General features: G+C 39.1%; 3 protein-coding genes across 4 annotated transcripts; 1 reads left to right on the top strand and 2 right to left on the bottom strand.

Annotated features, from left to right (window-relative positions):
- Positions 1–16340: 16340 nt before the first annotated feature.
- Positions 16341–20435, bottom strand: LOC115748493 (putative disease resistance RPP13-like protein 1). The gene has a single exon (XM_030684995.2). It carries the CDS (start codon positions 20433–20435, stop codon positions 16341–16343), a length of 4095 nt encoding a protein of 1364 aa, XP_030540855.2.
- Positions 20436–37596: 17161 nt separating this feature from the next.
- LOC115748492 (putative disease resistance protein RGA4) lies at positions 37597–41081 on the bottom strand. Of its 2 annotated transcripts, XR_007198653.1 has the most exons (3): positions 38314–41081; positions 37880–38182; positions 37597–37742 (listed from the first exon to the last, which is right to left on the bottom strand). XR_007198653.1 is itself a non-coding variant. In XM_030684994.2 (2 exons), exon 1 carries the CDS (start codon positions 40942–40944, stop codon positions 38347–38349), a length of 2598 nt encoding a protein of 865 aa, XP_030540854.2. In that variant the 5' UTR covers positions 40945–41081; the 3' UTR covers positions 37597–38182; positions 38314–38346. The 2 variants fall into 2 exon arrangements, 1 of the variants encoding a protein (XP_030540854.2); XM_030684994.2 differs by having other exon boundaries at positions 37597–38182.
- Positions 41082–52772: 11691 nt separating this feature from the next.
- On the top strand, positions 52773–54878 carry LOC115748491. Its single transcript, XM_030684993.1, has one exon. The coding sequence runs from the start codon at positions 52773–52775 to the stop codon at positions 54876–54878; it is 2106 nt and encodes a 701-aa protein (XP_030540853.1).
- Positions 54879–72089: the final 17211 nt, after the last annotated feature.

Here is a 72089-nt window from a genome sequence, read left to right as displayed (position 1 = left end):
TTTTCAAACTAGCTCTTAGCTCTTAACCTTTAGCCTTTAGCCTAGCCTAGCTATAGTTTTCAAATCCCCGTCGTCGATTCAATTCCGGCGAGTATCATATCCAGAGTTAGATGTCGTCGATTAGATTCCGGCGTCTACTCGTTAGGTTCATGACCGTTGATTAAATTCCGGTGTTGCACCCTTCACCCATCTTGTCCAAGATCGTCGATTCAATTCCGGTATTGTGTCCTATAATCCCCCGTCCAGTCTTGTTGATTGAATTCCAGCATTGTGCCCTACATCATCTCCCGATCCCGTCGATTCAATTCTAGGGTCACGTCGAAGTTTGTCACATACTGTTATTGTCGCACATTGGGCCGTCGAAGTTGTCGAAAGCCCGTTTGTAATGCGCCCTTTTGTGTAAATCTATTGCATTTGACACTCTCTGTTCAAAACTGACCCAGAACTCCTTTTCGGAAAACGAACGGATTAAGTTCGATAAAAGATTCTCGCGTAAGCAACCTTCTTTGGGTCATAGTCAATTTGGGCCTAGAACCCATAACCAGCAAAGCCCCGTCGAAGGATTTCAACGCGCAACATGAGTCAACAAAATATATCTCCTTAATCTCCATCCCACAAGTGCAACAAAGTAAAAGACTGATTGAGAACTACAATTTCAGCATCCATTGAACTTCCATCGTCCTTGTCATGGGTCGACACCCGTTCTTCTTTGGCATTGCTCCAGGGAAATTTTTTGGACACACTTCTTGCCAATGGATTGATTTCCACATCATCCCGGATGAAAAAACTGCAAGTTTTTCCTCTGCTGTTCGAGTTGTTTCTTGGGTAGCGTGATATCTGCTCCCCAATTGTCCTTGTCCTAGCTACTTGTAGAGGAGATTTTAGGCCACAATGGAAAAATGCTTATGTATCTTAGTCAATTGGAGGGACCGACATCACCGATTGCGATGAATTTAAGGATCTCTTCACGAGTTCGATGATCTCCTCTTTCAATGACACTTCACTATCGGTTAAAGGACACTTCTAATAGTTAACATAGTGAGCAAACATAAATAGGCATAAATGGACAGATGAACATATGACAAATAAATATAAATGTCGATGAAATCTTGTTGCCAACATGTAGGAGTATTCAGTTCTCAACTACGGAACAAGGAAATCTAACTCTTTATTAGCCTTTTTAAGAGCCAAAATAACCCACACTGTGACTAGATTTCCATCATTCAAGAGCGGAGAGGACCTATAATTTTGTTTACACAGAATGCTAATTAGACCTCTTAACATTGTGTTCCTTCAAGAGACTCAACCACAATTCTTTGAACTATTATCCCATATGATGTTCTCACATTTCATCACATATACCCAAGAAGATATTCTTCAAGTTCTCACGTTTCATCTCCCTTTGCAATGCACCACAGAAGGGGAAAAGTGGCAAGTAACACGATCAAACCAACAAGGTCCCGGAAAATAGAAGACGCCGGCTCTTCAACTAAACCCGCATAATATCTTTCTCTCCATCCAAAGTTAGTGACCACCTAAACTATCGTTGATCTGTGTGAATGAGCATTGTAAACCATTCTAAAAAGACAACTTTTTCTTCATTTATCAACAATTTTGATAGTTATAGATATAGAAGTGTTCAAGAACCTGAAATGTTGAGGTTCGTGTACATATTTGTCCCATTAGTGAAAGAAGAATTCATTGCACGGCATCAAATCAGGTTGATTATCAACAACAAATGGTTCATAGAATACAAGAAAGATGAAGAATTAGATTTGCTTCAAGAGAAAATCATCAACCGAACTTACCTCCGAATGTCGGGAGAGCTTCCGGCGAATCAAAGAGAAGGTGTCGGTTGAGTGTCGGGTGAGTGTTGGCTTGAGCAAAATCCTTTGATTTGAGTTGAGATAGAATCGATTTGGGAAGATAGGAAAAAAATAGGTGGCTCACAGAATTTAAAAAGGATGAATAATTTAGATTCGCTTCAAGAGAAAATCATCCGACAAACTTAACTCAGAACGTCGGGCGTGCTTCCAAAGAATCTAAGAGAAGGTGTCGGACGAGTGTCGGCTTGTACAAAATCCTTTGATTTGAGTTGAGATCAAACCGATATGGGGAGATAGGAATTAGGGTTCTTCCGTTCTTCCTTAGTGAGTTCGCGTTCGAGAACTTCACTTCATTTGGGGCAACGAAAAATGCAAGAGAACATGAAGCAACACGGTTTCAACTTTGGGCGACCGTCGAGCGACCATCGGGTAATCGTTGCGCGAGCGTCGGCTTGAGCAAAATCGTTCGATTTTAGTTGAGATCGAATCTATTCGGGGAGATTGGAGTTAGGGTTCTTCCTTTGTCTTCATCAGTTCGTGTTCGAGAAGTTCGCTGATAGAAAAAAGGGCAAACAACGTGAGTGAAGCGATTGAAGGTTCTAGGGGGTTTTTTTTTTGTGAGTGCTAATTAAACAAAACGATGCCGTTTTGTTTTCCGGTGACCGCGTCGATGCTGGTCCGGCCACGTCGGACGACCGGCGCTGACCGGGTATCCACATAGGAATTTTCCAAGCTAAATTAGTTGAAAGGACTAAATTGGCTCTATATCAAAAGATTTAGGATTAAATTGGTACCGATGAAAAATGTTTAGGACTTTTTTGACACTTTTCCCAATTATTGGCAGTTCACTAGTTAACCCATCGAGCAACAGTTGATGTGCACCTATTATAAAGTTCATGAATCTCATAGCCCACCTATCTTCAACAGATCTTAGGGGATTTTTTTTTACAGCCAAGAGAATCTGTAGCCTTGAATCTGAAGAATTATCCTTAATTAAGCTCAAAAGTATCCACTCAAGTCCACCGTCCCTCACTTTAACTTCGCCTTTGCCGCCGGTCCGATTCAGAATGTAATGCACAAAATAAATTATACTATATGAAAAATGATTTAAATATTTTTTTCTAGGGAATAAAGTTAGTCCCTAATTTTAAGCAAAAATTAATGACTAAAAAGGATGGCCAAAATTTAGGTGTCAACAATGATATGTCTTTCATGAGTGAAAACATGGCTAAGAAAACCATATCTCTTGTAATGTGGTAAGTCTTTCATGTCATTGTCCTGCAGTTTATTCTTGATGCAGGAATTTTGGAGCTACGTCGCTTATAAGTGAGGTTGTGTGTAATTTGCGTCTTCTTGGGCTTCTTGTTATCGAACGGCGATCTCTTTGGCTTCTGACTTGGCACGGAGAACCACTACGATAAACTCAAGAATTCGCGAAGAAAATGAAGATTTGCGGCATGATACTTTGTCTTTGGGTGAGTGGTTACCTATGGTCAAGAATTTGTCATAAAGAACATAGGCTAGACCTTATGATGTTATTCATGCGAAAACTTGAGTACTCCCTTTTGGATACTTTGCCCTCGCGGATTGGGCTGGATCGTTACTGGTGACACTAGCACATTAGTCTTACTGGCAACTGTATGTTTTGTGGATGGAGGGAGTTCAAACTCGAGAGCAATCGTTGGGGCTAGAGAGATCGGATGAGGTATGACTCCTAACGAGTTTCTAGAACGGCGAGAGGGGTTGGATTCCGAGGCTCACCTCATGGCATCGGAAGGTGCCCTATTAAATGGTTGATAACGTTTATAAGTCAAATCCACTCTAAATGTTACTCACTTTGGTGCGATCACTTGAGTATACTATTTAGGAGCTTGATGCATGTGGAGCAAGACGGGCTAGTAAGGATGATATCGGTTTATGACTATACCATAATTGGATGAGGGTGGGCGCGATGATCGGGGCAAAAGGGCTTGGATCTGGATCGGCTCCAAGTGAGCGTCGGATGGTCAATTTTTAAGCACAGATTTTTAACCAGTGAGGTCGAGAAGTGGACGATCCTTGACCAGGCCAATACTCGCATCGGGTACTAGCACTCGGGCAATGACTCTGGCACAAACTAAGACAACGCCATCTAAGCACGTTCCCGGGCGTCACCGGTACGAACTCAGGCTTGCACGCAAGCACTAGGTCTCGTACAACGCCTGGAGGATTGGGCAATCACACATTGAGGCCTCATGCAGCGATATCAGAGATGCACACAAGACGTTCGACAGAATGCACAGGTAGTTGTAATACTTAATTGCTATTTCCAAGGCAGCACAACGAGTGCAATGTCCTTTTCGTGACAATTTATTTGCACACACATTGGCCAGTGTAGCGTCCCACACTGTCAGCCATGCTCGACCCAGCTTGGGTCATGACTAAGCCTACTGTTCTAGCCAAAACTTGCGCTTTTGATCTTTGGTCTACATGAGTACAAGTCCCGGCATGTGCCTAGCCTTGGGATGTCCACAAACTCTCCAATTTAGAGTAGTGTCATTCTCGTCCATGTTGGTTCTTATCATCTTAACGATATTTTCCCAATATAATGTTCATTTGGTTCATTTTAATCGTCTTTGCCGTCTGAGAAGCTTGTTAAGAGCCGCACATTTTCGGTGGGAAATGTTGATTCGATTCATTATTATTCTTTCCATCGTTTCAAGAGCGGCACTTTGGTTGAGTCTCTTCGGCTTGACAATCACGGCCCAAGTTGGATTGGTCATGGGCCTAGTCTGTTTATAGGCCATGCATATGCTGGAAATGACCCAGCTCCAATATCCTCGATAACGAATCGACCAAATCATCGTAGGCCAGATACCCACAAGATGGTGACTATCTGCGAGTAAATTTTACTAATGAATAACTTCATAGGTCTCGGTTTTTGATTCGAGTCTTGGAGTGTCCTAGTTTCCTTCCACCATGCATCGGCCTTAATTAGTTATTCATGCACAAAAGCGGTATTATGCCCCAAATTTTATATACCTTTCGCAAACTGTCGATTATTTTATAGGGGCTCTCTGTTGCCTAGTTCAACAGCCAAGGAAATCATCGTTTTATAACATGTTGCTACTCAAGTGATTTTACAAGATATAACTAGACCCTTCGTTTTTCTCAAATATACAAACAAAAGTCATCCTTGAATATCACTTTAGGGAGAATTACACTTTTGGTCCAACTTTTTTTTTTTGGAAAATTCACTTTGTTCCATATAGTTTATTCGTCGCAATTCTCGTCCTTATATTATTTTCTCTCGGTGATTTTGGTCATTATCAAACTTTCGTCCACTATTCAACGTAATTGTTGAGTCAGCATTGGCAACTCGTAGATGGTTCTACTTTTGCAAGTGTTTACGTAGAAATTGTACTTTTGGTCCCCTACTTTTAGCGATGTTCAATTTCAGTCCTTTTCTTTTGGTTTAGTGACAAGAAACGTGATAATGTTCTTCAACAGCTCATCTAGCACTTTCAATACAACCAAGCAACGAATAATCATGGTAATTCTTGAAATAGTTATCTTCTGATTCTTCTCATATATCACGAGAATGCTAAAAGAGAAATTTCATTATTAGAATATTACCGATATTTGATATAAATTTTAAAGAAAGAAGCAGAGAATATAATTTTTCCGTGAAAATAAAAGTATTTCTTGAAATTCTGAAAAATTGAGGAAACCACGCGACAGCCGCTAAACTTGACTATTTGTACAAAAAAAAAACTGAATGTAATCATGGAATATGCGATGGTTACTTTGAAATCTCTTTTTACGGTTATTATTATTATTATTATTATTATTATTATTATTATTATTATTATCTTCTCAATGTGGGGCGACACAAGGCATATGAACTCTTGACGTCCTAGTCCTAACTCCTAAGCCTCATATGTTAGGAAAAGAATAGCAAAAGATGAAGGGACTTCCTTTATTTTCTGAAAAATGAATTATTTAAAAAAACATTTCTAAAATTAATTGCTTATATCACTTAACAAAAGTGAAAATAACGAAAAATATTCAAACATAAATTGTTATAGATACAATAATCATTTTTCATTAAGTAATTATTTCAAGCTTAGATAATCGATCACTTTTAGGAAAATGACAAAATGTGTCCTAAATTGTTCATTTCCGTAAAATAAATAGAGCTTAAGTCTATATTTTTTAAACAAAAAATATGCGGTACTATGTTTTTATCGTTCTGCCGTAATCATGGGGATAATATATTGGTATATTTAATATGATGGTGGATACGTCTTCATGTGCTTTATCGTCAAATTAACAAAGTTAATTGGTGAAAGTTAGAGATAAAAAAAAAAAAAACAGAAACTAGTCAAAGGAGATAAAAAATAGTTGAAACTAAGCCGAAATAATGTGGTCGCCATATGCTAAGGCGAGCTATGACCACGAGAATAGATATGGCGAGGAAATCTAGTTCGTCACAAAGCCTACTAAAAAAAAGTCGAGAAAAAAACCCACATGAATGCTGGGAGCGCACAGTAGAAGGTCGATACCTTCACCCGAAGAGATTGCCAAGAGGAAGTCCAAATCTGAGTTCATCAATATATCCAATTGGATCCATTTTCACTCAAAAGTTTAAGTTAATGAGTTATGAACCAACTAAAATATATTAACTACTCTACACCACATCAATTCTCCGATGTGGAAGTTTTCTAACACAATTCAACGTGCATCCTAATAACAATGAATGGGCAAAAATGAAGAAGAAGAAGGAGAAGACAACATAGAGAAGCAGAGCTGCATTCCCTGCTTTGCTCTTACGTGGGACAAAAAATGACAAACACCAAGGTCGCTCCGTAAGAATTTCCTCTGAGGATCGCTCCATCTTTGTTTCTCAGAAAACGGAGTAGACAAATGCTTGCAGTCGAGCTTGCTCACCCTCCTGCTCCGCCTCGAACCAGCGCAGGCACACGCAACAAGAGCCACGATGCTCATTCGCCAGCGCCAACATTTTGGGGCACACTGCCTTGAACCGCTGCACACGGCCCCTCCTCCTCGCTGCTTCTTTGTCTCGAGGAGAAGAATCATGGTTGGCGGGGTCGCCGACCACCCCTGTCGACCAGCCCCCACCAATTGCGGGCAGCGGAAGCGAGGGCTGGCACTGTAACCCCCTTTTCTTTTCTTTTTTAGCTTATTTTTGAGTTTAAGACTGAATTTTTTTAAAAAAAAAATTGCCACATGGACTGATTTAAAAAAAAAAAATTGCCAAGCGTATTGATCTTTCAATGATAAATGACATGTCACTAAAATGTTTTAATTATAAATGCCACGTATATATTTTTGCCGAAATCTTTCATTGTTGACAGATCGTTTTTCCTCTAATTTGACACTTAAGTGAGCCGCCGGAAAATTTTAGCACTAAAGTGAAAATCGTATATAAATTTTGGCATTTCTAGGGCCTTTCTTCCCTTAATTTTCAAACTTGCAATTGAATGCCACTTCCTTTAGTTACGCGATTTCTTATGCAGGATATATACGGATTGCTGGAGTGCGTAAATTGTAAATTTTCTTCTTTGTTTCTTATGATGGGATCACATGCAATATATTTTTTTTGTATTAATTTATCTAGCTTAGGTCAATTACACTAAAATATATTCTTTCTATTTAGGAATTTTATATTTCAGGAACAAGATTAATCATGTTGTCGTCAATATCTTGAATTTGTTAACTTTTCTTTCCTTTTCCTTAGTTTTATTCCTTGTGTTTTGGCCCTTTTATGATGATCAAAATTCACATATGACATCTAAAAATAGCTTGCCAAATGACAATTGTCAGTACATATTGCAAAAAATGCTTAAGCTCTCAAATTGTTCTTCTCTGCTAAGTACCTTTCAAATCAGCCAATGTCCTTGTTTTGTGGTATTAAGAAGACTAGAGACCCTCTTCCTTTTACCCTTTTATCCTCAACTGGTTCCTTTTTCCAAGTGCTTTACTTTCCTATTAATCATTCTGACATATTAGTATTGCTCTCAGAAGCCAAGTAATTTTTATAAGAAGAATTCAATTGCGTAATCCCTAAATAGCTCCAAGCATACATGTTACTTATCCAACAATGACAGGTAACTTTTTTCACACCATAAGTGCAGCTTATTGAACCCAATTTCTTGTATATGGTATGTTTGTATCAGTATTTTCCGACATAATTATTTATTTTGAGTCTCAAATGTCGTAGATCTTCTTTGCTTCAAATGAGTAAATAATTACCATGATAACAATGGGGATCACATGAAATAGATATTTGTTTGTAGAAATTTATTTTGTACAAATTTATCTAAGTTATGACTATATTCTATCACTTTAAGATTTGTATTCTTTGGGCCAAAAATAAGCATCCAATTTTTGTGTTAGATTGTCTTTTGTCTTTTGTTCTTATTTGTCTTGACTTTTGGCTTTTTTATGCGGTCAAATCACAGCTGGCATCTAAATAGATTGCCAAACGCCATATACAATATTCCAAATAACTGAACATTCAAATTAGGGGTATGCATAGTCCGAGTCGGTCCGATCATAGTATAGAACCGGGGACCGGACCGGTAGTCCCGGTCCCCAAATTTTCCGGACTAAGATCGGATAGGATCGGGACCGGCGGTCGAGTCCAGTCCGGTCCCGGTCTCGATCCAATGGGACCGCTAAAATTTAACCCTTGAAATACAATATGCTTCCATTGTATGTTAATTTACAATCTATACCCCCGAGTTGAATAAAAAAATACGTTGGTCCAGTTTGCTTGCCTTCATAAAGAAGGCGTGTCTTCACATAATGGTAGGTTTAACAATGACATTGGTCTAACCGCCGACACAATAGAAATATATAAAGGACATAATCGAAAAAACTTAGCTAGCGAAGACATACTAATAGCGATGTTGTTCACTAAACGAATTCCACATCCAAATAGTGTACAAAAACAAAATACAAGATTACTCATTGAAATGAACAATCGAAACGTATGAATAGTAAGAAATTGCTACCACTATATTAAATGAACTGATTGAATCATTTCTTTCTAAAAAGAACATGTCAGCGTACACTCACCACACCATGCACTGAAAAAGATCATAATAAATAGGATATACTACATTCACAGCATTAAGGGGCTGTCCGAGTTTCAAGAATGTACGGTCTAACAATGGAAATGGCTCGAGATATGAACATTGAAAACAAATGAAAGCTTCATTTTTTAATTGTATATATCTATATATATAAATAATTATATATATTATAGGTGGTCCGGTCCGGGCCAGTCCCATCCACCTGGAACCAAGGATCGAATCGCCTAATCACCGGTCCCATTTATTGGGACCGGGGACTAGACCACTCCCCTCAAAGACCGGACCGACCTGCCCGGTCCGGTCCGGCTCCGGGCCGGTCCGGTTTAGTTTGCTTACTCCTAATTCAAATCACTAGGAAAGCATCGGATGATATTCATGTGACAAAGTACAAAACACTAGAGAGCATACACTATCAATTTTATCTTTGATGATTTTTTGGGTAACGATGGAAAGGTTAAAGAGCGGAGAATATGCTCTATTGGCATTTGTAGTAATTGAGAAGGAAGCCCTTTGAATGTGTAGAAAGATCCATTGTCTTTCTGGACGCTCTTTGGTTGATGGGAATACGGCTGAACAGAGAAATTGAGCCGGTTCCCATTACAATGACAAACTTTAGTCGAATCCCAATTTTCACTAACTTATTGTTGTTTGTACTGACTTTTAGTCGGAACCCAAAGTTAACCCTCTCAAGTTTCCATCTAATAATGCTATTAAAGTTCTGATGTGTCATTTCATGTGTATATTACCTTGATAACGCTTGCTGACATGAGAAATCAGCCACAGAAAATCTCAGTTGGGATTTGTATAAGTGGGGTCCTTTACATAAGAAAAAGAAATTAAGTAACACAATAATATTCTGAAAATAATTAAAATAAATTAACGAGAATTACAAAAATAGTATCACTAAAAAGATGTTATTGTTATTAGAAATACTAATTGAATTTCCAAATTAAAAAAAATTAGAAATGTTGTTTTTAGGCTAATGAAATTAGTATTGTACTTTACATAGCATCTCATTCTTTGTGATCCACCGAAGTTGGTTTGAAAGTGGCTTTTGTCATTTTGGGCTCCTGAGACTCAGGGGGAGGAATTCTCACAATTGTTGGATAACCATGTTGACTATTTTTTTAAATCAAAAACCATGTTTACTTAACTAATCCCCTTTTCACCATTTCTTTTGGTGTTACAATTCCATCTTCACTAGCATATTATCAGTCTCATTTTTGTCGTTTGCATTATCTTCATCAATCACTTTACCTCTAACGAGAACGACATCTATCTTAATAGGATTTGCATGAAAAAACGATCGAGTATTGTTTTTTCTAAAAGGAAAATTCTTTAAAAATAATATTTTCACAATAAACATGTGACGACCCCGGACCCCCGATCCTCCTTCTTTTGATACCGCTTGAAGCAGCTTGATCTTAAATCTCGGCTCCGACACCCTAATAAGTGCATGTCATTTACCTAAAGAAAAAAAATTCAATGAAAAGGAATGAGAAAAATCTCAGTGAGTTGAACCTCTAACACACCGTCTAAGCTATTCAATGAGGGAAATGAGCAATAGCAAATAGGTAAGTGTTACAAATTCACTTCGATTACGCTTTGTATCTACTTCGCATTGCGTACTATTACTACATACAATATGCGACACTACCGAGCATGATCATGACTTGTGCACGTGGAATGTATGCGACATTTCACAATTTGATCAATTCAACATGCAATTTCCAATGTTTGCCTCGTCTCGCCTCGTAGGCTGGTCTAATCACATAGCAAGACCCGACCCAGTCACATAGCAAGGCCGCCCAGTCACACAGCGAGGTCTTTCCATAAACTCAACTTGGCACGATCGAAGCCCATTTTCACGAGCCATATTTGGTCCAAATATGTGATATGCAAAATCATACTCCAAAATCCATGTAAATGCATGCTACATGTCATGCCACGTCGTATTTCACTATAATCGATTTTATTACTATATAAGCGAATGGTTGTCTAGCAATTACAAAAACAACTTCCCAAGCATTACCGTGGTAATTGCTAAGGATATAAGCGCAACGTTGATCATGTATTTCGCGTCCGATCATAAAACTAATCTACTTTAAACCTATTTCAACTAATCTTTAGTTTCCCTTACGATTACGAAAGTCACGACCTCAAATTTCCATTTTTTGCTCCCCACTGCTCAATTCGTTGGCCTCCACACCTCACGGCACAACCTCCACCTTTGTGCCCTCCTATCACCTTTTCCTTTTCTTTTCTTTTTTGGCCTTTCCTCCTCCCTCAGCCACTTTCAATCAGAACACTGCTCAATCCTTCCCAAACAGAACCATATATCACTTTTACATGAGCCAAGGACGCCAACCCGTCACCTTCCCCTATAGCTCGGCGATGACTCAACTCTGTCTCCACCCAAGGCACCCACGGTTCAACACTCGTGTACAGCAATTCAGGAACGCTAGGCCTGAATCGGTAGCCAAGAGGGCTTACGGCACCGCCAAAAATTCAATGCAACTCCTTGCCTGACCTCCCCTCGTCGTCCTCGCATTGTCTGTCATGCCCATTCACCCGACCTTACCATTTTTCTGATTGAAACATGGAAAAGTTAAGCTCACAGTCGCTAATGGACATGCAACCAGGTCGCTCACCCTATATCCTCTAGTTACCACCGTCCGGCAACTACCCATCGCTTAACCACGAACTCGGTTCACCATTCTCAGCCCACATTGAGAAGATTAGCTAGTGGGTTAGAGGAGCAACTCACCTCAGTCCTTGACGCAACTCCCGTCCTTGAATCGTGGCGCGAACGGCTTCATTGGCGACGCAAGGAGGTGGATGTCGTGGAAATTTCTCTGTACGATACCTACGAGGAAGATGAAGTGGAGGGGTAGGCTGCTTCTTGAAGTTTTTTTTTTTTTTTAAAATTGATCCCAATATGGGCCAGGCCTTCGCGTGGCCCACGGTGGCTGGCCGAGAAAAGAAGTAGAGGCCGGGCACACTTGGGCCAAGTCCTCCTTAGTGGACCGAGTTCAACCTCCGGCCACTCAATCGTCGTGCATCCATCGGGCCCGTTAATTGGTTCGGTGAATACGTCCAAATCATCCGCTACGTTCTATCACATGAGTCAGCTTTCTAATCCATTTTGTCCAACTCCTGTTTTATTTCGAACTGCAAAACAGGAGCCTTACAGAACAATTGAAATTGATGTCAAGCACATCAATTTCTCAATCAAATCAAGAGATTGATCGATGGATCCTTCTTGCTTCAACACTAGGAGCTCACTTGCTTTTCAATTTGTAAATTGAAAAAAATGTTTCTCATTTGTCTACCCAAATTTATAATGTAATAGAGGTTGTTATTATTTGATTGAACAATATTCATCGTCCATTAAAAAGTTGCACTTCAATATTTTAGAAATTATTTATCGCTTGACTCTTATCACTTCTGATTTGTTTCTTTAAATAAATTTAAAAGATACCACTTTCTATTGCACATCTCTTACTGAAACTTGTGGGTCAAAATCCCACCGCCAGAAATTCTAGGTAAAGGCAACTGTTATGCTAGTGTCACTGTCCGGAGGTTTACTAGCTCGAAGGACCACGCTATCCAATCAGACATCTCTCCTGAATTTTCTAGAATATTCCGAGGATTGTAAATGTGTCTTATTCTAGAGAGTTCCTTGTAATTTGATTGGTCGATGGGGAGGTACACTCTCATTGGTCAATAGGGAGGTGGGATCTCCACCATTAGATCAAACATAGATCAACAGCTTTAATCGAAGGAATTTTTGTGTATATAGGGGACCCTCTCCTCATTTGTGTCATTTCACAAGTTAATATAATCAGAGCTTCTTTCTCTACCATCCTTGTGAGCATGCGCAAGGAAAGGCTGGTTTGGAAAGAAATTCCTGAGCCTAGATCGATTGACCCATGACACTAGCACCATCCAAAAAAGAAAAACACAGAGAGAGCCAAAAAAGAAAAAAATGAAAAACTGAGAGAAGTCTATCACGACCGCCATTATGACAAGCTCAAATTGTAAACATGTTGAAGCCATGGCCGCTCAAGCTCATAATCATGAATTCCATAGTCGCTTGTGGCCATCGCTGCGAGATATTTTTGAACTGCGAACCTCAAGGTCGCGTGGTCGCTCAAGCTTGGCTCGCGGTGGCCATAGCCACTTGAGTTTTGAGCCACAAAGCTTAAGTAGGCCTCCGTGAGCTCAAATAGAGCATCCATGGTCACTACAAGTTCAAATTCATATCCTGCTCATTACCGCTGACCTAAGTGGTTATGATCATGAGTTCAAATTGAGCAACCATTGCTGCCGCAAGCTCAAGATTACAATTACATCTCTACCCTATAGGGATTCATTTCTCTCCGCTTATTTCATAGCTAGTAGCCTCGAGCAATAAAAGGTTACGAATATAAAAGAATAGAAAAAGGCATCCTTAACTGGCAGGGCATACAAGAAGCTGCATTGTAGTTTTATGTCCGAATGTAATTTGAGACGCCACAGTTCTGTTTAAAATATGGTCAAGTCTAGCCACTTGGAAGATTTAAGATATATGGCCCAACTTTTATTTATTAGCTAAGCCCTCATAAATGTCAATGGCTTGCAATTTTGTCCTGAAAGGGATGATTGAGATGCCACAATTCTGTTTAAAATAGATTTAAGTCCAGCCACATCCTTTCTGGCTAGTAAGACCACCTTGTTCGATACCGCGAGCCGATGGTGATCTAGTGTTTGGTATGCATCGCAAAGAGGCTCCAGCATGTCGAAATCCATGCTTTTCGCGAGCAATTCAGGAGAGAAATGCAGCAGCAAGTCAGAAAGGCAGACAAAATCTAATCGAGTTTCTATGAAAATAACATGAAATATTTCCATGAATAAGATGTGCGAGATATAGATATCTTGCAGAAGACGTGTTCCTAACTAGATTTGCTTAAACATTCCTACTTTGATAAGCAACTTTAAGACTTTCTTTTAGACTCTAATTATGAGAAGTCTAAATATGATTTCATAAATGTGAATTTGGTGAATCTCGAGACGAAAGATTTAAGATCAATGGCCAACTTTTATTTATTAGGTAAGTCCTCATATATGTCAATGGCTTGCAATTTTGTGCTGAAAGGGGCGATTGAGATGCCACAATTCTGTTTAAAGTCAGGTTAAGTCTAGCTACATTCATTCATTGAGACTTCCTTTTAAACTCTAATTACGAGAAGAAAGATTTAAGATCAATGGCGCAACTTTCATTTATTAACTAAGCACTCATAAATGTCAATGTCATGCAATTTTTTTTTCCCCTGAAAGGGATGGTTGTAGTTAGGTTCCTAAGAAAAATGGGCTGGGAATTCATTCAAATATCTGGCCAAAATTTACCCTCCTCGACTCCCTAACTACTAACTAGAATTGCACGGGTGCACGTTTGAATCCTTGCCTTAGCGAGGCCCAACCTTTCACATTAACACTGACAACTCCAAAAGCTCAACTTGTTGGATATGTAGTCAGAAGCAGTTGATGAAGCAATGAATGCCAGACATTCTGATATCATCCAGCGACGAGGAGATTACAAAAGCCATTCCCTCTCTTAATACATGCGCAAGACAGAGGAAGAAACAATAGAAGAGAGTAGAAACGAGGGGAAGGAATCGGATTTCTCTGTCCCAAGAACCCGGAGTAGCTGCATCGAATAAAATGCTGCTGCTGCTCTCCGTACACACCATCAGTCTCGTCAAAGGAGTCGAAACTTCACAATCGGAAAAACCTACGTATCAATGTGTCCTACTTACACACCACCAAACAAAGTCATTCGCTCTTGATGTCGACCTCGGCTTTCATTAGAGCCACCGATGATTGTTGTTGATCAGTTTGTGAGCATGGAATGAAAGGCACCAAACCTCACCCGCCAAACACGGGCCTCATGAAGGCATCCTCGAAGTTTCGCCAGTAATGGTGCACCGTGTGAGAAGGCGTGCTCAGGAGGTCGCGCAAACTGCTCGGTCGGTGTGTGCTTCTGCCGTTCTGGTGTGAGTCTGTCGCTGAGAAGTGGCTGAGTGAAGGAAGTGGGACTCAATAGCTTGGAAGATGTCATGCTGGCAAATTATTTGGTCGAACCAAGCGAGATTCTCGTTAGGGCTTCCCCTACAGCCCAAACACCTGTAACGATGAATGGATATCTTGAGGCACAAGCTCCATGTTATGACGCCAATTAGACTTGGCATATGAAAGGCCATCGTCTTACCACAGGGCTAAACAGTAAACAGAACGACAATGGTGGTACTTGCGATCATCGACACATTGCCCCACAATTTCGCCTAGGACAGAGTAAACTGCACGCACAGAAAATGAACTTAAGAGCAAGCATATGCGTCAGATTAAGACGAGGAAACATAGTAAAACCTCCTAAAAATAGGCATCTCTAGCGACCACATTCATCATATTGCTAGGATGAGAAAAAATCTCACCGTTTCACGAGTAGAAAGACCCCAGAGAAAGTGCATCGTCCGATCATTTCACTTGGTCATAAGTGAGTGCCATAGGGACAGCGCCAGGCATAACCCCTGCCCACCAAATTGTGACCTGAACACATCGGAGTTAAGTTTGGAAGCTCGATCATGCCGATTGCCTCATACGTGGGAAAAACCGAAGAAGATACTAATCTCTAACCTGCTGCTTTAAATGGATCTTTCCGTACTTAGACTTCCAATCAAAACGGAGTCCCAACAACATCGAGCTGACCTTGATCGATTTTTCCAAGACTGAGAATGAAGGAAGAAGAAGAAGGAAATATCAGGAAGATAGATATTCCATTCCCACCATTCAACTTGCCTCGCAAATGTAGAATGTAACGGGGGCACGTCATTACCTATTGCGGGCAACTCCCCGCTTCTCCATATCTAACGCATCCTCTCCAACTTAAAGGAGGATAAAGATCTTGGCGACGACTGACAAAGTGGCAAAAACGCGCCTGCAATCATTGGCAAAAAGATGTGATCATTAGCAACACGAGAATTACAGGAATCATGTCCAAGGAAAAGATCGGAAGCGGAAGGATTCGGCATTCTTAGTGGACCAAGTCAATTGTCTTTGACGTTTGCTAAAAATTAGTATAGGGACCAATGCTATCATTGAAAATGGGGGAAAGACAAGAAAAACCTTCACAAATAATTGGGTCTTTCATATAAATCAATCCCAAAAATCTCATAATTAGAATGAGAAGAAACCTATCAGAACCAAAATTGATGCCCTCACAACCAAAAACTTACTCGAACCTCCACAAAACAAAGTATATAGAAGAATGAATGGCGCACTTAGCAAATGAAAGCAAAAGAAAGTAAAAGAAGTTGGAAGCATTACGTGATGAAGAAGAAGCATCAGAATTGCACAAGGCGTTATCGATTTCAATTCATTGGATCCGATCGTCCCCAATGCGGACGTAAGGGATTTCTTGGATGAGGTGCCAATACTCTCCGTTGAGTTTGGAGCATCGATCTTTCATCATCTCGCATCTGAAGATGCGCAACACTCGGAGGGAGGGAGGGAAGCCATCCTCCGGCAAGTACCTCAACTTCGGGCAACCTTCCAACCGTAAGTCCTCCAGGGAGGAGAGATGGTTGCGAAGACCGCTTGATAGTCTTTCCACGTTCCTCATGTTGTTCAACCAAAGAGAGGTTAGAGAGGAAGGAAACAGAGCACTCCATCCATCCTCGTTCTGCCCCGAAGGAAATGACACCTTCTCTCCCTCACCTCCCATGCTGCAATCAATTTCTAGATACTTGAGGGATTTGAGCATGTGTAAGCCCCACTCTCTCACTGGCTGTTTCAGATTCTCACATCCGTCAACAGTGAGCTCCAACAAATTGGGAGGCAAGCCTCCTTCGGGGATACCTTTGATATTTTCGCACCTCCTAATTGTAAGCGTCTGGAGATTTGAAAGATGACGCCACTGATCTGGTAGAGACTTAAACTTTGGACATTTATCAAGGGTAAGATGCGACGGGGTGATGGAAAAGGGAGGGAAGCACTCCACTTGCAATTCTGGACAGTCCTCTATGTACAATTGAGTGAGATGGGAGAGCATGTGCAGGCACTGTGGTAGGCTTCGCAGATTCTCACAGTGGTAAATGCTCATAGAATTGAGCGATTCTACAACAATCTCTTCCAGCGACTCCACTTCCTTGCATCCGTAAATGTTAAGTGTCTTCAGAGCAGCAAGTCTGCTCTTGGCAAACAGAAAGGATATCGGTGAACCACATGAGCTTATCCGCAGATATTCAAGTTGGGACATCGTACTACTGCTGCTGAGTTCACCGGGAGGAATGGTTTGTCCCATGAGTTTTGGACAGTCATCAATACTCAAATGTCTGAGAGAGTTGAAGGCGTACATCTTGTTTGGAAGCTTTTCTAAACTCATGCAATCCGCAAATTCCATCCATTCAAGATTGCAGGGAAGCTCTTCTCCTAGTACTAGAGATGTCAATTGAGGGCATCTTTCGATGACTACTGTTTTAAGGCAAGTAAGCTTTCGTGTTTCGTTTTCATCTTGCCACAGGTATGTTAGCTTGTCACAACGTCTTACCTGAAGCTCCTTCAGCTTGACTAAGCAGCTCATAAACCCATCATCAAAGCAAACAAGCCCCGTAAGATTTTCGATTTCAAGAATGGTCAAAGAAGTTAGGTCGACCATGCTCTTTAGGATGTCCTTGTCACAATCCTCAAGGTATAACTCACGAAGAGATGGAAGAGAAACCACACTAGTCGAGATATTCAAAAGTGGGCATGAACGAATTTCAAGCTTTATGAGATGATCAAGTTTGCAAGGCAATATCCTGATCAATGCAGGACAATTCCGGACAACAAGATGCTGAAGACTAGGGAACATCACTTCTCCTTGGGCGCTGGCATAACAAGACCAATCTTTCCATGACAACATCTGTTCAAACTTCAAAGTTGTTAAGGATGAAAAAGGCTGTTTAGTTCCGTAAAATTCAGAGCCTATCATGCTTACTGCATGTAGACCTTCAAGAGATAGTTCTCCGAGTTTAGGTAGCTGTCCAAGTGATGGCAACGATCGGACCTTAGGACAGCCACGCAAGCATAAAGAGACTATCTTAGAATAAGATGGACCATCTAGCCAGGAAGGGAATGTGGCACCACCATAGAACAAGATACTGAGATTTTCAAGATTAGTGTGGGGTCGTAGAGATTGAAGCACCTGTGCTTCGCGCTCATTGTTCCGGAGACTTCCATTGTCTTCAGCCCAATGCAAGGATAAGTTGCTAAGGCCTTGCTTTTCAAACAAATTAGCATCATCAGCATCTCTTACTTCTTCCACCTTGTGCAATTCTGATATGAGTAATCCTCCTTGAAGATATGGCAAGTTCTTTAACTCCTTTAACCGTGACCCTTTCTCATTTCCGACCACAAACTTGGACAAGATAATAAGATTCTTCAAATCACTTATACTCAATGGCATGTCTTTTAGGCTCCTTGTGTCTCTAATGTCGAGAAACCGTAAGCTGACCAACTTTGTGATACCTACGGGCAACATAGAAAGCTTTTGACAACCTCTTAAGATCAGAGCTTGTAATTTGCCCAAGGTGCCTATTGACTCGGGTAGCATTTCAATATTAGTATATGAGAAGTTGAGATACCGCAAATGTTTCATGCCACCAATACAATTCGGTACCTCTGTGATGTCACAATGACATAAGGAGAACACCCTCAAGTAGTTCAATTTTGTTAGCAAGTCATGCAGCACCTTGTTGGACATATGGAATCGTCCATGATTATGGTCAACATTCAGCAAGATTAAACTTCTTAGTACCTTCATTGCATCATATATTCTCAAGGATTCTGACGTAACACACCACGACGTGATGAAGGATGCATAACGTGCTTTTTCAAGAGACACATCATCTTCATTACCTACCAGCTGAAACTCCCCTGAGCTAAAGCATGTCCCACCCACAATTGACTTTGCTAGATCATTCAAAAGATCATGCATTGAAAATCTAGATGAGTCAACTCTCGATTGTTGAAGAAATGATCTGGATACTAACTCATCGAAGTGATTCCGTCCTAAGCTCAAGATATTCTCCTTTGCTTTTCGTCCATCTAAAAAGCCCTCTGCTATCCATAAGAGTACCAGCTCATCCCTCTCAATTTGGTAATCCTTAGGAAATATTGCAAAATAAACAAAACATCTCTTCAAATAAGAAGGAAGATGGACATAGCTTAATTTCAAAACTGGGAGAACCTCACCATTTTCTTCCGTCGGTAGATCCCACATCCTGTTATTTAAGATGGCTTCCCATTCATCTGAATTCCCTTTATTACGAAGGAGACCGCCCAATATCTTCGTTGCTAAAGGTAAACCTTTACATTTTTCAGCCATTTTCTGGCCTATTATTTCAAGATCTGGGCGCCTCTCAAAATTTGTTGCTCCAATAGCATGATAGGCTAATAATCTTGTACAATCATCAAGGGACAACACCTCCAAAGGATAGGGCGAAGCTCCTGTCATGGAAACAACAGAAAGGTTGCGAGTCGTGAGGATGATCTTGCTTCCTTTAGCCCCCGCTTCAAATGGCTTCAAGAGTGTAGTCCACTCTCCGTACTTCTCATTCCACACATCGTCTAAGACTACAAGAAACTTCTTCCCCAATAAACTATCCTTCAACTTAACTTGAACCCAGTTAAGATCTTTGCCCTCGCCAGATAAGCCAGTGATCGACTGCAAAATATTCTTTGTTATGTCGAGAACATTAAAAACATCTGAAACACATACCCATGCTCTGCTCTCAAAACATCTAATCACTCTATCATTATCAAAAAGCCTTTGAGCCAAGGCCGTCTTTCCAACCCCACCCATCCCAACTATGGGAACTATGCCCAGTGTGGTATCATTTTCGGCTTCACCGGTCAATAGTTCGAGTATCTCCGCTTCTTCCTTTTCCCTACCGAAAAACTGAGGCTCTGGCAGAGAAGTGCTGGGGAGCCTTCTGTTGGTGTAGTTGGATCTGTCCTCAGCAGTCTCTCTCAAGCTTAGACAAGCCCTCCGGGTGGCTATCTCTTCCAACCGGTCATCGATTTCCTGTACCTTGGTTTCAGACACGAGTGCCCGCAGGTTCGGATTCGATCCAGAGGATTCATCTTGGCCAAAGAAAGGGAACTTCCTTTTCACCTGACCTCTGCTGCTGCTGGATTCAGCCTTGAACGTGGCCTGAGCAGCTTCGAGCGCGAACTCATCGAGCAAGTCTTCCAAGTCATAGGCCAGGTCCCTAACATCATCCAGCCACAGCTTCACTAGACGGTTACCGCTCAATTGCTTGTCCTCTGCATCATCCAGCACTGTATTGATTGTGACCAGCATCCTTTTCCACTTATTGAGCTGGGCGGTGCTGATTCCTTCTCGTTGCACAACGTCCAATCCCCAAGAAAACAGCTTGTCGAGCAGGACCTGCAAGAGGGAACCTACAATGGTCTCTCCGATGGCCATGGGTGAATCAGTCACTCCAGAGTACAACAATGGTTATGGTGAAGCAAAGTGATGCTGGGCTAATGGAGAGAGAAAACTATAAAGTCCAGGAAAGATCAATCAAAGACCAGGACTTTCAATGCCGCACATCAGAGATACAAATTAAGATAAAATACTTTTTGTCCACTGGTGCTTTTTCATACTAATAAGAGGATATCCTCAATATTTGTAGTTTCCACAATTACATATTTTTTCATCTAAATTAACCATAAGTTCAGGAAGACCAGGACTTTGCAGGATATTGTATTTTCATTCTTCCATCCCTATGTGAATGTCTTTTTTTTTGTTTTTTCATTACCAGTAGAATTTGCAGGCGTTACATGGGTTCTAATGTTTTTTAATGAAATATTATTTAGCAATTAGTATTGATTATTGATTGTTGTCCTCTTGCTTATAATTAACAATATCATAATTTTCGTCCAACTCTTTTCATGTTTTAAGCATATTGTGGTTTTTCATTCATTAATCTTGTCGCGACTCTTTTTTTCCACCTCGGGAAAAAAAAAGGTTTAGAGGTATTTTCCTAAACGTAGGCCAATAGCCCTTGATTAGGCGCGGATTCTTCCAAATCCATACCTCGTGCGACATTGCGTTTCATTTTAAGTCTTGATTTAGACTAAAGGAATTCTAGGAGCCGCCACTAGTCTAAAATGAGACACGAGAATTTTGTCTCACGCAACCCGAGATTAACTAACTTCAGGTACTTGATTACGCTAATAATCTAGTTAGCACTCTTTCGGTACCTCTAACTTGATATGGTTATTGGTCAAAACAACATTTTACCAATTATGATCCCTAAGGCCGTTCAAAGTTTCTAAGTGTTCATACAAATGTTCTTTTAAATTGGTTATGGACATGAGGGTTGTCCTAACACTCTAGGAGGGAAAGGACTGGGGAGGGAAAGGACAATTAGTGTATTGAAAGTGCGAGAAATAAACATCCAAGTATTCAAAATACTTAAAATTATTAAAATATGTCTCCGCAAAAGCGTGCAAGTCTGTCTCGAGAAATAAAGTCTAAGTTAGACTTTTATGATCGCCTGCGATTGTGTATGCTGGTCAGACTCTCTATTAAATGATCTGCATGCGAAAGGAAGGGGGGAGAAGAAGACAGAGAAAGCAACTCTTTGAAATCGGGGCACACAATATTTGACAAAAGGAAAAGAAACCATAAATGAGAATAACAGGGTGGCCACAAGTTCAGTTGAAAAGCAAAGCAATGCGCGTGGGACTGCCTGACGACTTCTTTGCTTCAGTGGCACAAAGCAATAAATGAAAGAATTCTTTGCCCACTTGCAGTATATGCATTTAATGCATTTCTTATCAGGAGGATGGCTCATACAATAAATGAAGGGAGGTTTCTCCCGAGTATAAATTAAGTAGAATCGATGCTGATATGTAATACGCAACATGATGCAACATGACACATTAACACGTCATTTCTAAAAAATAATTTTTTTTGACACGTTGAGACTTATTATATATTAAATATATTTTTATATATGCATGATATATTATTATCTCTATAATTTTTTAATAAAATGGAGAATTTATAAAAAGAGTTCTTATAATAAAAAAGAAAGATCCTACCATGGGCACTCCCAAAATTTGATCTCAATCAGCCTAGAAAAATCAATAAATAATAAAGTAAAAAAGAAAAATAAATCACTGGATCTGCGGTTTGCACGCTCCTCCTTTGCTATCTGTACGCTCCCCCTCCTCTCTCACATCTTTTCCCCTGCTCTCTCTTTACTTTTTAAAAAAATCTCTAACACGCGCCTCACCTCTCTCTTTCTCTACCCTCTTTGTCTCCCCTTCTCTTTCTCTCTCTTACTTTTTGAAAAAATCACTGAAAAAATCTCACGCGTCTCACATCTTGTGTAGGCCAAAATTTTCGTCTGTTTAATTAGTAAGTAAAACGAGTTTCGTAACGAAGTTATGTGACAAATGAGGGATCATATAAAGTTAAATAAAGTATGGTTTTGTGGTCTGGTGCGATGGTTTGAGTTTTGGACAATGTCATGAGTTTTGATCCGGTTGAGTTTGTCCTGGAATTTGAGCACAATTGAAACGCCACATGACCCGTAATCGAACCCACATGAAACCCTATATATATATATATATATATATATATATATATATATATATATATATATATATATATATATATATATATATATATAACTCCCTCTCTCTCCTCTCTCACTCTCATCTTGCTTTTCGCACGAACCGCGCCACCCCCCACCCCCCAAAAAAACCAAAGCTCTCTCTCCTCTTCTTCCTCATGGAATTTGCTGAGCCCTCCTCCTCCTCCCAAGGACTCCGGCAACCTTTTAGCTCGATGTTGGTGATCCTTGGGCGTCCCTTGGCCTTTGCTCAGCCCCGTCTTGTTGTCAATCTCGCTCTTGCTCTTCCCCTCTTGCCGCGTGACCCACCAAAAGCGTGACCCACCAAAAAGAACGATTGGTTCAAGCTCATTTCGTGGGCAATTCGAGCTCAGTTTTCTCCGAGAATCAATCCTAGACAAGTACTACTTCTCTCTAAGCATTGTAGTAATTGAGAAGGAAGCCCTTTGAATGTGTAGAAAGATCCATTGTCTTTCTGGACGCTATTTGGTTGATGGGAATACGGCTAAATAAAGAAATTGAGCCGGTTCCTATTACAATGACAAACTTTGGTCGGATCCCAATTTTCACTAACTTATTGTTGTTTGTACTGGCTTTTAGTCGGTACTCAAAGTTAACCATCTCAAGTTTCCATCTAATAATGCTGTTAAAGTTCCGGTGTGTCATTTCATGTGTCTATTACCTCGATAACGCTTGCTGACATGAGAAATCAGGTACAGAAAATCTCAGTTGGGATTTATATAAGTGGGGTCCTTTACATAAGAAAAAGAAATTAAGTAACACAATAATATTCTGAAAATAATTAAAATAAATTAACGAGAATTACAAAAATAGTATCACTAAAAAGATATTATTGTTATTAGAGATACTAATTGAATTTCCAAATTAAAAAAAAATAGAAATGTTGTTTTTAGACTAATGAAGTTGGTATTGTACTTTACATAGCATCTCATTCTTTGTGATCGACCGAAGTTGGTTTGAAAGTGGCTTTTGTCATTTTGGGCTCCTGAGACTCAGGGGGAGGAATTCACGCAATTGTTGGATAACCATGTTGACTATTTTTTTTTAAAATCAAAAACCATGTTTACTTAACTAATCCCCTTTTCACCAGTGTTACAATTGCATCTTCACTAGCATATTATCAGTCTCATTTTGGTCGTTTGCATTATCTTCATCAATCACTTTACCTCTAACGAGAACGACATCTATCTTAATAGGATTTGCATGAAAAAAGGATCGAGTATTGTTTTTCTAAAAGTAAAATTCTTTAAAAATAATATTTTCACAATGAACAATTGAAATTGATGTCAAGTACATCAATTTCTCAATCAAATCAAGGGATTGATCGATGGATCCTTCTTGCTTCAACACTAGGAGCTCACTTGCTTTTTCAATTTGTAAATTGAAAAAAAAAAGTTTCTCATTTGTATTTGTAATAGACTTCAAAATCTTAAAATTACCCAAATTTATAATATAATAGAGGTTGTTATTATTTGATTGAACAATATTCATCGTCCATTAAAAAGTTGCACTTCAATTTCTTAGAAATTATTTGTCGCTTGACTCTTATCACTTTGATTTGTTTCTTTAAATAAATTTAAAAGATACCACTTTCTATTGCACATCTCTTACAGAAACTTGAGGGTCAAATCCCACCTCCACGAATTCTAGGTAAAGGCAGCTGTTATGCTAGTGTCACGGTCTAGAGGTTTACTAGCTCGAAGGACCGTGCTATCCAAATGGACATCTCTCTTGAATTTTCTAGAATATTTTGAGGGGCGGGCAATATTGTAAATGTGTATTATTCTAGAGAGTTCCTTGTGATTTGATTGGTCGATAGGGAGGTACACTCTCATTGGCCGATAGGGAGGTGGGATCTTCACCATTAGATCGAACATAAATCAACGGCTGTAATCGAAGGAGTTTTTGTATATGTAGGGACCCTCTCCTTATTTGTATCATCTCACAAGCTAATATAATCAAAGCTTCTCTCACTACTATCTTTGAGCAAGGAAAAGCTAATTTGGAAAGAAATTCCTAAGCCAAAAAAGGAAAATTGAGAGAGAGCGCCATTATGATAAGCTCAAGCTCAAATTGTAAACTTGTGAAAGCCATACACGTTGCGCGAAACCAAATGATCGAACGATAAAATAAACAGAACAAGAAAATAAATCGGACACCTAATATACGTGGTTACGTCGTAGAGACCAGCGTTCACGGTGAGAGCAGCAACTAATTTCACTATATATCAAGCGATGCACGAAGATTGCAGACCACACTTAAATCAGTCAAACACTCTCGGTGTTTTCCAAGCCCTAATTACATCCAATAATGCACATAGTGTTTAGGCCCCAACTCCTAGTCAAATAATCTCTCAATCTCACAAAGGAATTAAAATACAAATTCTTACCGCAAGAATTTCTCGACTAGAACACAAAGTTATTGAAGTAATTCCACGAAAATAACATGCCAAGCACTCATTTATCGAACAGCGCTTCAAGCCTTCGTCGGATTAACCACCGCGAGTCCAAAGCATGAGCAGAGGAAGTTTATATATCTATTCTCTTAACCTTCATCGAATCAAACGAGGAAATATATTCCTTGTTTATTTGTTTTCATCTCTAACCCATAGAGCTTATCCACAGTTTTCCTTTTTTTTTTTTTTTCAAATTTTGAAACTTTGTATTCACGGTCAAAGTCCATAATTAGATTGCACTCCAAAGTGGAAAGAAGAAACCGACTCCAATTCGTAAAAGGAAATCCACGCGCTTTGCTTTACTTGATATCGAGCATCTAGAACCTCCAACTTTTGGATTGTTCCTTAATTAATTGGGTTCTTTAGGCATTATCTCGCATTAGGTTTCCTTCATGGGCTAAAACTCGAGATATATTTTAACAATCTCCACATTGGCTTGATGTTTGAGCCATGTCACAATTGCTTCACTAAATATTTGACCATCATCGCTACTACTCTCCCAACAGCCCCGATGGGCTCAACCACCACAGATATTTTCCAAGTCCAAGTCACACTTGAACTTCGCTCTAACAATGGACCTCATCAAAACACCAACTCCACATGCACCTTTAATTACTTCATAAGGACTTTCTGACGTAACCTTCTCAACTACAGATAAAGCAAAACCATTATTGCATTCATATTTGTCAAAAGATTGAATACGTACATTGTCTATATCAGCGGTTACAATAGCTGTTGACTCTATAGGCTCTACCTCGTAATAAGCACCGTCTGTATCGATTACTACGCTAGTATTCGCTACCTCAAGAGTTTCCGGTTGTAACTCCACCTCAAGCTGAACATCGTTCGGATCCGTATGAACACTGCTATAATCACTCCTAGCTAAAAGTAACGGAGACTCATCAAACGTAACTTCTCTGTTGATAATAGATAAGTTTAATTTCGGGCACCACAACCGATAACATCGCTCACCTCGTGCGTAGCCTAGGAATATATACTTTCTTACCCTTTCATCGAGCTTACCATCACTAACTTGAATATAACATGGGCAACCAAATATTCTAAGAACAGAATAATCAGCAATGTTACCTGACCACACTTTTTTGGGAATTCGACATTCAATCGCAATCGATGGGGATCTATTTACCGGGTAGCTTGTCGTACTAATCGCATCCGCTAGGAATCTCCTAGCCATGCCAGCACTAGAGAGCATTTTATGGGCCGTCTCTAATATTGTTCTGCTCATCAATTCCGCAACATGTGGTTTATTAGAACTAGTACGGTGTCTCACTACGCCTTCATTCATGCAGAATTCATTTAACGACTCCGAGCAAAACTCCATGCTTTTGTCGATCCGCACATGCTTGATCTTTTTATCAATCTCCTTTTCGATCAAAGGTTTCAACTGTCCGATCCCGACAATAGCATCAAACTTGTGCCTAAGCGCAAACACCCGGGTCCTCATCGAGTAGTCGTCAACAACTGTTAGTATAAATCGGATGCTCTTCCTTGCGGGAAACCGCGACAACTTGTAAACATCTAAGTGAAGTAATTCTGCAATTTTCGTGGTTTCTCCGATAGTCGCACTAAACTACACTTTTTGCCGTTGATCTAAATCACAGCACTTGCATACATTCAATCTGTCGACAATATAACCACACAATAAATTTCTTTCACTTAAAATCTTTAGGCTTCTTTCGCTAATGTGCCCTTAATGCATATGCCATAATTCGGACCCTCAAACGGATGCATCCGGCGTCTCCGCAGCGAATTTTGTCACTATTTCACCTTGAAGTTCATACAGGCTAATATGCTTGATTCCTTTCATTATCACCAAGGCACCTCAAACAATTTTCCATTAATGAGATTTCTAGATCTAATACGATAATGTCCATTTTATTATTTTATTTAGTATTGCATTATTGTATGATTGCATTCGTATATGAGTTTCATGGCAATAATGACATGTTGTTTTTGTTAAACTTGCATAGGGAAAGCCGAGAACGCCGAGCGAGGAACAATTGAAGGCGGAGTGGGAATCGCCAAGGCTAATCAAACCGGGAATGGACCGATCCTAGACCTGGTCGGGTGCGGAATGGGTCCAACCCGACCCGAACAGAATCGGCTCAATTTTGTTGGGCAAAATCAGGTCGGTCTGGAATGGTTCCAAACTAGACCGATTCGGTTTAGCCCGACCGGACTCAAACAAAGGCTGATAGGCCCGATTTTTGGTGGTTCAAATGGCCGATTCGATTCAAGCCCCGCCGGAATGGTTTGTCAAATTGGAAACAATTCGATTATACCCCTGTCCTACCTTCGTTTCGCCGTTTAAATCTTGCACGCTAGCAATGAGAAAAGATAATAATCGGAGCATGTGTGTGCAAGTTTGTGGATGACATTAAAAGACATCGATGCCCCTCCATTAACTCGAGAAACTATGGGGTAGGGGCTTGCGGGTAAACGACGTATTTTGAAGTAGCCGTTGCTCGCGACAACGTAAAAGCAAGCATCGTCATCCACTAAAAGTTTAGTTAAGGAGATGGCATATACGCCGTTTATCATTATCAAGTGATTGAATTCATGTGCCGTCAAACACGTAAAGTGCTAACATTACCAGGTACCGGAAGCCTCGATATAACCTCGAGAAAAAAGATGCCCAAAAAGTGAAAAGAAAAGTAAATGCATTGTTGCATCTACTTTTACGTGAAATAGATATGATGGATGAAGCATGGCATGTTCTTGAAATGGATTACAAGATAGCTTCATGCAAAATGTTTTTACATTGCTAAGTTGAGTATTATTCCAATGTTCCTGTCTTAGACTTAGAAATTTCATTTACTAGGCTATTGGCTCACCCCATTATTTTTTAGGTGAGAAAAATGGAATTTCCCCGAGAGCTATAGTTTGGATACCCCACTTGTATGACCCACCTTCGCCGAACTATAATTAATGTGGACACTAGCACTATTTATGTCCGCATCACTGCGATCGTATGGATCGATGTGGGGTTGGAACATCAAATACCCGTTGAGTTCGTCTCATGGCATAAGCAAACGTGAGATGGGATGATGAGGGGTCCTTTGCGAAACCTCAATATCCATGGTCCATCGGGACCTTAAGGTGGTGCAACATCCTAAATTGAATCATGATGAGAAAGTAGGGTCATTCTGTTCCTTGTAAATAGTTAATCTAATGGATTAGTGAGATGGATGGATGTTCAGATAGCTTCCAATCGATTTTGGCTTGTAAGATAGGTTGGGAGATAAAGTGTTGTGGATAAAAGAGGAAGTTTGGCATGACCAGCTTTCCTAGATTTTTGGTTGTAAAATAGAATAGGAAAGCTAAGCTTAGTACGACGAGTATTAGGCAATGTACTAATGGTATGTGATGCCCACCTTATATAATATTAAGAATGTTTATAAATGTCTTGGAAGTTACCATGTCCGCTAAGTAACTGGGGTAATTAGTCCACTACATTTAAGAATAAAGGTTGACAAAAAATAAGGAACATAAACTAGAATTAAGTAAAGCATCTTATAGTTAAGAAATTTATGGAACTAATACCTAAGGGTCCTTAGGCAATTTTAAGAAGAGAGAGACCCTTGGTAATTGAATTAGCAAATTAGATGTATAAAGAAGAAAATAACGGGGTCGGGTCATGGGGTCGTCACACCCATGTTCTTGGAGCTCGCCCGCCTTGGGTGAGCCCAATATTACCGGGATCGGTCGAGCCTCGAGCTCGCTAGCCTACGTCATGGCTGATGGTCGAGATCCGTAGTCAACGAAGGAGGAGAAAGAAGGAAGGAGCAACGGGCGGAGGAAGGAGAAAGGAGGAGGAAGAAGGAGAAGCGAAAAAAAGAAAAGAAAAAAAATTAAAACTAAAAAAATAAATAACAAATGAAAAAGAAAGTAAAAGAATAATTATAAAAAAATGAAAGTGTGAAAGAGAGGAGGAAAAAAAGTTGAGGAAAATATTTTCCTCTTTGATTTGCGGAAAATAAGCGAGTCTAAGAAAACATTTTCCATTCATGAAAAAAAATATCCCTTTAAAAGTGAGGAAACATCTTTCTTAGACTAGCTTATTTTCTGCGAACCAAACGCCGGAAAATTTCGAAAAACATTTTCTTCGAAGTCATTTTCCGTGAAACATACGGAGCCAGATTGAACTCATATCAAAGATAATTCGCTAAAATTTCTAAACTATATATATGCTAATTAAAAAGAAACTAAGCTAAATCTAATGTTAAAATCTCACAACCTAATCAGACCCTTTTCCTAAACTATTTACTGGTACTTTTTGTTTTCAAATTATATCTACCTATAGTATTTTTAATCTTCTATTTTTAACTAGTTTCTAATGCTTTCATATTGTTTTAATGACTTTTATATTCAAGAAAACGAGGGACAAGGGCTGGGCCCCTTGAGCCCAGTCTGCTTTTAAGATCAGGAACAGGCTTCGCGAGAACGCGGGCCGCGCACGCAAAGAAGACTTACTAGTTCCCTCTTTTTTCTTTTCTCTTTTGTTTATTTATTGCTCGTTAATCTATTTCTTTTCCATGGACGTATCCGCTCTTCCCCTCCTCGGTTCGTCACCAAACTCACCTAATCAGTCTCCATCGAGCACCATTGTCATTCGGTTTTACTAAACAGCTCCACTCATTGAACTAACTCCTCAATTTTCATTGCTGGCCATTCGCCATTCATAGCCACGAAACACAGGAATGCAAAAAAGATGATCGACGCACCTCGGTGTAGGGATGTTCTTGAGAGCAGGCTTGATTCCACACCATTTTTCTCATGGGTAATCGCCAAAGGAAAACCCAACGCAGCAAACACAACAACAACCGATGAGAGAACACAATGAAGATATGTTTAGATTTCGATTTCAACAATGACAAAAATACGAATGGAATCGAGTCTATGTGTTAATAAAATGATTCTTCTGCATTGAGACGTCCTTAGATTGTGTAAAAATATGAACTATTTCAGAGTTGTATCTAAGAAGCATTTCGACAAACAATTTGCGTGGACATTGAATCTGGTCATGAAATCAGAGCTATGTTTTTTCATTTGAGTTCGGTGTCAGAACCGCAACCCTGTTAGAAATCAATAAATTACGGCCTGGATCTTATACTGATTTTCACATGAGTCACATGAACGTGATTCAGTCACACTTCTTTCCAAAACAGGGTAGGAAAGAGGGGAATGAAATTACCTTGTTGGCGAGGCGAGATGAAGCAATGCCCGTCAAATGGATTGACGATCAAAGTTCGGGCAATCGTTGGTAACCGAAATCAACATTCGCCGGTGAACTTTAAACGAGATCCCAACATTTCACGCTTCTCGGCCGTGGAATAGCGGTGAACAGAGGAAATCCACGTGGTGGTGGAAAAGCCCGACAGGTTAGGAGCTCTTGGTCACAAGAGAAAATCTTGATATGCTTTGCCTATGAAGATTGGTGCCGGTGTCAAGTTCTCAGCTGAGAACGTGGCCGTTTGAGTCTCCCAGTCGAAGAATAGAGCTTAACAAACAGGTTAATACCATGAAAAATTTAAATTGATATATCTATGATAAATTTACCTTAAAATATTTTTTCAATCACAAAAAACTCTAAACTGGTACACCTTAAACTATTTTTTTATCATAAAAAACACTAAATTGGTATACCTGTAACACTTTTACCCCAAACCTATACACTTGTGATAAATTTACCCTCTGTTAGTTTCCGTTAAATTGAGTTAATACTACGAAAATTCTCAAATTGATACACTTATGATAAACAAAAGGTAAAACTCCAAATGAGTATACCCATCAACCGCCATGTGTCATCTAACTCAGCAATTTAACGGTGAAATTTAATGAAAATTAACATAAGATAAATTTATCACGAGTGTACCGGTTTGGGGTAAAATTACCACAAGTGTATCAATTTAGGATTTTTAGTGGTCAAAAAAATAATTTGAGGTAAATATGTACTAGTTTGTGATTTTTTATGATAAAAAAATAGTTCGAGGTAAATTTATAATAAGTATACCGATTGAGGATCTTTCGAAGTATTAACCCTAGCAAATATTATTGAGGAACGTAAAAAAACCCTTCTGGTAAAAGAGGGATTTTTTCCCCTCTTCTTCTTCCCTCACTTAGGCTGGGCGGATTTGGGTTTCAAGTCACTTGGAACCTACTCATTTCTTTATTTTTTGGAACCTAAAATTTATTTTGTATACCTTGAAACTTGAAACCCACCCTGTATTTGCTTTTCCCGACGGTTGGTTGAGTAACAAAATTGTTTTACAAGTTCCAAGGTCGGTTGCTAGGAACCTATCAATTTCTCTTTTTTCTTAGTTAAACGAACATAACGACAAAAATAAAAGTTTCTCATTTGTCAACAGCAACAATCCATGAAATATGAAACGTAAAATAAATTAAATAACAATTCATAAAAGATAAACACATAAAATAAACTAAACATTAACAAGTTCAAAACACTTGACATAAAATCTAAATTATAGAACTTAGTTAGTCATCAATCTTCCGTGATTTTTTTTTTCAAATTCTATCAAATGAAGCAACGAATATAGTTAATCACTTAATAGTAGTTTTAAAGTAAAATTACTATCAATTACACTGAAATAATTATATATATTCCACTTCAACCCATAGATTCTATTTACCGGTGACAATCTCTTCATTAGATAGACAAAAAAAAAAAAAAAAAAATTACACAAAGGAATTTATTCTATTTGGGGGCAAATCACTAAGGAAACCTCTTCATTTAGTCGAATGATTACAACGATGTGGCTTACATTGCTTGGCTTAGACTTGTCAGACCTAGAAAATAAGGACAAAATGCTATTTTTGTTTTGATTCAATGGAAAGAATCTCGTAATGGCATTGCGGCGTTATGTCGAATTTAAAGGGGATTTTTTTAATTTTCCTAAAATAGAAAGGTTCACTCGTTTTCAATACGAATAAGAAGGCATGGAACCCTTCAATGCACCTGTGTTGACTCAGAAAATTGAATCATGTTCGTTGTGCCACATTAAGTGGAATGTGGGGAACTAACTTGCTTTTATTCTCATGCTGATGACAGAAACGTAGCGTGCCTTGACTTCATTCATTCTTTATATTATTCACACGGGCATCTTATTTCAGGAAGTGGTAATTTTTTGGTGCTGGTTCCCGTTCCATCGGGAATCAAGAACTGGATCCGAAACCAGTGATTCCTAGAAAAATGAAATTGGGAATCGGACCCCGACTCATCAAAACCTATAACCGATGGTTTGGTTTTTCGATTCTCGATTTTACTCTGAAATTATGCTCACACCTACCGTCAATTTTGTCCACCGGTGGAAAAATAAGCCCCCAAAAGGTGAGGGTTTCTTCTTTATGCTGTCTCGCCAAGCAATGCAATCTCTTTGGGTGTGATTTCAAGTAGACCAAAAACAAACAAAAAATTCCTACGGTACCAAGTATCTTGCTTTGAATGGTCAATCGACTCGTGAGGCTCCATAAGCTGAAGCTGTTTTAATCGGATCCGAGGTTTCTCATTCTCATTGTCCCTAAATTAATTGTCTAAATGAAAGATTTCAAGCTAACAAAATTCTAATTTTTTTTGGGGTCAAGGTTCAAGACTCTTCGGTTCGATAAAAAAGTCAACATTTGTATATTTTTATGAGAATTTGAAATCTAAAGGCCTAACTCTACGTGCCTAAGCTAAATTAATACTTAAAAGTAATTAGAGTACGAGGACATTAATATAAGTTTTGCCAAGAAATGAGTCCTGCCATGATCGAGGGTCTTGGATCCCGAATTTTCTAACTTTGACCGAATTGCATTTTTCCGTTAGAATTATGTCTAGATTTTTTATGTATCTTTTCAAATTTAGGTTTAAGAAAAAAGGAAAAGAAACACTAAAGAGGGGAGGGGGGAAAGACAACAGAAAACTAACGATGACTTGCACTTTGTGCAAACACGATTAGGCGGACACTTGCGCGTAGAAGCTTAGACCGAATTAAAGCTATGTAATTTGCATATAAAATTAAAACCTCAATTCCAGCATTTGCTAAGTATCCAAATAGCTGCTAGCTTTCTAGAACTAGAATTCTTCCATATATCACCTAAAACTACTTTGCTATTTGGTCCCTAAAGTTTGCACATATATCTCTTTAAGCATTTTCCCTCTCAATTTTGAAAATGAAAAAGCTCATGATTTTCATATTTCTCTAACATTATTCTCTCTTTCCGCCGCACCTCCGTGCCGACGTACAAACACTTCAACCGGCAAGAGCTCCTTTGATTGTCCGATCACTCTCTGCCATGGTCCGATCATGATTCAGTTTCTCTCTCCTTCAGTCTCGTTTAAGGTGGGTCTTAATCTAGAGATTTTTATGTTGGAGAAGATATGAGCAAGATAGAATCGCAGGAAAAGGTCAAGATTCAAGAATCGGAGTCGAAAGATCAAGCTATGGATAAAACCTCACTGTTACGAATGCTGATTATAATTTTTATCGAGCGTTATTTCTAATTTCTCATGAGCGCAATCCCCGTATTAATCTTCATCATATTATAGAAGATAATTTTTGGAGAAATTACATCCTTCATCATCATACTATTACTCAAAATTCATTTTTGGCACTTGTACCATATTTCGTGCACATTTAGTCCCCTCAACTTATCTCCGGTGGCAAGTTAAGGACAGAATTTAAATATGGACTAAATATGCGCCTAAAAGTCCCAGCTTATAAGGAAATAACAATTTTGATCCTCATACTTCATGAATGTGCAAATTCAGTCCCTTTATTTCGTCACATATCAGATGTAATCACTAAACAACTTCAAGTGCATGTGTTACTCCTCCAATAGTGACGTGCAATTTCTTTTACACCGTGAACTGGTCGAAGTCTTACTTGTAATGCTTGATTGAAACTTGTAAATTAAATGCTACTATTAACCCGATTTCCGCCTAATAAATTTGCATACGTGTTATCAGAAATTATTTCTTAAAGTGCGTAAATTGTGGATATTCTTCTTTGTTTCTCAAGATGGGATAACATGTAGGACGATTCGAAATACCATATTCTGTCAGTTTTGGAGTTTTTTTTTTTTTTTTTGGGCAAAATTAACAATGTTGTCGTCTTTTAATTAGTAAACTTTTGTGTCATTATTTTTTAACTGGCTTGCCTATTGTCATTACCTATTCCAAAATGCTAAAGCTCTCAAATCTTGTTCTCTGTTAAGTAACTTGTCAATAAAATAACGACCATGTATCTTTTTCCCTTTTAACGTCAACCGGGATTGTTTCTATTGTATTATTCATTCTGACATATTGATATTGTTTTCATAAATCAAATAATATTTATAAGAGATTTTATTTGCACGGTGAACCTTAAATAGTTGATGTGCGGCGGAATTCAATCATGTAATCCCTAGACGCTACAAGTACACGTGTTACTCTTCCATAAGTGGAGCTGATTTAAATTTTACTAATAATACTTTTTTTTCAAACTTGAAATGCGAGTAAAACTTCTTTCGTTTTCCGATTTCTTGTGTATGGTATGTTTGTATCAGCATTTCCGGAATTTTTCCTTAAGTTTCAGATATTGCAAATCTATTACTTTGCTTTTCATGAATAAGTATAAATTACCATGATAATAATGGGACATTATTTGGGTTTTTTTTTTAATGTATCTAGATTATGACACTTAGAATACTCTATATTCTGCCACTTTAGGATTTTTCAGTGTTTTTGGAGCCAAAAATTGATGATTTTTTTTTTTTTTGGTGTTAGATTGTCTTTGGTTCTTATTTGTCTTGACTTCCATCCCGACTAAGGTCTCACAATGGCTCTTTTATGATGGTCGAATTCACATACGGCATCTAAATAGATTGCCAAATGTCAATTTCATATTGCTAAAAACTAAAACTTTCAGATTAGTCGGAAACTATAGTATGATATTCATGTCACACAGTAGAAAACACTGGAAAGCATTTTTCATGCCATAGGACACTATTAGTTTTATCTTTGCTGTATGGGCATGTTTGGCCATCTGAGGAAGCTAGTTGAACGTGTATAAAAAAGCTCCATTGTCTTCCTCAATACTATTTGGTTAATGGGGGAGATTGGAGTCGAATGGAGATGGGAAATTATTGCATTACTGCATTCTCATTAACATGGACAAGGTGAGAATCAATGGTAATGAGTTAATTGAAACGGTAGACTCGGTAAATTTTTTATGGAAGTTTAATCTGATAACAACACTCATCTAATTTGCTATTATGTATATGAATTTGCAAATTATAAAATTCATGCACGAAGAAGGCGCACTTCGGTTTCGATGTGTCATTAAATCTAGTAATCTTAAATCGATTCCTATTTGATTCCTCGTTATTTATTGCAATTCTTCTCATCATATTTTGATTACCCCATTGCAGTGTACTAACCGGGCCTCTTCATTTGATAAAGTCATCATATAAAATCACTACCCAAAAGAGAAATGTGAAAAAATCTCCTATGCTTATTGAGTTATCTGAGGCAAGCACAGAAGTAAAGAAACTCCAGTGTCTTAGGAAATTGAAAAATGGGTCATGAAAGGTTATAATTGCATTGTTCCTTCGTGTAGTTGAATGTAATTTGGGATGCCACGGTTCCACTTAAAATATGGTCAAGCAACATTCCTTCTTTAAGACATTCTCTTAGGTTCCATTCGTTTTGCGAAAAACAACTTTTAGGAAAATATTTTTCAAATTTTTTGGCATTCAGTTTAGGGAAGATAAACAACTTAAGGAAAACTTTTTCCATCAAAGAAAAAACACATTAAAAAGTGGGGAAAATGATTTCCTTTTTCTCTTTCTTTCACCATTCATTTTAATTATTTTCTTTTTCTTTTTCAATTTGAATTTTTAATTCTTTTTAATTCATTTTCAATTTTTGTTTATGTTTTATGTTTCTTTTTTCTTCTTCTTTGGCCGATCGCTAGTCACGGCGAAGGCTGGCGATCGGCCATAGGTAAGCTTGAGCGTCGTTAGAGGCCGGCAAGCTCGAAAGCCGCCTGTGGTCGCTCGTCGGGTGACGCCATGGCCGGCGACTATTTGAGGACAAGAAAAAGAAAGAAAAGAAGAAAAAGGAAAAAAGAAATGAAAAGAAAAACAAAACTTAAGAAAAATGAGAATTCAAATTAAAAGAACAAAATAAATATGATCAGAATGTGTGCAAGGAGGAAAATCAGAACAGATTTTCCGTATTCATTTTCAAGTTTCAGCTAAACATCGGAAAATATTGTTATTTTCCTAGAAAATGAGTTTCTAAAAATATTTTCCGGAAGCATCATGTTTTCCGTGAAACGAATGGAGCCTTAGACTCTAATTATGAGAAGTTCAAATATGACTCCGTAAGCACCCATAAACATCAACCGCTTGCAATCTTGTCCTCAAAGTGATGGTTGTAGTCAGGTTACCAGGAAAATCTCCCTAGTGCAAGGAGAATTCATTGATAAATCTTGACAAAAATTTGTCCTCCTTCACTCCCTAACTACTAACTAGAATTGATACTTAAAAGTGACGCCCGCTTGGAAGATGTCAATGCATATAAAAACTGACAGCTTTAAAAGTTCGACGGTTCGGAAGGAAATCAGAAGCTGTTGATGAAGCAATAACTTTCAGATATTCAGATATAATCCCGTAAGGGGAGATTACAAAAGCCATTCACTCTCTTAATACAAGCCCAAGACGAAAGAAGGAAACAAAAGACCAAAGAAGGAAACAACATAAGAGAGAAACAAAGGGAAGAAGTCAGATTTCTCCGCCACAAAAATCCAAAGTAGCTGCGATGAGTAAAATGCTGCTGCACCGTGGGAGAAGGCGTGGTTAGGTGCTTGCACGAACTGCTTGGTCGGGAGTATGCTTTTGCCATTCTGGTGAGACTCCACATTGCGTCCGTCACTGAGCAGTCGCTGCGTGAGGATTGCGGACTTGATGGCTTGGAAGATTTCGTGCTGGCAAAGTATTTGGTCGAAGAAAGCAAGATTATCACTGGAGGGTTCGTCAACAGTCCAGACAAACACCTGTAATGAAGAACGATACCTTGAGGAACAAGCTACATGTAATGCCACCAATTAGACTCGGCATGTTAAACGCCATCTTACCTGACAGAACGACTGTGATGGTTCTTGAGATCATAAACACATTAACTGCACGCAAAGAAAATGAACTTCAGACTCAGAGCAAGCATATGCGTCAGATTAAGGCGGAGAAACATAGTAAAGCCTCTAAGTAAAGGCATCGCTGGCAGCCACATTCATTGTATTTGCCAGGAATAGAATGAATCTCATGGAATTTGCCTGTGGAAAGTCTCCTGGAATGCACATCATCCGATCGTCTTACCCGGTTACAAGCGAGTGCCATGGAGACAGCGCCACGCATAAGCCCAGCCAACCAAATTGTGACCTGAACATATCAGAGTTAAATTAGGAAAATCCGTCATGCTGACTACCTCGTATGCAGGAATTTCCACAAGAAAATTATAATCTCCAACCTGCTGTCCCAAACCAATCTCTTCGTACTTTGACTTACCAGCCAAGTTGGATAAGAGTAAGATGGGAAAAACTAAGGCTGCTCTTCCAATCAGAACGAGGCCCCCCAGTGTACCGCTGAGCTTGATCGATCTCCAGGTCTGAAAATGAACGAATAGGAATGACGAAACATTAGGGAAACAGAAATCTGGTTCCCAGTATTCCATACGCAATTGATGAAAAGTTATTGATTCGACGTGAACACATTGCGATAAAGAAATTTCTGAGGGAAGCAAACCAGAAGCGGTTCTCCAAATAAACAGTTCTTCATTTCGTCTGTGAAAGTTTTCCTTGCAAGCTTCCAAATCATCGGACTGTGCAGGCATTGCACTCCTTGTGAAATCAAATATGCAGAGTTCACACTATATTTACAGCATGAGTCACGAGCCAGAATTAATGAGCTCGGAGTTGGATGAGAAGACGTATGAATTTTCTTTGTTTTTCTCGTACTTCTGGGAATAAAGCAAGCACCGAGTTTAGGGGCATCCCATTGAGGGCCATCCTGAAGGAACAGCGACATCCGTGTCAATGTTTCCACGCCCTGTAAATACCTGCATCCAAAGATTGAGTCCAAACTTTTCACTAATCTGTCCACGTCCCCCAATTGTATCAAGTACGAAATAATAATCGGAAAATAATTGGTCATGTAAATACAGGGAAAAAGTGGTCCACGTACCTAGAGAAAGAGAAGAGGAGAATTTCTAATCATAAGTGGCGTTCATAGTATTCGAGCTCGTAATCCATGCGTATGCCACCCTTAATCCTGTCCGGGTGCGCCCTTGCAAAGTTTTTCAACCTCTCCTCCAATTCTGGGCAACCTGCGATTCTTAGGCTAGTAAGGGATGGAAGCCTGAGCATTCCTTCAGGTACTGATGTCAATGAGGGACACCGGATGATTTCAAGCTTTTGAAGTGATTGAAGGCCCTCGATCTGCTCTGGTAAATCCTTCAGATTTAAGCACTTCTTGATAGAAAGATGCTCCAGATTGTTGACCGGTAGAAGCCACTGTGGGAGAGATGCTAGCTTGGGAACACCAAGGATGTCCACGGACCGGAGTTTCTCAAGTCCTTGCAAATCTAAGATGCCGTCTTTGGATAAATCAAGCTTCTCACAATTGGAAACAGACAGATCCATTAGTTTCAACAGATGTCGCATACTGCCTGACAGAGAAGTTAACTGAGGACATTCACTGATTTGAAGACGTTCAAGTGAAGAGAGACTTTGCAAACACTCCTCAGGCATACATTTCAGAGACTCCATCTGCGATATATCCAGACTCTTCAACTTATTAAGGCCAATCATCTGTGTAAAAAAGTCGAGGTTAACCTCCCTCAAACTCAATTCCTCAAGATGTGGAGTTTGTGGCATGGCTTTCAATTTTTTACAGTAACGGATCTCTAATTTCAACAGACTAGGAAATGGCGTTGTTGAAGTGGGGGATTGATCTGACTCAATGTCTTCCAATTCAGTGAGTCCCCAAAGCTCCAAAGACTTGAGGTGAGATAGTTGGCCCAGTTGAGAGATATGTTCTATTCTTCCACATCTCAGCAAGCGTACCTCGACTAAATTTGGCAAGGAATCCACACGGTTATCCATCATCCAACTTGGAAAGCTCTTTCCTTCGTATCCGCTGATCGTCAACTGCTGCAAATTTGAGTGCGGCCTCAATTCCTCCAACAGAGCTTCATCTGTAATTTCTGCATCATGAATATCGAGATAGTGCCATCCAAGTATCAAAGACTCCAGAGAACGCTTCCCTGCCAAGTTGGCCTCCCTGGATTCTTCTAATGCGTCTCTTGAGTGTCCCAAATTTTCTATGCTAAGGCTTCCACTGAGGTCATTAAGCCCTTTTAGCTCCCCAAGTCTACTATAACTCTTAGCAAGAGCTTTACCTTTGGGTAAAATGAAACGTGTTAGCCTATTCAGAGAACTCAAGTGCTCTAGTCCATGTGGCACATAACTAAGGCTATAACAATGATCTATGTCTAAATTCCGAAGGTTGACCAACTTCCCGATATCCCGTGGCAATTCTTCAAGGGCAGAACAACCTTGAAGATTAAGTGTTTGCAAATTATGCAATCTCGTAATGGAGTTAGGAAGCCTTTTGAGTTCATCATTGTGAGAGAGATCGAGATACGTGAGATGCGTCAACTTACAAATGGACCTTGGCACCTTCTTGACAATTGCTGCATGCAGATCGAAGATGCGCAACCTCTTGAAACTTTGAATGAGCTGGCATATATCTGCTTCACTTGTTAGTTTCCTTTGTTCCATCTCACGATATGTAGGCACAGAAAGAATTGTTCTCATTGAACTTGCTTTCAAGCGTGAGTTCATCGGTAGTTCACACATCAAATTGGAAATTAAACCATGAGATATATGACGAGTTGCTTCAAGTATGGAGTTTGGGTCATCCCCTGCCTTCCAACACTCAGACCCTGCAACTTTGCAGGCTAGATCATGCATTAAAGCAGGCATCTTACAAATCTCCTTGTTTGTGTCTGAATCTTTTCGAAAATCTTCGAAGAAGTTCTTCCAAAGTAGATCCATGAAATATCCATGAGCAATGTCTTCTAGATGCTGACTTCTCATTGATGGTTGGATAAATCCTCCTGCCACCCAAAGATTGATCAAAGTCTGCTTCTTTATCTCATAATCTTTGGGAAACAATGAACAAAATGCGAAACATTGTTTCAAATGTGAAGGAAGACGGTCATAACTCAGCCTAAGAACACTCATTATGCTATCTTCACGTTCGAACACTTGTGGGAGCTCATCTTCCAAAAAATGTGCCCATTCACTTGTTTCCGTAAGAAATAATATACTCCCAACAACACGAAGAACCAATGGAACCCCAGAGCATTTTTGAACTATCTTTCTGCCGTTTGCTAGCATGGCTGGGTCTGCTATCTCCTCTTTTTTCACACGAGTCATTTGGAGCAATAAATTAAGAGATGCATCTTCAGATAAGCCTTGAAGATAATGAGGCGCAGTAGTACCGGTGATCTTTGCAACCAAGGGAAGGCGTGTAGTTACAAGGATCTTGCTTCCTCTAGCACCTCCCAACAATAAAGTTTTCGAGCGCGACCATGTTTCCTGTTCTGCATTCCACAAATCATCTAAAACCAAGAGGTATGTCTTTCCATCAATCTCTCCCCTCAGTTCACTTTGCAACCAATCCATCGCAACCTCGGTTGGTTCTTTCTTCTTTGCACAAGCTATCATATCTTTCAGTATTTGTTTCATGTCGAAGTTATCAGAGACGCAAACCCACATTTTCAAGTTAAACTGTTTACTAACCATCTCATCATTATACACACACAGAGCAACAGCTGTTTTTCCAAGCCCCCCAATACCAACTATTGGAAGAATGGAAACGTCCTCTTTCACGTTTGAATCCAGTAAAAAATCCTTGACCTTCTTCTTATCATCATCTCTCCCTATAATGCCACTCTCACGAACAAAAGAATGCGTCTCTTCTCTCTTCCTCCGCAGTCTTTCCATTTGCGAATCCACAACGTGGTGCTTGTCCAGTGGGAAGTTCCTATCATGCACAATGGCTTGGATTCTCTCCCTCGCTGCCCTTATTTTGTTACTCATCTTCAATTGAAAAGCGAGCTGATTTGAACTTGAGAAAAATGTCCTTACCTCCGTGATCATTTCATTGCGGCCTCTCGGTTCTCGCCGCGTAGCTTCTATGTTGAACTCTTCAAGCACGTCCTGCGCTTCGTAGAAAGCTTCTTTCAGGGCATAGACCCAAGCTCGGACAGGGGAATACAGGTGGTATTTCTCTTCTGCATCGCTCAGTACAGCCTGAATCGTGGAGACTTCTTCCCAGAGCACCCTGAGTTCATCATTGAACCCCCAAAAATCGGCAGCCTCTCGTAGTGATGGAGTAACCAGAGTAGCAGTGATCGCACTAGCGATGCTCTCAATAGCTTCCATCGTTTTTGTTCTGTGTGTGTGGATCAGAAGATATTAGTCCACTCGTTCCAAGGCTAGAAACTTCCTAGAACGTGTATAAGAAGTTCATGTTGACGCTCACCTAAGACTGAAAAATCAAAATCCTGAACAAATCTAACTTTTTAACTTCTTTGACTGGCATGAGTTGTTGAGATAGGAATTCTCCATCATACACTAAAGCTCAAACCAGTAGAGCATATGGGAAGCCCCGAGGTCGGCTCCAATGTCCGCGATTGGTTTATCTAATGGAGCCTAATTATATGCTGTTGCTCAAGAATTATATCTATTTAACACGTATAGTTTTTGAACATGATAATCTTTTCAGAAGAAGCTAGCCCTTTTCATCTATTCATTTTTTGTTTCTTTTCAGGCTTTATCCCGGAACAGTTTTAAAAATCATTCCGCAACTCAGCTTGATTAGACAGGGGCTCATCCCAGATCTCCAAAAAGTTTATTAAACCTCAACTTTTACTCTTAATACCCGTGGAGAGCATTTGGAGAGGGTTAAGAAATTTCTAGTTTTTGGCTAATTCATGATTCACTGGATTTTGTTATAATTATCATTTAATTAAAGGTTTTGCTTAGTCCATATAATTGTTCAAAAAATCATCGATCTTAGTTTAAGGCTCCGTTCCCTAATTTTTTCACAGGATGGCAAGTCATCCGTTAAATTCTTGGGATGGACTTGAGGTATGACAAAGTTGACATTAGAGCTTAGATTATGAATGCATGGAATATTAGTTAGTTTTAGTTGGGGCATTGTTAAGGGTGAGCTGCTATAAGTTAGTGTATGTGTATATATACATATGCAATACATGTAATATTTGGCCTTATTTTGACCAAGTCAACCAAGGTGGTGGGACCCACTAGTATTAAAAAAAAAAAGAGCAGCTGGTGTCTCTTAGAGGAATCGGGAGTCTTCTATCACGCATAAGGAGAAGAAAAAGAGAACAGAAAGGGGAAAGGAAGAAAAGGAGAGAAAGAAGAGAAGAAAGAAGGAGAGAGGAGGAGAGGAAAAAAATCACGTGTGCGCGCCACCCGCCCCGAGCGCCTCGCCGTATTCATTTCACTACGTGTCGCAACGCTAGGTAAGGGCTCGCACCTCTCTCCCTCTCTATTGAAGTGATTTTTTTGGATTTAGGACAAAATTCGGATCTTGAGGGAAACTGAGTTGCTGTGTCCTATCTCATGGGCGATTGGCCATGTTTTTGCTTAGGAATGAAACTTTAGGATGTTGTGAAGCCGTAGGATTCGACGGATCACGATTTCGTGTTACGGTTTGCCCGGACCGAGCAATTCAAATCTGGTGCGCAGATTTACCGCGCGAACAGTGGACTTTGAGGGCTGTTTTCTTTAGTTTCTGTTTGTCGGTTGAGGTTGATCCTGTTGAGACTTTTGTAGTATGTTGAACAAGCTTCGCGTGGACAGTAAGATGGCTTGAAACGGAGTTCGGTGGAGGAAGATATGACCCGAGAGACTTCGACGCGTGCAGTGAACAGTACGCGACCAGAACTGTTGCGGCCGTTTTTGCTAATTTTCGAATAGATTCTAGTCAAGCCATGTTGGGGCTTTTGTAGTACATTAAAAGATCTTTCTTTAGACTGCAAGTTTGTCTAAATCGGAGCTTGGGTGAGAGAGTTACGGTCCATTTAAGCTAGTAGCGCAAGCTGCGCATGTCGGACAACATGCATGTCCGCTATAGGAGATCGTTTTGTTGATGCGTGGGTGTCGCTTTAGCGACAAATAAGCCTCTTTCATTCGAGTTATGCCTTTGGGTAGCATATTACTTAGTTTTTAATACCATTTTTCATATATTTGCTAGGATTTCGAACGTGTCGATCCGAGTAAGCTTTATATTTTGCTCCTGGCATTGTCGGGTGAGTGATACCATTTCTTCTTTGTATTTGTAAACTCATATTTCAAAAATGATAATACTAAGTATGTTATGATTGGAGAAAATAGCATTATTCGTTGCATAAAACAGGATCGAACAATTACTGTTGTTTTGTTGTAACCGATGCGGTTTGCGAACGATTTGTGCTACTGGTTTTGAGTTGATTCTGCTATATTCCGGTGATAAGGAGAATGTTGTTGTTTGATTTTGTAGTGCTCAAGATAGCCGTGAACCCGGTCGAAGGGTTTGTGGGTATGCGCATACTAGTTAGGATATCCTTGTGGGCCAAGCCACCGGCATTCTAGGTGGAGACCTTGCCAAGGGGGGAATCTTGGTCGTCTTTTGTCACGAGCGTTATACGTGACCATGGTTAGAATCTTGAGCATGAGATTGGCTAATGGATAGACCATTGGCATATGATTTGATGAGATTGGCTAATGGATAGACCATTGGCATATGATTTGATGAGATTAGTCAATGGAAAGACCATTGATTTATGCTTCGATGTTATTATCCGATATGGCTACTTTTGAAATGAATATATTATGCTAAGATAATATATAACTCGTTTTCATTATAAAGGTTTGATATGTTTTGAGCTTGAGGTAAATACCTTACATTTTGAATATTAAGTGTGCATAGTGACTGTTCGATCCGCTTCGAAGAAATGTATTACTCATCGAGCCGTGTTAGCTCACTCCTTCCATTTCATTGGTTTTCGGGTTCAATGAGTCGCCGATAAGACGTGAGAATAACGTTAACCGAAAGATTTTTGGGTAGGGGAATTTGTGCTACGTAGTGTACGTGGGTGTGTTGAGCTTTGGAGATAGCTCTTTTAATGAATGTATGTATAGGTTTGTTTGAGGATTTTAGAAAGCTCAGTTATTGTAAACGCACAATCTTTATATCGTATATATGTTGATATCAGGTTGAGTAGTGTTATATTTTGAGGCTGCATCCTATGTGACAAAGGATGGCCGTGTCATTGCCCCGTTCTTGTAGGAACCGGGATGTGACAATACACATAAGTACAGAGATTGTTTCCGTGATAACTAGAAAGTTCTATGCGTGTAGAGAAGTTCACTCTCCTTGCTAATCTTTTAAATTTATTAGCTTCCTATGGAAAAATGCTTCTATATTATTTCGATCTTTCTTTATTGTTGATGGTATCAATTACTTATTCCTAGACTTCATTTCGAGTATTTTGAGAATTGATCGGAGTTCGGGCGTGTTTTTTCTTGTACCTTAACAGAGAAGTTTGGAGCAAACTTATTGTAACTCAAGATGAAGCAAGATCAGAACATTGGACAAAATTTCGCAAGGGTCAAGATATTGTTAGTGGTTTGATTACTCTTGGAAAAATCTGCACGAATGTCTGGCAATTGCGGAATCGAAAGATCTAGCAGCTCTATTGTTGGATGAGTTAATTGGAACTTTGATGTCATACGAAGTTGACGTTGAACACTTAGATGTAGAGGAACTCGCGAAGTAAAAACCCATAACTCTTGTTGCGAAAAATGCGGGACAAGCGAATCAAATAATAGAAAGAAGGAAGGAAATAAATCGTGACACCGGATTTACACGATTCGTTCCGAATGTCTAGAGAAAATTGCCTCAAATGTCTCTTCCAATACTAGGCAATACCAAAACTTGCACGTTTATGGAACGTAGAATCCTATATTTGGGCATTTTATGTATGTTATTTCTTTTTCCGAAATATTGATGAGCCCAGCTTTTTTCGGATGGTGCCCATTTTCATAGTTTCATCACACGCTTTTCTTAGAAAGCAGTGCACATTCACATGCTCTCCTTAGTTAACGATGCACGTTCACGTGCATCTCCGAATTGTTTGGTAGCAACATCGAGTATTGAAATTGAATCTTGAGAATACAGAAAACTATCAAAGCTGTCTGGACAACTTTAGCGTCCAAGTTTGCATGGAAAAAAACTGTGTTCATTGTGAATGAAGTAGTATTAAAACTTACATAGTTTGTGTGAAAAAAAAAATCATATTTAGGTTCTGAAGTACCAATGTAGGTTGGGCTCATCAAAGCAAGCTGATGAAGATTTTTTTAACTTTAAATTTCAATATGTGGAATAGCAAAATAGCTCTTGAAGGTGGCGAATCTTCCCTTTTGGATTCCATTTTAGAATCGGAAGTTGGGACGTGGTATCTGTTTTCATGTGCCCAACTTGAAGGAGGCTAAATAGCCTACATATGTAAATCTCGGGGGCTATGTTTACACCATAAAGGTCATTCTCTAAGTCCAAATGACAGACGTTGATAGTTTCCCTAAGCATTCCTTATTTTGTCCGAAATGAGTGATCTTGAGTGTTGTTAAAGGATTTTGTTTTTTTTTTAATCTCTAAATGTTACGGTCAATTTGAGCCATTCATAATAAATGGAAGATTGACGTGAATTAATTCATGAAAATCTTATCACTTAATTAGCAGTAGAGGAAGGATTATCATGAAGCACAAAAGTTCCTTTTAGTCCAAGCAAAGCACCAAGAGTTTCCCAAAAGAATGCGTAAAGATAAGAGATATAATATTTGAAGACAACAAGTCTTTGTCACCTTTAAAGAAAATCATAAGATCACAAGAAAGAACAAGTAAACTAACTTGATTTGGTTATCAAATTATGTTCAACAGAAAGGCTTGGTTAGATCCGAGACTTTCCATCGATCACCTCAACTTAGTCGCTTACCCCCATAGCTACTGAAACTCCTCCAGGCCAACGCATGTAGCAAGAGGATATTTAGTTAGGATTTATTCTCTCACTATGAGTACCCCATCAATTCACCCATTAACCTATTAGTTGTACGTCACTAATAGCGAACCTCGATGTTATTGTAGAAAAACCCTCTTTATAAGCATCCAACCTCACTTAATCAGTTGAAGTCATTTAGTATATCGCATTGATTATCAAACCTAATATTACACATCTTAGATCAAATTAGAATGGTCATTTCATATACTATACATTAAATCATATGTTAATTTACTAATGGTCCCTCATTAATAAGCCAGTCACCTCATTTATTGCATAAAACTTGATATAGGCACCCCACATCAATTGTTGTACACAAACAAAATATAAGTGTATAACAACAACAACAATAATAATATTAATAAAAAAATCTAAACACTACTTGCAAGAACTCCCATGTCATCAATATAGTTAGGGCGACGCTATTTTCACCCCTTATATGGTTAAATCCACTCTCATTTACATCGGAAAGACAAATCTGCCATCAATTTTTCGATTGCGGTTTAAAGTGATGCCCCCCGCCCCCCAAAAAAAAAAAAAAAAAAAAAGAAAACACTGGTTCTTTTCTTCTATTTAGGATCGTCATCATAATTAAGCATTTCATATATTTTGTTCTTTAGCATATTAAAGAAAATGCATTCTCATATATTCCTTTTACATGCTCAGGAAAAAAAAAAAAGACATTATCCGATATAGTATATACTTGAAAATGTCTCTTTGTATAACAACTAATCTATTTTTCGTCCCTCTTATCTCAAAAGCTCACTATCGTGGTGAGATGCTTTTATACATAACATATAAAACCTTAGATGAATAATATATAGGAATTTTGACAAAATGAAGGTACTTTAAGCTTATATATGGAATTTTCTCGAAGCGAAATGTAGAAGTCTATCAAGAGTAGCCGTTTTTAATTGGGAACTAAACTCTTTCCTCAGAAACTTTCTGGAAAGCTTTCCTTTTTTCTTTTAGTTTCATTCTTTTTCTGTTCTTTATTTTTTTTGGGTGAAAGCCCACCTGCAGAATGAGTCGCTCTTAGCGGTTCATAGTTCATGGCCGAAACAAAAAATATCTTAACAGCGAAGCGAGCATAGAAATTAATTCTTAGATGGTATTTGTTATTCTACCATTTGCATTGCTTCAAATTTTGTATCATTCTTGCTTTGGTAAAATTCCGCAAAAGAAACATGGAAAATGCACGCTCAGGCTATTCATCTTCAGAAAAGCACAGAGCTTCTCTCTAACTAGTTGTGTAAGAAAGAACGAACCTGGCTAACAGTGGGCTGATTGACGGCCGACCAAAAAAGGTGAGGCCACAACCTAGGAGATGGCGAGTGAAGGCGATGAGACGACGTTGGCGAGACCGAGAGAAGAGACCAGATGGCGTCCGCAAAACAGTAGAGAGAGAAAGGTTGAGGGTGCCAGTGGAGAAAGTCGGGAGACTAGAGAGAGAGAACTAGAGATGATGTCGCCATCGGAATGAGCGTGTGGGGAAAAAGTAACTTGCGTTGCTTAGTCATGGCCTTTGATTTATTAGCGTATAAACACCCTTATAGTTGGGTGGCCGGCAGAATTGAGTGTCCATGAGCATACACATTGCAAGTGTGACATCAGTGTAAATTGGTTAATGAAGTGAAACAGAAGCTCCGATGGCCAAGTTTTGTTCGATCTTCGTCCGGGTCGGGTCATGCATACATGTGTTCATTTCGGGTATTATGAAGACCTGACCCATTGACACCCTATTGTTCTGTACATTAGCTATGACCATCTACTAACAAAATGATATCGGCGTTTATCGAGATCGCTCATGAAGAATTTCTTATACCGGCATCATAGGTCTATGGATTGCATAAGAGGAAGCATACTGTATTGATTAAGCATAACTATTGTCGAGTCGCGTGATTATATGTTAATTATGTACAAAGAGAAAGAAGTCTTGTTTCAAAAGGCAACTTGATGATTATTTAATTGAGTGGAAGCAGTGAGTAATTGTCACACACGGGGCTGGTTTTTAGGTAGAACTACCCAAGAATTAACCTTGCAAGGCTGGTTTTTAGGTATCGGGTAACTATCAAAGATAAGAGATATAATATTTGAAGACAACAAGTCTTTGTCACCTTTAAAGAAAATCATAAGATCACAAGAAAGCACAAGTAAACTAAATGTCTTCAACTGATTAAGTGAGGTTGGATGCTTATAAAGAGGGTTTTTCTACAATAACATCGAGGTTCGCTATTAGTGACGTACAACTAATAGGTTAATGGGTGAATTGATGGGGTACTCATAGTGAGAGAATAAATCCTAACTAAATATCCTCTTGCTACATGCGTTGGCCTGGAGGAGTTTCAGTAGCTATGGGGGTAAGCGACTAAGTTGAGGTGATCGATGGAAAGTCTCGGATCTAACCAAGCCTTTCTGTTGAACATAATTTGATAACCAAATCAAGTTAGTTTACTTGTGCTTTCTTGTGATCTTATGATTTTCTTTAAAGGTGACAAAGACTTGTTGTCTTCAAATATTATATCTCTTATCTTTGATAGTTACCCGATACCTAAAAACCAGCCTTGCAAGGTTAATTCTTGGGTAGTTCTACCTAAAAACCAGCCCCGTGTGTGACAATTACTCACTGCTTCCACTCAATTAAATAATCATCAAGTTGCCTTTTGAAACAAGACTTCTTTCTCTTTGTACATAATTAACATATAATCACGCGACTCGACAATAGTTATGCTTAATCAATACAGTATGCTTCCTCTTATGCAATCCATAGACCTATGATGCCGGTATAAGAAATTCTTCATGAGCGATCTCGATAAACGCCGATATCATTTTGTTAGTAGATGGTCATAGCTAATGTACAGAACAATAGGGTGTCAATGGGTCAGGTCTTCATAATACCCGAAATGAACACATGTATGCATGACCCGACCCGGACGAAGATCGAACAAAACTTGGCCATCGGAGCTTCTGTTTCACTTCATTAACCAATTTACACTGATGTCACACTTGCAATGTGTATGCTCATGGACACTCAATTCTGCCGGCCACCCAACTATAAGGGTGTTTATACGCTAATAAATCAAAGGCCATGACTAAGCAACGCAAGTTACTTTTTCCCCACACGCTCATTCCGATGGCGACATCATCTCTAGTTCTCTCTCTCTAGTCTCCCGACTTTCTCCACTGGCACCCTCAACCTTTCTCTCTCTACTGTTTTGCGGACGCCATCTGGTCTCTTCTCTCGGTCTCGCCAACGTCGTCTCATCGCCTTCACTCGCCATCTCCTAGGTTGTGGCCTCACCTTTTTTGGTCGGCCGTCAATCAGCCCACTGTTAGCCAGGTTCGTTCTTTCTTACACAACTAGTTAGAGAGAAGCTCTGTGCTTTTCTGAAGATGAATAGCCTGAGCGTGCATTTTCCATGTTTCTTTTGCGGAATTTTACCAAAGCAAGAATGATACAAAATTTGAAGCAATGCAAATGGTAGAATAACAAATACCATCTAAGAATTAATTTCTATGCTCGCTTCGCTGTTAAGATATTTTTTGTTTCGGCCATGAACTATGAACCGCTAAGAGCGACTCATTCTGCAGGTGGGCTTTCACCCAAAAAAAATAAAGAACAGAAAAAGAATGAAACTAAAAGAAAAAAGGAAAGCTTTCCAGAAAGTTTCTGAGGAAAGAGTTTAGTTCCCAATTAAAAACGGCTACTCTTGATAGACTTCTACATTTCGCTTCGAGAAAATTCCATATATAAGCTTGAAGTACCTTCATTTTGTCAAAATTCCTATATATTATTCATCTAAGGTTTTATATGTTATGTATAAAAGCATCTCACCACGATAGTGAGCTTTTGAGATAAGAGGGACGAAAAATAGATTAGTTGTTATACAAAGAGACATTTTCAAGTATATACTATATCGGATAATGTCTTTTTTTTTTTCCTGAGCATGTAAAAGGAATATATGAGAATGCATTTTCTTTAATATGCTAAAGAACAAAATATATGAAATGCTTAATTATGATGACGATCCTAAATAGAAGAAAAGAACCAGTGTTTTCTTTTTCTTTTTTCCTTTTTTTTGGGGGGGGGGCGGGGGCATCACTTTAAACTGCAATCGAAAAATTGATGGCAGATTTGTCTTTCCGATGTAAATGAGAGTGGATTTAACCATATAAGGGGTGAAAATAGCGTCGCCCTAACTATATTGATGACATGGGAGTTCTTGCAAGTAGTGTTTAGATTTTTTTATTAATATTATTATTGTTGTTGTTGTTATACACTTATATTTTGTTTGTGTACAACAATTGATGTGGGGTGCCTATATCAAGTTTTATGCAATAAATGAGGTGACTGGCTTATTAATGAGGGACCATTAGTAAATTAACATATGATTTAATGTATAGTATATGAAATGACCATTCTAATTTGATCTAAGATGTGTAATATTAGGTTTGATAATCAATGCGATATACTAAATGACTTCAACTGATTAAGTGAGGTTGGATGCTTATAAAGAGGGTTTTTCTACAATAACATCGAGGTTCGCCATTAACTAATAGGTCAGTATTTTAACTTTCAACATATATATATCGTTGAGGAGATATCCTAAGCATTTTGCGGAAGAATTAGCATCACGCAGAAGTAACTTATAGGTGAGATATGATAGAGAGGGCATGAGAGGAGGAGCGAGCAATTTTAGGGAACTTGGATGACCAATGGCTGGTGAGGGATACCGAATCACTTGTTGGAGAGTCATTGCCGAGGCCAAACTGATGTCCAGATGTTTAGAAGTCAGATAAACACCCGTTAATGAGTGAATTGATGGGGTAATCATAGTGAGAGAATCAATCCTAACTAAATATCCTCTTGCTACATGCGTTGGCCTGGAGGAGTTTCAGTGGCTATGGGGGTAAGCGACCGAGTTGAGGTGATCAATGGACAGTCTCGGATCTAACCAAGCCTTTCTGTTGAACCTAATTTGATACCCAAATCAAGTTAATTTACTTGTGCTTTCTTGTGATCTTATGATTTTCTTTAAAGGTGACATGTCTTCCAATATTATATCTCTTATCTTTACATATTCTTTGGAAAACTCTATTGGAGCTTTGCCTGGACTAAAAGGAGCTTTGTGCTTCATAATAGTCCTTCCTCTTCTGCCAATTAGTGTTGACATCTGATTCTTCCTCACTTTTATTTTAGAAAATTAATTAAAAATAGCTAAAAAATTATAAATTTGCAAAATCAACTTTGCCTAGCCTTAGGAGCCAATTTTGAACAAAAAATATATTTTGGAATTTTTATTTTTTAGGATTTATTTTATTATAAAAATAACCAAAAAATAAGAAAAATAGCATTCATGGTCAGAAAAATACACAAAAATAGTCCATTTTTTTTAGTTCTCTCTTCACTTTGGTCATTTTAAATTTCAAAATTGCGATTTGGATCATTATGTTCCTTCATAAGCATAAATTCGAATTGAGCTAAAAAGTTCCATGTCGGGTCTCTTAATTTTCAATTTCCACTTTTTACAAGCTATGGCATTAGTATCTAGAGTCTTGAATTGCAATTGGGTCCATTTGCTTAACAATTTGTTCAATTTTAACTCAAAGGACTTAGTTACACATTTATTTTTCAATTTAGTCCCCGGTTTCGTAAAAAATGAAATTAAAATTTTCCTAAAGACACCCATAAAAAATTAAAACCCACTACTCTGCGGTTCTCATTATTCCGAATCCAATGGTAGGTTTAAATTGAGCTGATTCATTTATATAGGCTTTGCATTTGTGAAACGGGGGTTCCGCTGCGTATGTTTGTGGGATGATGTTCTCAATTGATCATAAGTTTAAATTATCGTAGTCATAAGAGTCATGCATCTCGTAAGTCTAGTGATAAACCCTGTACAAACCTTCCCACAAAAGACAAAGAGGAAATTCAAATTCAAGCCCGTCAATATATCTAGTAGATACAAGTCTACTTCACTTAAAAGTTTACATCAGTGAGTTATGGGCCAACTTTGATATATTAATTGCTCCTCATTACATCAATTCTTCTATGTTGGACTTCTCTTACACGACGCACTGTCAGCAGGAGATACAAGTCTTTTATTTTTTCTTCTTTCCCCTTCTTTTTGTATTCTTCTTCCTTTCCCTCTCTGTTCGTGCCCTTTCTTCCCTCTATATTTCTGATGGTAAGCCCTCTTTGACCACGCGAACTTCAGTTGTGCTCCGTGCTTAACCTCAGCTCGAGTCCCGTTGCTTCTAACTCCTTTATAGCTACGCGTTGCTTGACACTCGGTTGCCTGAAGCAGGACGTCCCCTTCCTATCTGATCGAATATAAATTTCAAGGTATTAGCGACCCTCATGCCCTCAATAGTCACATTTTCCGCCGTTGTTTCCTTGCTGCAATACTCGTGCTGACTAAAAGATTTCCTTCCAGTATCTGGGGAGACGGTGAGGAAAAGTTGGGAAATATGCAAACCGTTACGAGAGTCGCGGCGTTATGGATGGAAATGAATATCCAAGTGGCGGTCCTCGCCAGCTTATTTCTGCAAGTCTTTCTCATTTTTATTGCTCCCATTCGGAAGAAGTATTCAAGCTCGTGGATCTTGACGCCCATCTGGCTTGCTTACTTGCTTGCCGACTTGGTCGTGGACTATGCCCTTGGACTCATTTCCAGAGCCCAAGTCGCTGGTGGTGCTTCAGACTCCAAGGGTGATGCATATGGCGACGTTTTGGCATTTTGGGCTCCATTTCTTCTGCTACATCTCGGAGGACCGGACACCATAACCGCTTTCGCACTCGAGGATAATGAGCTGTGGCGTAGGCACTTGCTTAATCTGTTATTCCAGCTAGGTGCTGCAGGCTATGTATTTTATCAATCCTTCCCCAGTAGCAAGCTAGCTGTCCCAACAGTCCTCATGTTTATTGGTGGAACGATTAAATACATAGAGCGAACACATGCTCTGCATCTCGCCAGCTTCAGTAAATTCCGGGACTCCGTGCTCCCACCCGCTGATCCTGGGCCGAACTATGCCAAGCTCGTGGAAGGATACGTTACCACCAAGATATTGGCCATGGTGCCGGAGTCCAAATCCCAATTGGTTAATGTTGCAGAGGAAGATGGAAAAGATTTGGACGACAAAGAAGTGATAAAGGAGGCGTTTTCTTACTTCAAAACCTTCAGAGGCCTCCTTGTGGATGTCATCTTCAGCTTCCAAGAACGCAATGGCAGCAAGCAGTTCTTCATGTGCAGAACCGCGAAGGATGCTTTTCGGGTCATTGAGGCAGAGCTCAACTTCTTTTATGATGTTCTTTATACCAAGGCTGACATTGTTCACCGTCAACTGGGGTACGCTTTCCGAGCTATCTCAATTGTCTTCATTGTTTCTGCTTTAGCAAGTTTCTATTTCCTGAGCAAGCATGGTTTTCACGAAAATGATATGCGGATTACATACACCTTGCTACTTGGAGCTATTGGCCTGGAATTTGTAGCTCTTGTTAGGCTCATTTGCTCTGACTGGACAATTGCATGCATAGCAACATCCGAGGAACAGGGTAGATCGGACCAAGAACAAAAAAAGGGACATTTTAGAAGTTTATTTATATATATGGGGAGCAACTTCATCAATTTCCTGCTCAAATTCAAATCTGAACGTTCACCATTTGCATTGCATATACTACATGCTAGATGGTCTAAATCTATCTTCCAGTACAATTTCTTGGAAACCCAGCTGAAAAAGTGCCCAAACCGGATTGAGAAACTCCTTGGTTTCTTATCTCTGAAGGAATTTGTTGATGACTGGAAGTTCAAAAAAGTAGAACAATTCAGTGAAAAATTAGGGGAACTGATTTTTGATAAGCTGAAACGGAAGGCACGTTGGGGAAGCACAGATGAGATTTGTGGTTCTCGAGGTAAATGGGCTCTGGAGCATAATGATTCACGGGATAAATGCAAAAAATTGCTTCGGTTCGTCTGCGATGTTGATTATGGGAAGAGCCTTTTACTGTGGCACATCGCCACCGAACTCTGTTACAACACCGATGAAAGTGCCACCGACCCTGATGAAAGCGCCACCGGGTGCTGTTGCAACACTGATCAAAGTACGAACGACCCCCGTAAAACCTGTAAGGTCTTGTCAGATTACATGATTTATCTTATGATCAAACAACCTGGTATGATGTCTGGAGTGGCTGGGATTGGCCAAATAAGGTTTCGAGACACTTGTGCTGAGGCAGACAGGTTCTTCGAAGAAAATATCTTTCGAAAGAGGAATACGAGCAAAAGGAATGCCTGCCGAATTCTACTTTCTGTTCCTACAGAAAAAGATCCAGCTGTGGTAAAAGGAGACAGAAGCAAATCTGTGCTCTTTGATGCGTGTATTCTCGCTAAAGAGCTGCAGAAATTTCAGCACAAGACGTGGGAAATCCTGAGCGAAGTTTGGGTCGAATTGCTGGGGTACGCCGCAATTCATTGCCAACCGTTCATGCATGCTCAGCAACTTAGCAAAGGGGGAGAACTTCTCACCTTGGTTTGGTTATTGATGGTACAACTTGGCTTGAGCGAACAATTTCAAATTGAAGATGGTCACCTTTCAGCTCGGGCGTACTGAGGGACAGTTGCCGAGTCGGCAAAAGATGAGGCTCCTATGTGCAAATTCCATTGAAAATCTCATGGTAGGAGTCTCACTTTGATCATACCTGTGTTTCGTTTCTTCTTGTGATAAGCGTGCTTATTTGCTCCGACTGCACAATGCTAAGTGTACTTACCTTAGAACTCTAGCTGTTCAGTTTCTCTAATATCCTGCTTTTCTGTGCATTTCTTCGGACCAAAATGAGAGAAACTCATACAAATTCCATCCAATTGCATTGAGTTAATATTTGCATCGCCAGTTTAATGTTGTACCGGTAATAGAAACTCACATTTTCAAGTCGAAATAAGAGATTATGTGTTGCCTCGTCTGAGACATATTCTCGTATAAAAGGAAAGTAATTGGTGTGTTACTCATTGCGCTACTCTGATTTAAGTCGAAAGACATTGCAGTTGAATATGCCTTGCTATCTATCACACGCACATGCGCATAGAGTGATCATTGCATGTGCTTGCCTCCTCGTTCGCATGCACAGAATCGAACACAGGACGTTTGGTAATAATCGCGTGAGAAAATACCGGAAATCTCTCACATTAGAAGCAGCCATGGGACAACACATTCAGAAGCAATCTCATAAGGGAAGATGTGGAGTGCAGGGGAAAGGAAGAGAGGTCCAAAAATATGAGAGGCACAGATGTACTGCACAGTGATTTGCTGTAATCTCCTAGTGCAAACCAGGCCAACCCATGTGAGCCCGACCACTCAAGTGTTAGGCGGACGAAGAAATGGCCAGCGAGAACATTGACGAAGACGCAAGGAAGATGAACAGAGTGAAAAAGGGAACAAAAAAAAAAGAAAGAAAATACAATGAATCATCATTTTGATTCCTTTCTTTCACGTCAAATGTGAGTGCCAGTCTTGCCACATAGGACTGCCTACGTTGACTGAATCGTCATACCAGCATTTCAAGCCTAGCTATATTGGAAAATCGTCAATGGTTTGAAACTGCATTTGTTAAATTGGAAAATTTATGACTGAATTGACATGCGTATATAATGGGTCTAAGAATTTTTGGGTAATTTCTCATATTTGCACTAAAATATGGAATCATACTTTTGTCTAGCAATTTTAAGTTTTTAGATAATTTGACATTAATTTCACAAAATTCTGTATTGTATCGGGCTGGGTAAAAGACTCGATGTTCTAATTTTTCACATCCCTTATTTATCTTCCCATTTTCAATTAGACTTTCAAGGTTTAGTCTTGGTCCAAATCACGGGGCATATACATTCATGAAAAAAATGACATATATCTGTCACACGATTGGCAGGCATAGTCTACCAATCACATCTGCATGATATCCATTCCAACTTAACTAACGCTTGAACTTAAGAACTGTCTTTTCTTTTTTGTCAGATTTTTCACGTAACGTGTCTTTCACATGGAAAACTTTCTCACATGTGTAGGGGAGTTTAGGAGTATTGGAAAATTTAGAGTATTTAATCGTTGGACGGTGCATTAATCTAACATGTTAATCGAGCCTTTTAATTTTTAAGTTGGGAGTGGCTTCAAAATTTTACATTCATCATCCACTTGGTAGGGTAAATGATAAAATATACTACTTGAGCCTCAAATTGAGTGTCAATCTATCGTACAATAATGAAATTATTAAACATGATAAGGTTATATCCTAATTAAAGGGAATTCGGGATGTTGATTTTTCCAATATCTAACTATGTTGATCAGCTTCAACTGGGGAAAAGTAAAACAAAAAAAAATTAAACTTTAATGACGTTGCAAGTATTATGACATGACAAACATAACGACATGGCAAATACTAACGTAGGCCTGCTGGCCTCCTTTTCTACAATAATGGGCCAATTCCTCAATATATATGGGGCTCGCCAACTAATTTGCCCGAGCCCAAGAAATGATTTTTATTTTCGGGAGAAGTGTTGAAAAATTCCTAAACCTATTGCATTGGTGCCAATTCAGTCTTAAATATTTTATTGATGCCAATTTAGTCCTAAAGGTTTTGTATTTGTGCCAATTAAGTTCTAAACCTTTTACATTTGTGCCAATTGAGTCATTTGGCCAATTAGAAATATAAAAGATTTAGGATTGAATTAACACAAATGCAAAAGGTTTAGGACTAAATTGGCACCAATAAAACGTTTAAGACCGAATTGGCATAAATGCAAAAGGTTTAGGATTAAATTGGCACCAATAAAACATTTAGGACCGAATTGACACAAATTCAAAATGTTTAAGACTAAATTAGCACCAAAAAAAGTTTTAGGATTGAATTGACACTAATACGATAGGTTTAGAACTTTTTCGACACTTTTTTCCTATTTTTTTCTCGTTGTTTTTTTTTTCTCCTTAGTTTTCTCCGTTCCTTTTTGCTCCCCATTTTCCGTAGCCCAGTTTCAGATTAAACCAATAAAACATGTTAATTTATTGTTTTGCGATTATCTATTGCATAAGGTGGGGTTAATAGTTCACAAATTGTTACAACGTATGTTACGTCCGGAGCATGCCCGTGTTGCTTTGATACTTTTTTTGCATAATAAAAAGAAAAGTTTGCTCTATACCGTGTACGAAAAAAGTGTGTATGAATGCGAACAATCAATTTTTTTTTTTTTGTCGAATGAACAATCAAATTGAGTATGCAAGTATCTTGGAAAATTTTAAATATTTATAGAAAGGCATAATGAAATAATAGCTTTGTAGCAAGGTGCCTCGAAAATAGTGCATAGTTATCATCTTGTGGGTTAGTGCATGAGCGGTGCAAATTAGTGGATATGTCGAGTAGAAGTGTCAAATGGGTGAGTCGGATCACGTGACATCCTCAAATTCGATCATATTTAGGATGTAATGAAGTGATGATTTTAATCGATGCACTGTTAGTAAATCTCGCTCCGAATTGATCACTCATGAGAGGCTAACCAAAAGGAAAAGGCTATTAAGGATTTTAATACGCTCGACCCGAGAACTCAACCATGAACCGACAGTTTGACCATAAGGATTGACAATGGATAGTTTTGTGCCATTAAGTACCAATCAAGGAACGACTATAAAACGTTTCGACAATACTATACAATCGGATCACGGGTGGTTCCGCCCGACCATTGTATGGATTGCGAACGATCCTAAACCGATTCCTAATGATCAAGTAAATTGGAACTAGTGATTGACCCCTCGTAGTTTCATGACAACCGAGATCGTCCATGGCTTGAGAAAGCTTAAACGTAGATTGATATCGAATCAATTACGGGTCGAGTGCGCGTAACTCCTATAAGCCGCATGTTAGCTCGAGATGCACTATAGTTGCAATCGATCGATCTTGACCATGGATTAGAATCCGAATATGGGTATCGAATCTTCGAAAATCTTATGACTAAACTATTGGACGTCGCCTCATTGAGCTACATATTTATCTGTTTTCTCAAGACTCTCGGTTTAATGATCGACGAGCCAAGATTTAGAGCCCATGAAAGAGCGGGCTGGACAAGGAAAAATTGGGCCTCATGCCCAAATAGGGTTCGGCCATTGGTCCAAGCCAAGCCCAATTGGGCCTAAGAGCAAGCTAAGTGGGCTTACTAAAGCCCATTAAGCCTTCTAAAACCCATTAAGCCATTCTAAAGTCCAAATTTTATTCATTTGAGCCCAATTTCAATTTATACGAGTTCGTACCAAATACTAGCTCAAATACGCGTATAGTACTTCATACTATACTTTGTGAAATTACCAAAATGCGTTTACCTTGTGAAATGACCAAATTGCCCTTCTTGCATTATTAGCTAAAAACAAAAAGTCATCATTGGGAGAAGACTTTGAGGCCAAGTTTTGCAAGAAGATCACATCTTGGATTTGTTCTTGGAAAATAGGATTTGATGAGATAATATCAAGTTTGTCTCATTCTCTCTCTCTCCTCTCTCTCTCCCAAAACCGCCCCTTCTCTTCCTCTATTTGCTCTCTCACGTCCATCCCCCATACCAGCACCATATCACCCTCTTTTGCTGCTCTTTTTCTGATTAGAATCACCACCAAGAGCCGATGTGACCTCCCGTTACCATACGAGTTTGGTTTGAGTCGTTTCCGCGTCGATTCAAGCATCGTCAAGCCAAAAACAGCCCCTCTGGTTCTGTTTGCTGTTGTTCGGTGGTCCTCGGTGATTCCATGTTGATTACAGACCTAGCCACGCATAGCCCTCGCTGTCGCCGACGCGCCGGTATTCTCGGTTTTCCAATCGGGTGAGTTATCGCCCTAATCCCTTGATTAGTATGTTAAACTTGATTATGATGAGTTTAGATTAGTCTAAATATGCTTAGTACTAATCTAATTGACCATGGTTGGGTTATTTAATCATAGTTGGGTTAGTTGACCATGGTTGAGTTAGTTAACCATGGTTAGGTTAATTAATCGTAGTTACTTTTGTTAACTATGGTTGGGTTAATTAACCATAGTCGATAAGCTATCGTGATAAGTGGACTTGATAAGTTATTGAAAATGTGATAAACTATTATCTATTTTATGATAAGCTATCACATATTTTAATGATAAGCTATCGCCTATTTTACGATAAGCTATCAATATTTTACGATGCTATCGTTATTTTATGATAAGCTATTGCTATTTTTATGATAAGCTATCAGATTATTTGAGAATTATTATTCTCTAATTAAGTAAATTAATTTTCGGTAGTTAGACGTTATATTTATTAATGTGCTATTGTGTAGTATCCAATATTAAACTATGATGTCGATATTGGGAACAACCATATAAATTGGTTTATGTAATAGATTGATTGGCAATGTACAAGGATGGTGATTGAATTGTGTGTATTTGGTCACGTGCAATTTATTTGTTAAGTATTTAGTCACGTGCAATCTATTTACTAAGTATGTGGTCATGTGCAATTTATTTGCTAAGTATTTGGTCAAGTATTTGGTCACATGCAATTTATTTGCTAAGTATTTGGTCACGTGCAATTTATTTATTGCATACATGACATGAGAGTTGCGTCAGCATGAGAATTCCCGGATAAGCTGAATGACCCCCGTACGAAGACGGGCGTGCCTTCGATCGGCCGTGATTGATCGAAAGAATAAATACCTGAATGAGTCGGAAGACCCCAGTAGAAAGACGGGCATGCCCTCGATTGGCCATGATTGATTGAATGGATATATTCCTGGATAAGCCAGAAGACCCTCGTAGAAAGACGGGCGTGCCCTCAATCGGCTGGATAAATTCTCATGGATGACCCCCGTAAAGAGATGGGCGTGCCTTCGATCGGCCGTGATTGATCGAATAAACAGATGTCTCGACAGAACCGAAAGACCCCCGTGTGAGAAAGGGCGTGCCATGAGTGGCCGTAATGATGAGAGTATGCTTGAGCGCACTATGCACGAGAAAGTTGACATGTGTTTTGTTTGCATTATTGAATTAGTTGCATTGAATTGTGTACAGTGGATTATAACGTGCAAAGCGCGTGCCAAGGCAAGTAAGGTTGCCTATGATTATGTGATAGCATACTCGTGCATATATATATATATATATATATATATATATATATATTGTATAGCATTGCAGGTTCTAAATGCATCCGAGATGAGTTGACCTCATAATCGAGACTTAGGCCGTTAACTTGCTGAGATTTTATATCTCACCCGTTGTCGTTAGCCATTTTTCAAGCCTTTAGCTTGGAAGAGCAGTTTGACTTTGAGAAGGACGTGGATCGCTTTTGAAGTAGCTAAAAGTAGTGTTAACCTAATCTTGATCTAGTACTTCTGAGGGTTGTAGGAAATAGCCCCGAAGTGGGGCTTATATGTGTAAACGTACTTCCTAGGGTTAACGAGTAACTATTAATAAAATAAACTTTTGCTGATACGGAGTGGTGGGATGTCCTACTGTCTATCCATATGCTATGTTGTGCTGGGAAGTGAATCGCTTCCGCATACATTTAATGGAAAACAGAAAATTTTAAATGGGTCGGTGATACATCCTGGGACGTCATAACTTAACGACTGCGTATGGATGTTGACGTGCCGAAGGGTACGGGGCGTGACGGATCAGGTTTGGATCGGGTCAAATATGGTCCGATCCATATTGACCAAGAACGGATGCAAGTGCGGCTCAAACCGCACCCGCGACCCGTGCCCCTATAAATGAAGCGAATCGTGGCCTTGAATTCGACACGCCCCACCTGCCCGATCGAAAGGCGGAGACCGAAAGAGAAAGGATGGAATCCTATTAGTATATAGCAATGTTAGTGTCTACTATCTTCTATATGTCCTTCGCCGTGTGTATGTCTTTGCCCTTTGTGTGTCAGAATAAAGCAGCCATTCTTGGATATGCGCGACCGATCCCGAACTCTCTTTGGTTCAGAGTCCTTCCATACGGTGGCTGGCTTTGGTGTTTTCCTCTATCTTTTTCTCTCTATTTTTGTACAAAGGTCGTGTCCGATCCGGGTTTCTTTGCTTTGGATGGGGTTTGGATTCGTGTTGGGCTCAGATCATGAAATGATGTGACGATTGAAAAGCTCTGTTCTTGTGGTCAAAAAGTATGGCACTCTCACTTTTTTTAACTCATTGCCCATTTCTTGTCCCGTATCATGAAACCTTTTGTTTTTTCTCAAATGAAAAAAAAAAAAAAATGTGAAGAACTGGGCTATGGCCATGGATGGTTTGAAGAAGGTTGAGCTATGCGGGATAAGGAGGGCGGGCCCCGAAGGCGGTGGCAAGCAAGATATGGACGGGAGGCGGCGGTAGGCGGTGGGCGGCGGTTTATAAATGAATAAAAGTGGTTTTACGAAGCTATAGGTCACCGGGTCAAAAATGGGTTGAGTTAAAACTTATATTTGAATAGGCTTTATAAGCCTAAACACATATTTGACCATTTTTTAAATTTGTCTAACCCATATTTGACCCAAAAGGATAAAAGTGTTGATGACCAGAGATTTCATCTAGAGGGGGGTGAATAGGTGATAAAGTGTGATTTTAAGATTTTATCGCGGAATTTAGATCACACAGCGTAAAACAGAGATCTCGGATAATCAAGCAATTCAATTGATGCGGGATATGTAATAGGATCGATGTGTGCTGTTCGTGTGCGGTTTAGCTATCACAAAATATTTAGAATGATTAGAGTAAGAGATAAGGAAAACCGCACGGAGGGATTATAGTGGTTCGGCTTTGGTTAAGCATACGTCCACTTCTTTGGGCGATAGCCAATCTGCTGGATTCCACTAGTAATCTGCTCGGAGGTTACAGATCGGTGATCTCCTTGATACACGGGACTTCAAACCTAAAGCTCAACACTCGTGTGTACACCTTCTCACAATTACAATAGATGGATCAAGAAGTGTGTTGGTAATGAAATACACTCTATCTAGGAATTATGAACACTTTTCCCTATTTACGCCGATCTACTTTCCTTTCGTCTTTGAGATGTCTTTTATACTATTCCGCCTCCAATCTAGCCGTTGCAAGACATCCGGAAGAGATCTCTCCAAATCTACCTTTTTGAATGAGATGTTTGCCAAAAGAAGATCTCTTAGCCGTTGGGGATCGCCAAAGGAAAGTCTTCTCCGCTTGGATCAAATCGCCCATACGATTATAATCCCGGGTTTCCATAGATGGTTTCTTCCATTTGGAAAGTCTTTGTTTGTCTTCTTGGTTCCGCATCCTTGATTGATCTCTGTCATCGAGAATCTTCAAGAATGATCCAGCTCGTTGGCGTCCGTTAATATGCATCAATTAAGCTCAATTTGTATTCTTCTTGAAGTTCGATTACTTGCTCGTGAAGTTCTCATCTCGGAGCTTGAGTGTCATTTCAACGTTTGAGCTATCCCCGCTCATCGTCCGAGCTCGAACCAGCGTCTCGGACTCTTAGAAACAACATCCGAGCCAAATCCTTTTGCTAGATTCAATCCCGTGCATCCCCGCACCAAAGAATTAATCTACAAAACAAGTAAATCACGGTATTATCTCAAAACACAAGAGTACTTGGATTGTTTTGTCAACTTCAAAACTGTCTAGGGATTTTTCTCAACAAAAAGTGGGTTAAAATGTGAGTTAAAGACCTATATTGACACGCTCCTAATGTTGAGTCCAGAGTTGCGGGTATATTGTATTTTAAGTCAGTGGGTAAGTGGAGTGCATTTCTTGAATTATTTTAATCTATTTGGCTGGTGATAAGAGTTTGATTTTAATATTTGATCCTATTAGTGTATGGGTCTTACGGTGTGCGCCTATACGGGCAATTACATCCTGCCCACTAGAGATAACTGCAAGTAGTTATCTGCCGTTGTTAATTTGAACGTGAATAATCACGTCTCTTCAAAAGATGCCAAAATAAAACGCTCTCCCCTTCATTGGAATTCACGTGTGTTGAATCTCAAAAACCGAAAACGACGTACGACACTCTCTCCCTCGAACAACTATTGAATCGTATCCGAAGCAAAGGCACTCGAGACATCACAAAGGCGATATCTAGTATGTGGTAATTATGGTATGTCCTCATGATATATTCGTTTTCGATCGGTGATGCAAGTTAAGTTTTTAGTATGTTTCCACAAATTCAATGTTTAGTAGAAAGGATTAAGAATCCTACATTGGTATCATAGCCATATGTTCTTGTTTCCTGGTCATGGTTATGTTTCATTATTGTAATTAGCGTGAAAACCCTATTTTCATCGCCACTGTCCATAGAGAATTGATTATGTTCTATGAAACAAAAATGATTTTTGAACACACCATGAGAATGGACTTGACAAGACGAAGATTTTGAGTGGTCACCCGTCGCGAGGCGACGCCGGCAGTAGCTGCATGCTTTCCACATGCCGTGAGGGGATAGGGTATCCTAAGACTGTAGCGAAACATCGATTTTTCATAAACTTTTATTCAACATAATTATTTTTGAATATGCCACTGTGTTCGTATCGATGAGAAGAGCATTTTGAGGGGTGGCTCGTCGCCGGAGTAGCCCGTGCGAGTCGCACGCTCCGGGAAGGGTCCGACGCGCGTGGGCCTCACATGTTCACGTGCGCTTCGAAATTTGGTGTCTGTTTTAGTCTTGGTCAAGTTTGGTTTTAATGTTAACTTTCATAACTATGGTATGGACTTGTTTCTAGGAACAATTTATTATGGGTGTGTTTATTTCCTTGATGGTTTCATTGTACTAGATGTTGACTATGATAATGTTAATGTGAGTTATTCCCTTTTCACATCTACTGATTCTTATGAGAATAATGTGAATGTTTGGCATACTAGGCTTGGTCGAAAATGAATAGATTTGCCAAATATAGCTTATTAGGCGACATTGAAAAAGTCGATTTGCCTGTTTGTGAGCATTGCATAGTAGGGAAAACTACGTAAAAACCATTTGGAAAGGGCATAAGAGCTGAGTTTCCTTTACAACTAATCCACACAGACATCTATGGTCCAATGAATGTAAGAGCAAGGCACGGTGCTATTTATTTCATCACATTCATTGACGATTATACTCGATATGGATATGTTTATTTAATTTCTCATAAATTAGAAGCATTGAGTTGCTTCAAGAAATTTATGATCTTAGTAGAAAATCAGTTAGACAAGAAAATAAAAGCATTGAGATTCGATCGAGGCCGAGAGTATCTGTCTAATCGATTCAGAGATTTGTGTGATAAAAAGGGGATAGATAGATAGTTATATATTCCATATACTCCTCAACAAAATGGAGTAGCTGAGAGGAGAAACATAACCTTACTTGAAATGGTTAGGTCCATAATGGTGCAAGCTAATTTACCATTGCCCTTTGGGGTGATGCTTTGTTGATTGCTGTCTATGTACTTAACCGTGCGCCTTCCAAATCGGTTGCTTCCACTCCATATGAGTTATGGACAGGCCAAAAACCCAATTTAGGTTTTCTTAAACATTGGGGATGTGCTTCCTACATACACGAGTCCTCTTACAAGTATGGAAAATTGGGGCCGAAAGGTAAAAAGAGTACCTTCATAAGATACTCAAAACACTCAAAAGGGTATGTGTTTATAGGTGAGCAAGATAGTGGGAGCGTGACTGAATTTGAATCACAAGATATAACATTCTTAGAGAATGAATTTCCAAAGAAGGGCGAGATAGGTGAAAACTTTTCTCTATATGAAACTATGGAAAGTGATAACATCATGGTTAGGGTATCTCTTCCAAGTGAAAGCAATGTGAGAAGTGGAGAATTAGTTTCGGATCGGTCTCAATTGCAATCACTTGATGAGACACCATCGTTATCTAATTTGAGTGGGAGCATGATGGAGAATGAGCTACCAAGAGTATAATCTTCTCCGTGACGATCATATTGTAAAAGCATTCCTTGACAATGTTTTGACATCGAAGGAGAAGCTTTCATGATTGTCCCACAAGAAGAGGATGAACCAAAGAATGTAAATGAGGCTCTATCTCATCCCGACAAGGAAAAATGGATGGATGCCAAGAAAGAGTAAACAAAGTCAATGGAATCAAACGAAGTTTGGGAATTCATTGATCTTCCGAAAGGACGTAAGGTTATTGAGAATAAGTAGATTCTCAAAATGAAGCGTAAATTTGATGGCTCAATTGAGAGGTATAAAGCTTGCCTTATTGTGAAAGGGTACAACCAATAGGAAGGAATTGATTATGAGGAAACTTTTTCTCCTGTGGTTAGAGTTACTTCAGTTCGTCTTATCTTGGTAATAATAGCAAGTTTGGATCTAGAATTACATCACATGGATGTAAAGACTGTTTTTCTCAATGGAGAATTATAAGAAGAAATTTATACGGAGCAACCCATTGGGTTTGTTACCAAAGGCTAAGAACAAAAAGTATGTCGACTTTTGATATCAATACATAGCCTTAATCGGTTTTCAAGGCAATGATATATACGCTTTCATAATGCCATAATGGTATATGACTTTGATATAATCAATGAAGATAATTGCGTATATATCAAGAGATCCAAAGATTAATTTGTGATCTTGCGTATATGTTGACGATATACTGATTACCGGAAGCAATATGGAGTCTATCAATTTAGTCAAAAGTTAGCTGACTTCCAATTTTGAAATGAAGGATATGGGTGAAGTTGCATATATGCTTGGAGTTAAGATTTCGAAAGACCGTTCAAAAAGGTTGTTATCTCTTTCTCAAGAGACATACATAAATAAAGTCCTTGAATGATTTTGTATGCAAGATTGTAAACCCATTGATACTCCTATTGCAAAAGGCGAAGGATTGGGCCGCATATTGTATCCTAAAACTCCACATGAACAAAAGCAAGTGAAAAACATTGCATATGCCGGTCTTTGTTGGAAGTCGATGTACGCTATGATGTGTATTAGACCTGATATTTGTTATGCGGTTGGACTGATTAATAGATACCAATCCAACCCAAGTCTAGCACATTGAACTACCGTTAAAAGAGTCCTAAGGTATCCGAAAGCGATTGCTGATTACTCGCTGACATATCAAGGAAGTGATCTACACCTTGAGAGCTATAACGATGCGGACCGGGAGGAGACTTGAATGAGAGGAAATCCACTTACGGAAATGTATTCTTACTTAATAATGGCGCTATATCGTGGAGCAGTAAGAAGAAACAATGTACAGCCTTATCTACTATGGAAGTCAAGTTCGTAGCATTATTAGTGGCAGCACCGGAGGGTGTTTGGCTTAAAAGATTTTTGGAGCATTTAGGTGTTGCTAGAGATGCTGCAAATCCTGTATTGGTTTATTGTGATAGTCGGGCAGCAATAGCTTACACTAAGGATCCTAAGTTCCACTGCAAAACCAAACATATAGACATTAAGTATAACTATGTCAAGGATATGGTAGCACGGAAGGATATGAACCTACAATATATATCTATGCATAGAATGCTAGCAAATCCTATGACAAAGCCGATTTCTAGAGATGTTTTTCTTAGTCATGTAAAGACTTTAGTACTGCGTAGATGACGATATACTGAACATTTGTATTTTCCCTAAATATTCACAATAGATGATGTTGTTTATCAATATTGATGTCTATAAGTCTATTTGATATTTATGCATGTTAATGCTTAGTGCATTATATTGAGAAGGTATGTCGGACGGATAATATATTAGCTTACTATATCGCCTCTATTTACCGTGTGATAAATAGAAATGAGGCAATTTTAAGCTTATTATTTAGGTGATAATTGAGAGCTCAAGCTTAAAATACTAATACCGCCTTAACATAATGTTAAGATGAGGACTTAATATTTGTTATGTCGAAAAGTAAAATAACCCACATATTTCATTTTATCTGTCTTTATTGATTGATGTGAGTTCTGATGAATACTTTTGAGTAAAGTAGTTATGTGAACTCAAGTTAGACATTGAGTGTGCATAAGCAATCATTTGTACAGTATTAAATAGAAATACATTTACTCCATGGGAAATGAGAAAATACCGTAATACGTATTTCATATTACGTATACTTGAGTCGACCAATGAGGATAAGCAAAAGTTTAGATATCAACTTTTCTAAAGCCGTGTGAGACTCTCGAGGATAAGAATTCCTCATTTGGTGCCCTCATGACTCTTCATTATTCTCAAGATTTCTATTTAGTATTCGCTATCTTAGAGGTTGTCTATGGTCAAGAAATTGATTCGATCTAAAGGGACACTTCTAGAAAAGTAAGCTAAACCGAGATTAAGAGGTCTAATGGAAGAGGAAGGTCGATTTAGAGTTTTTAAGTCACATTATAGACTTGTATTCACAAACCGGTCAGTTATAATTATTTAGTGTGATCATAACTATTTATATAACGTATCGTACTTAAATGAGATCGAGAGAGAGATATGTATGTGACCGATCAATCTAGGGTATAACATACTAAAAAATAATCTACTTTTGATTATGTCTATTATAAGTTATCATATGCTCCCAACGAATGTATGACAATGAGTTCGGTATATGATGGTCGCACGGATTATTTGTCAATATGAACTTTGCAAAGATAAAGAGAGTTATGTTTGGCCCTACGTGGGCGAGTGGGAGTCTTTGGTCCTTCGTGGACATGTGGGAGCTATTTACCCTACATGGGCAAGTGGGAGATGTTGGTGTATGGGTCTTACGATGTGCACTCATGCGGGCAATCACACCCTCCCACTAGAGATCACCGCAAGCGATTATCTACCGTTGTTAATTTGAACGTGAATAATCACATCTCTTCAGAAGACGTCAAAATAAGACGCTCTCCCCTTCACTGGAATTCACGTGTGTTGAATCTTAGAAAACGAAAACGACGCTCTCTCCCTCGAACAACTGTTGAATAGCATCTAAAGCAAAGGCACTCTCAAGATTGCAAAGGCAACATCTAGTACGTGGTAATTACGGTATGTCCTCGTGATATATTCGTTTCCAATCAGTGATGCAAGTTATGTTTTGGGCATGTTTCCGCAAATTCGATGTTTAGTAGAAAGGATTAAGAATCCTACAGATCTTGACAAAATAATAAAAATGGTAAAATAAATGACCTCTTGTAAATACAAGGGTTTATAGTTTACACCAAATTTAAAAGTATGGTTTATAGTTATAGTAGATTTGTATGAATTCGAACTTGGGACCTCTAATAAAAGGGAAATTTTCATCCGCCCTTACTATATCTTATTGAAACTTTCACTTAGGTCATTGAACTTCTATTTAAATCAACCAGTGCATTAACTTTATTGTTTTTTTTACTCTTTTATTTGTTTATTTTCAATTGAAGTCCGGTTGACCCGAATTTGGCCAATTTTCCCAAAAATGCCGCCATCGTGCATGGTGCTCACATTGCAATGACGCGGCATTTAAAATCACCCACGCATTTGTCACATTAGCACATTGAAAAATTGGTTAGACTACGACCGAAGTGCATCAATTGCAAAAGGTTGGAAGTTGAGTCCATTGGTGAAACTGCAAATTCAAATAAATTTCAATAATCACCAATGGAATTTACACCTCTTAAGTTTTTTATTTTTTCATGTTGAGGAACTTTTCGATGCTAGATAGTAATGTCTTTCAGAAATAATGAAACTCATAAAAGTAAGACCGACCCGTGCTAGACTTAGACTTTTAGTAGTACCTTTTAGGCTTTTTGTCTCCCTCGGAAAATTGAAGCATATGAGAAAACAAATAATCTCAAATAAAATAATCATTTACGTTTCAGATTGAGAAGAGTAAACCTTTTTTAACATGAATATATTTGTTCTTTTTATATTTAAGTCTATCTATTTTGGTAGAAGTTGGATGCACTCATTACAAAATTGAACTACATGTTTAAGTCAATTTTGTTAAGAAGTTTGCCCCGAGCCGGATTCATGGCTGCAAAGGTGAGGATATGGCCATATGACGGGGCAATTCGGCAACTATATGATGACATGACAATAATGACTTAATCTTTGTTATTATAGCATATTGATAATGATACAACATGAAATGGTTTATGATGATATGTCGGTAATGTCATGGTAATTTTATGATGTCGTGGCAATTTGTGAGGTCTAAATGCACGTTACAAAATACGATGAATAAAGTAGGACGGCTCCGACCCAAAGAAAAATAGTAGGACGGCACTTTTTTCACTCATCCTTTGGCTTTGACACTCATTATTTCAACTTTTTAACGATATTATCCCATGTGTGGCGCACTACTTTAATTGTAATTCTACAAAAGTGATCCCCTTATATCTTTTTTGGTCGAAAAGATAACTTCATTCCCCGAAACTTGAAAGTCCTTACCAAAAAGGCCCAAAGACAGTTTCAGCAATGCGATTTAGCTAGTCAATCCACTGTTGACACCTAAATTTTGACTAATCTTTGTCAGTCATTTTTGCATAAAAATTAGAACTAATCAGTTCTAAACAAAAATCATCTCACATATTTATTTCAGCATGCATTGGATTTACATTTAGTTGGACCGACAATGCGAGATTAAGTTTGAATTAAGAAAAGGGGGCATCTGAGGAGCGATTTGACTCCTTTCGGTGGGAAAATGCACTCGAGTGCACTTGAGTGGCCAAAAGGAGGTCGGACGAAGGAATGGAACGCATTAAGGGCATACTCAAGTGCACTTGACAAGAGAGAGTAGTCGCACAAAAGGGGGCTAAGGAGGAGATCCAGAGGGGGAGAGAAAAAAAAATCCTACCCAAGCTCAAAAACGGCCATTGAAGGAGCTTCAATGAGAGATCTCCCGAGCTTCGTCGATGGTAACCAAACGCTGGCAAGCCTTCAAGAAGAAGTCCACAAGTTTCGTGTGATCTCAAGGAGTGAGACATACCATCTCGTTCACCCGGAAACGTAAGTGCATTTTTAAGTTTTTGCGGGTTCGTTAACGGTGATTTTACATCATTCAACCATGTCACAAATTTTTTGTTTGAATTGTTCCTTGTACATCTCCGGGCGCAATATTCTCCTTGTTTGATCCTGTTTTTGCATAAAAATCCATGGTTGAATCTCGAACACATTTGAACCTACCTTGGGCTATTTGGCTCATTCTAGACATCCTCAAGCCGATTGGGACATGAGGTGAGTATCCCTGGACTCTATGGATGCTAGTCGTGGCTTTGGCTTGGATTGATATTGTGCAAAATGCGCTTCCCATTGTCACCGCGGCCGAATCTGTTCATGCTTTTTTCATATAGTTTTCACCGCTGGATCGTGCTCATTTTGGATATGTCATAACCGACGTCGAGACGATTCCAACGATACATAGATTGCCCGAATCGGACAAGATCTCACCGTTAATCGGCACCAGAAGACCCTCAACCGTCTGCTGGTCATCTTCACCCTTGGGAAGTTTAACCGGTCAACGCGTGTTGACTGGTCAACGGTCAACGTGCCATTAATGTAGTGCTGATGTGGCGCCCGCATGGCGTCCATGTCGGCAAGGGTAGTTTTAAATCAATTTCAAAAAAATATAAATATAAATATAAATATATAAAAAGAAAAGGGCTACGGAAGATGGGAAGTCAAATTGGTCTTGATGTTGTCATAAATGGGCTTTTTCTTAGGCCACGTTTTTTAATTTTCGAATTGGGCTTTAGTAAAAAAGGTGGGCCTCTTTTAAAGTCATTAAAAAAATATGAGAGTGGGCCTAACTCAAGTTGGTTGTTGGTCTTGGACTAATTCTGGCCCTTAAGGCCCGGGGTGGGTTCTCGTGAGATGTGGACCAGGTTAACCCGACTCGATCCAAATAATTTTCTTTAAAAAAAAATAAAAACTTAGGGTAATAATAATAAAAATCATAAAAATTGAGAAAAATTCCAAAAAAATCAGAAATTCCCAAAAATTAGGAAATGACTACATTCCACTGGTTAATTCCATTTTTGTGGTTTCCTCTTCCCGATCCCTTTGGAAAATGATGATTTTACCCCTTAAGTGTAAATCGTCCCTAAAATTCCAGAAAATTCTAAAAAATGTTGAAAATTAGGAAATGGACTATTTCGACCGGCCAGTCCTATTTTCGATGCTTTAGATTTTTGTTCCTTTCCAAAATGATGATTTTACCCTTTTTGGCAAATCTTCCTCCAATTTTTTTCAAAAATTATGATTTTGCCCCTCATGGGCGAATCGATTCCAAATCACTCTTGTACTCTTCCTATGCTTTGAATGTCCCTTCTCTAAGCCAATAGGCCGCCACTAGGAATGCCATGGTTGATTTGTTATATTTTTTCTACATGTTATGGATTCTTTGATTTGCACATTTATTTCATTGATTATGATTGCTAAGGTAGTTACTCATGTCTACATGAACTCCTAGATTTAGGATTCGTACCCCAAATCATCTACATGAAATCCTGAGGTTAGAAAATTCATTCAACTTAGGTATCGAAAAGGCGTTAACTATGATAATTGGCGTAACTAAGTTCCCGATGCCACTTCTCTAGTTCTCGTAGAATCGAATAGATACTCCCTATTCAATAGGGTTTTCCAATCACACCCTCCAAGAAATGATTGGTGGTGACTCCGAGGCATGCCCACATACGCACATGTACTAGACCACACTGAAAGGTCGACTTCGATTTTGTTTCCTCCTCCGTTGCTATTTGGGTGATGGGCCTTAGGAGGGGCTTGCATCTAAAGTCCAATCACCATAAATTGGATGGCGATGACCCATTAACCCTTGAGAGCGTTCGAGAGGGTCGCGACGGACCGGCGAGTTCGCTAGGGACTTACTAAGCCTTTAGAGGACTTGAGCCGATTAAAAAATT

Source organism: Rhodamnia argentea, chromosome 6, assembly GCF_020921035.1.
Source record: "Rhodamnia argentea isolate NSW1041297 chromosome 6, ASM2092103v1, whole genome shotgun sequence".
NCBI lineage: Eukaryota > Viridiplantae > Streptophyta > Magnoliopsida > Myrtales > Myrtaceae > Rhodamnia > Rhodamnia argentea.
The sequence above is the reverse complement of the archived record's forward strand: the minus strand, read 5'-3'. Positions and strand labels throughout refer to the sequence as shown.

Coding starts and splice junctions, on each gene's coding strand:
- LOC115748491 (XM_030684993.1), top strand. CDS start 52,773: ATGGAAATGAATATCCAAGTGGCGGTCCTCGCCAGCTTATTTCTGCAA.
- LOC115748492 (XM_030684994.2), bottom strand. CDS start 40,944: ATGGTTAGTAAACAGTTTAACTTGAAAATGTGGGTTTGCGTCTCTGAT.
- LOC115748493 (XM_030684995.2), bottom strand. CDS start 20,435: ATGGCCATCGGAGAGACCATTGTAGGTTCCCTCTTGCAGGTCCTGCTC.